At 49.0% G+C, this 72089-nt stretch overlaps 2 protein-coding genes across 2 annotated transcripts; one reads left to right on the top strand and one right to left on the bottom strand.

Annotated features, from left to right (window-relative positions):
- Positions 1-15802: 15802 nt before the first annotated feature.
- LOC119113967 (U4/U6 small nuclear ribonucleoprotein Prp31) lies at positions 15803-26794 on the bottom strand. Its single transcript, XM_037238206.1, has 12 exons — positions 26667-26794; positions 23898-24048; positions 23214-23308; positions 22412-22514; positions 22054-22258; positions 20009-20178; positions 19331-19488; positions 18662-18802; positions 17894-18043; positions 17294-17398; positions 16867-16986; positions 15803-16477 (listed from the first exon to the last, which is right to left on the bottom strand). The coding sequence occupies exons 2-12, from the start codon at positions 24028-24030 to the stop codon at positions 16373-16375; spliced, it is 1485 nt and encodes a 494-aa protein (XP_037094101.1). The 5' UTR covers positions 24031-24048; positions 26667-26794; the 3' UTR covers positions 15803-16372.
- Positions 26795-26912: 118 nt separating this feature from the next.
- LOC119113966 (uncharacterized) lies at positions 26913-29771 on the top strand. Its single transcript, XM_037238205.1, has 4 exons — positions 26913-27057; positions 27307-27473; positions 27916-28208; positions 28606-29771. The coding sequence occupies exons 2-4, from the start codon at positions 27344-27346 to the stop codon at positions 28801-28803; spliced, it is 621 nt and encodes a 206-aa protein (XP_037094100.1). The 5' UTR covers positions 26913-27057; positions 27307-27343; the 3' UTR covers positions 28804-29771.
- Positions 29772-72089: the final 42318 nt, after the last annotated feature.

Below are 72089 nucleotides of genomic sequence, written 5' to 3'. Positions count from 1 at the left end.
AGCACCAATGCCGCGTAAACCTCTTGGCAGTAGACGCAGTATCACATATTTTTTAATACTGATTTTGTGCGGCAAATGCAAAGACGGATGTAAGTCTTCGCAACAAACGTTTTGTCGCGTAGCACTAACGCCGCGTAGACGTACTGACAACATAAGCAATATCGTAGACATCTCGCCTAAAGAACTTTTTGCTGCAGCACCAATGGCGTGCAAGCCCTGCGGTCGAGGTGGAGTGACCCCTGCGGTCGAGGTGGAGTAACCCCTGCGGTCGAGGTCGAGTAAACCCTGCGGTCGAGGTGGATTAACCCCTGCAGTCGAGGTGGAGTAACCCTGCGGTCGAGGTGGAGTAACCCCTGCGGTCGAGGTGGAGTAACCCCTGCGGTCGAGGTCGAGTAACCCCTGCGGTCGAGGTCGAGTAATCCCTGCGGCGCGGTGGAGGTAACCCCTGCGTTCGAGGTGGAGTAACCCTGCGGTCGAGGTCGAGTAACCCCTGCGGTCGAGGTCGAGTAACCCTGCGGTCGAGGTCGAGTAACCCCTGCGATCGAGGTGGAGCAACCCCTGCGGTCGAGGTGGAGTGGCCCTGCGGTCGAGGTGGAGTGGCCCTGCGGTCGAGGTGGCCGCGGAGTCAGCGGCGCAGGTGCTCCCATCCTGCCCCGCGACGCTCTGCGGTCAGAGCTTTACTGAGCAACGACTCTGAGGTCATGCAGAACGCGTACCGTTGTTTCCCCACTTGGCTTTGCACGCCGCTTACATTAGCGTAACGCCATGACGCAACAGCCCACAACTGTTATTAAGCGGCAACAGCCCACAACTGTTATTAAGCGGCGTTGACAAAACCAAAACGACAGGACGGATGACAATGAGTGACCGTGAAAGGGCCCCCCCCCCCCCTGACAGTATTCTAATACGAGTCGATAAATGATGCAGGCAGACCATTCTGTTGTCCTCTAATGTCCTCTTATGGTGACTATATAAACACACACACACACATGCATATATATACATAATCAAGATACTATCAAGAGAACCTGATCCAGCAGCACCCATTTTGAATCACATTTCTCTGACAGCCCAGAAGCTGCTCTGCTATGCATGCAGGATCTCATGCCAATTGTTTCAATATGGCAAGCAGCCTTATATCAGCCTCTGTTATAAGTATATAATACCAACAGAACTGCAGCATTGGACAGTGAGTATCACAAAATGTGGGGCTGTAAGACCAGCATAACACAAAAAATGAGCCCGCATCACGAGAACACCTTCGGGGATGCATGTGGTTAATTCAATTCATGTCAAACCTACACTCCCATACTTCTTTCATGGACACAAGGATGAATCCATTGTCTCACTAAACCTAAATTCAACCAATGCTACTTAATCATAATTTAAGCTGATTGATATAAAAAGTAGCTGTTACCTGTTCTCTTGCTTTGTCAAACTTCTTCTGAAGTTCCAGTATCTTTTGTGCCACCTCCTGTGATGATTTGTTGGTATCAGGTGTGTCCTTTTCAATGCTGAAAAACCAATCAGTAATAAATAATTATGCAAATGATGCCACAAACTGCATTTACAAGCTCAGAAAGCACGACTCCAAACACACACTGGCAGATTACCAAAGCTGCCTGATCCCTTGCACTTTATGTTCAAATGAGGCTCTTCACATTTTAGTGATCCATGAAAAGAAACCTATATTTAGGGAAACCCTGGGAGACCAAACAGACCACTAAACCACAGTGCAAAACAAGTGATATCAGCTCACTGCCCACAACATTACTCACTGCATGTGTATCTATTCCTGTAGATATGATTGTCCACAGCGAATGAATATCTGGTGAAAATGTGCAACAATAGAGCAGCTTTTTACTCCCTTGAATACAGGCAGCATGGCAGTGAATGTGGGGTATTTTATAACAGACCATTACAGATATCTTCCATCAACTTCCTTAATGCTAAAGCAGGGCACTGACCTAAGTTGGCCTAAGTAAACATTTGTTTTTAGGAACTTACTACCCAGCACAATCCTTGCTCCTCATTCAAGAGCAAATGAAACAGAGTGGGTTTTTGGTCACCATGCTCTTCTTGCTGTCAAACAAGGTCAATGACCTTAACTGAACACCAGTGACCTTTTGCCTATGACAAGTATCCAGGTTGAAGGCAGTTGCATAAGGTCAAGGAACACCTGGGCAATAACCTAGAATTGGACCTTATTTGACCATGTCTAGATAGGAAGCTCAAATTCTTAATGTCAGTTTGCATAAAGTGAACCTACACTATGGAACTGTCTCTAATTCTCTTAGTTTTCAAGATATTTGGGTCAAACTGACCCACACCCAATCATACATAGTTCAACTGGTTTCCAAGGTGAGTGCTATTCTGGCTGAACTTCTGACTTTCTTTGGACATAAAGTGAGGGCATGGCCATCAAGTGTGCATATAATAAGGTTATTGCAACACAATGTAAGGCAACCCAGAAATGAGATTGCTTGTGTATTTTTGTTGAAGATTGTATATCTTATAGATACTCTTTAAGTGTAATAGTTTGCAGTTGTAAAACATACAGCTTTGCTTTGAGAAACTGAATCATAATTTTATGCTTAAAAATGCATGATCTACACAAAAATATATAACATGAGAACATGAGAACACAGCAGCTAAATACAATGTTTTTATCAGGTAGGAATATGGCATAAAATGTGATATCGCACACCGACTGGGCGATGGTTGCCAGGACAGTTGGGTGGGGAGATTGACCTGGGTGGCAATGGTTAGGTAAGGTCCAGTTAGGCTACATTACATTCTGGTTCCCTTTCTTGCTTTTCTTATAAAGACATTTTCACACAGCACTTGCAGATTGTCCGGGCCCTCAAACACAAATTCCAGCTTTTCACAATCATCTGACCACCCCACCTGGTGCTGCTCCATCTTGACTTATGGTGCAATATAGTGCATACTGATATTGGGTGAAGACATGCTATTTTAATTTTTTAATCATCATTATGTCCTTAAATCTTATTAATTCATCGTGTTCTTTGGTAGCATAAGGTACCTTCCTTTAACAACACCATGAACACTATTATCAATGGAAACCATGCTCAAAAAGCATTTTTAAGTAAACACAACCTGAAAATTCCACATGATTTGGCTGAGTCAGCACACCAGCAGGAGGTTCAGAGCAGATCTTGAGATGACATTGAGCACGGTTCCTGGATTACATACAGACTGGCATATTTCCACGTATATGCTCACCATGCCCATGCACCCAAAAAACTGCAAACAAATGTTTGATGCTTAGCGAGACCAGCACGGAGCGGACATAAGGATCTCTTTCCCAACCTGGCCTGGACGATCCCCCGCAAACAATGAAAGCAGCTCGCGATGCAAATGACGATAGCGCGAAATTATAGTTACCCTCGTATAATGTCGTAGATAACTGGCAGAAAATTGGGGTCTAATCCTTCCACCTTTCTTCCACTTACAGACATGCCCCAACCAACCACACGCTAATTCTTGCGCAACGGGGGCGGCGCAGCTACACAGCGATGACGCTCAGCAATCGATTCGCGCCAGGTCACGTATGAGTGCGGATGAACCCTTCAAATTGGGTCGACACACAAGAGCATTTTTAATAATATTTGAAATGCAAAAAATATATGACTAGCGGGAGGAGCTCTTGTAAATGGCGCATTCTTAACGCACCATAGACATTCTGATGCATCGAAGGAAAAAGAGAATGATTTCTCAATTTCCCGTTGTTCTCGCGTAAATTCGGCAAATATGGAACAAATGGATGGAGTTAGGAGAGGAGAGTGGAATGAAACTGAAATATGCATATTCGTTATATACGAGCGATTTTCATAACTGGGTCCGCTTGATGATGGTGTGACTAGACGGGCGTTTAATATGCTTTTCAGTCGTACATTTGGCATAAAGATAGCAAAGCAGCTGATCCATATTCCAAGCAACAAAAATGAAGCGTGGTTGATCATAAGTGTGTCAGCGCCTGTGAGTAGTCTGAGGATGACATTCCCTCCCTCCCCCATACACCATGCTTTTGTTTTGTGTCATAGGCTGATTCTCACGGAAAGCAATGCAATTTTTTGATGGGTGCTCACTGACCTCTGACCCCTTTAGACAGTCCTGGCAGCATCCTGAAACCACATGTTATTTATTGCAACTTAGGGCTGTCAGTAACTTATACCACTTTATAATGTGCCTTTCAGAAAAAGGTAACTTGCATTATGTCACGTGTGCAAGTGATGTACCGACATTATGTTGTATTTGCAAATACTGCATGTCAATTACTTCTTTGAAGATTTTGGAGTTACATGTATGTTTTACTGGCATGAAGAATATTTTTGGCATTTGTTGTGCTTTGGTAGACTTTTTGGCTCTGCTGGTGATGAAAATGTTTCCCCGATGTGTTTCAACATGATGCTAGCTATGATGTGAAATACAGAGTGTAAACATGCCGTCCTGGGACAATTGCTTAGGTCTAGCTTCTTGTAAAACTTTCCACCATTCCTTAAAGGACCTGTGCAGACCAACTGCCAGGTCATTATCTCTGACCATTCACTTTCCTGGCCCACTGTGTAATGATGTAGCGGCACTGTGATTTTCCGATCCATCAATATCAATGTCTGCCATTTTGTCATGGCATGGACTGGTATATTCACTTGTCACTTTATGTAAAATCACCCATGCAACCTTTATTTTGTGTATGTTTTAAATGGCAACCAAAATCGCTGACTGAAAACCACCCTTTGGGCTCTTTTTGCAGTTGCATACAACATGATATAGACCAATGTATGCATCATGGTAATTTAAATTGCATGTAAATTGACTGGTGAAGGACTGTTGCCTGGTCAGTAGCTGCAGATTGTTGCATAAGCATGTTGGCTATATGCTGGCTCTGAGTGGCCTTGTGATGGGTGATAACAACTCATATAACTGGCTTGTTGATGATAAGTGAGCTTTTGTTGTGACCATTTCTGCATGATATATGGCTATGTTCTTCATAAATTTGTATTCTGGTGTGACTTCACCACAGCTTACCATGACAATGTGGCAGGGTACTCTGATGCACTTGTAAATTATGGTTACATTCAACTGTATTACTCCACTTGAAGTTTCATACACACACATATCAAACACCAGCCCACGCCAACAGCTGGCATCTATCGCCCGCTGACCGCCTGGTGAGCATGATCCAGCTGGATATAGTGGACTTGCTCCCAGCCAACATCGCCATCGCACAGAGCGCCCACGATGGCCCGAGCTGTTGCGCCATCGCGTCTGCCTAGGGCAGACTGCGACCTTGGCCGCTTCTGACGACCGGATGTGAACGTGGGCTGCGTACTGACCTTGGCGTTCCACGCTTGGTCTCCGCCCGTGGCGGCCGGCAGGTCTTCTTGGCCGTGGGCAGCTCCGATCGCCAGCAGCTGGTCCACTTCCCGCGGCTTGGTGTGCACTTGTTTTAGAACATCGTCTGATGTGGAGGGCACGCGCACTAACTGCTCTGCGTACTTTGCCATAACGAGGCGCTGGTATGAGCTGAGCCGACCTGGTGGTCGTTGGTCTCCTGCGGCTCATCTGACGTGTTCGGAAGGATGTTGTCGGGCCTTGGCCTTGGGCCTTGCCATGCCTGAACGGCCACATCGGTGACTAGGAGGTAAACTAAGTGGATGTGTTTGCACACTAGTTTCTGTCCCACCAGTCGACGCAGTCACACCGGAACTGGTGCACACAGGCGCTGCACTCCTGGCACCGCTGGTCGCAGTTCTGATCAGTGCAGCGGCGGTGTTCCAGTGCCACGGAGTGGTCCGGCGTGGCGTCGCCGCTGGCGACCTTCCAGGTAGGCAGCAAACTGTCCGGAACGAATACGGCGCTGGGTTTGCCGGAAGCCACTGGGGCCGCTGCCGTGGCATGCCATTTGGCGATCTGCTCGCCGTGCAGGCGTGGAGCCTGCTTCAGCTGCCTGCGGCCCATTTTCACCATCGGGTCAGTTTCGAGAACTTGAGAAGAGCTGGGATGCACCTGAAATGCAGTGTAATGCTATGACGTTGCCTCATTTTCTCGGCCACCTTCTACTGTTGTGGCTTCTCTCGATTTTTGCTCTCTTTGTGGTCCATCGGACAAAGCAGCCAGTGGTCTAACCCTGAGGCAAAGGACGCAAATGTGGGCGGCTCTCATCAAAGAAACGCGGCGGAAACGTATTTGATTTGTTCAGAGCTAGCTAATATTTATATTTCTGTTCTGATTTCCATCATAGTAATTCGTATCTAACTCATCACTCGTGCTCGTGTGATCGCTACCTTTGAACGGCACTCTATGGTAATCTCAGCTAGCATGACCTATGACTGGACTGAATGGATGTTTTTTGGATGGCGCGTGCCATGCTTCCTACTAGGTTACGTTAAGTACAAATGGAAATTGGAATTATGGCAAACTATATGGCAAACTCATAGCCGCGCCAAATTTTACGTACCGTTGCCAAGTAAACACCGGACTTTTGGGCATCAAACTTTAGATGCACCTTGTAAGGTCGCTGACCTATTGACCTATGGCGAGTCAAAGTTAGGCCATGGATTCAGCGAAGGCAATTTTTAGGGATTGTCCAATCCGATGGAATGAAGGGTTGTTGGACGAAGCCGTAGATCTCTGACATCCACAGCTTCTCAGATACCCATTTTTTTATTTCTCAGACATTCAGAAGTTTAATTAACAAATTCCTTCGACTTGAGGTCGGGTATGAAGGTTTTATTAATAGCAGGGGCCCGAACATGACCCAGTCAAATATTTTCCTTATAGGAAAATACCGCCTAGCGTTATCTTTGACGCTTATTCGACTAAAAAATTAAAGCAGTCTTGCATGATTTGGGTAATCATGGCCTTTTAAACGTCAAACAAGGTCACTGACCTTAAATTGGCACCAGTGACACTTTGCTTAGAAGAGACATCAAGGTTCCCGGCGGTTGCATGAAAAGGTATGAAGCACATTGGACACCAATCTGGAGTTTGACCTGGTTTGACCTTATTTGACCTGAAGGTCATGACCAAGCAACCTCAAATACTGACACGCATGAGTTCACATACAGCCCCACCCAGCCTACGAATTTGGTGTATCTAGTCCTCTTAGTTTTCGAGATCTCAGCGGGTCAAATTAGCGCCCATCCGAGCGAAGGGTATTCAACCGACCCCGGGGGCATGTTGAAGTAGTTTCCTTGCTTTGTCGCCGTTAGACAGGTTTTTATTTCTGAGACGTACGTTAAAGTGACAGGCGACATCCTTAACAAATAAAGCGGTTTTTATCCTCATCGGGCGAAAGCTGACGAAGTTGCCATGCCGATAATGCACAAAGTAATTCATCACAAGAACACAAGTTGGCATGTAATCCCCGCGCACTACATGCAGCGCATCAAATAGCAAGTCCTGTATTCCAGTTTTCCAAGGCTACTACGTTACCATGGAATGACCCAGTCGTAATCCCATTCATTCATTTTCAACTTACTCGGTAGTGGCATGTGTCATCCTGCTGTTACGAGAAAGCGTGGCGAGTAGTCCAAATGCGGCGCCAGACACCACGATCGTTAATGGAGTATCATGAGCAGCCCTCAGTGCGTGTCGTTCTGGGATTTCCCTGGGCATGGGTGACCAAAGGACAGCTGGATGCACACACCTGCTGTATCGGAGTGGTCCGAGATGCGACATGGGCGCGGACTGCTGCCGGCGAAGCGCCGAGTACAAAATAAATGACAAGACGTCGCGAGCGGGTGTACCAATGCACGAGAACGCACACATCGGAATGCATCACAGGAAACATGTTTACGGGGTGTTCACAATTCGATTGTAATTCCGTGATGGAAGAATATAATTTCTGGTTGACGTGCCGTAAAAAGCGGCTTCCACGTGCCCCTGGTATTACAGAAGGGCTCTCGTAGTTTTTTTTAACAACAACCAAAGGTGTTGGGGGCGTATCTGGCGTTGCAATGATGCTGCAAAGGGCAACGACGCCCCACAGCAAGTGCCTCGCTGGCCTCCAGATATGCATACGGCTGTTTGGCAGACATATAAACTCGCTGAAAGTATTGGTCGCCCCCATGCCTCAAACGGTATTATGACGACACGAGGCGCTATTTTATATGGACTCGATATTTGACGCCCATTTGGACTGTAAGTGCTATGTGCAGGCACTAAGGAAACTGCATCACGTTTGAACGCCACTTGTCAACTCTCCTGCTGATCCTTCCGTTGAGATATTGGTACTTCAGGACCCGGTGGAAGGCCTCCACGTGCATGTTCGTGGAGATGCCTTCTGCGCCCGGAGCCCCAGGGCCCACTTCCGGGTGCAGCCGACCCAGGTGTTTTGGAGATGTTCGCCGAAGGCCCGGGTGTAGGCGTGCGTCATCAGGCTGTCGGCCAGCTCGTGAGCAGCAGTTACCACCTTCTCCTCCACAGGTTCATGCATGATACCTCACAGGGCATCATTCACTTCCTGACAAGCGACCAGGTCCTAGAGGATGCGGATTGGAAAGGACACAGGTCTCAGAGCTTGGAAGGGAAACAGGAAAATGACGGACTTGGGCTTGCAAATTATGCAACGGGACATTTGAGCCTCACAGATCGAAGTTATTCTCGTCTTTTCCAGGCCAGACTGCTTTGCAGACACGCTGATATCTCTGAAAGTCAACAAAGTAATGAAGAAATAAAGTGGCATCTAGCAGCACGCGTAAAACTATATCAGATTGCTATCATCGGGCATCGCATGGCCTTTCATGAACCTGAACAAGCCAACAGGACAACATACAAGTTTGTCTTCCTTTAGCTTCAAAACTATTCATGTTTTTCCAAAGCGGAAAACGATTTCGTGCAGCCTGAAACATTACACAATACACCAGTCCTGAGCCAGGAAAGGCCGTAGCTTTTGACATTTCAAATCAGGAATCGTGTGGTCAAACCCTGCTTTTGGGTTACATGAAACAACGAACATCCCGCTGACCGGCACCGCAGACGCACCAGTGGGTCTCAACTCAGCAGCAGCTCCTCTGCCCATGCCTGGGCTTTCTGACGTTGATGTCTCGGTGAGCACGAACGCTCGGGAGTCCTCGGAAACTGTCGCCGGAGACGCAACGCAGGCTGGAATATCGGAGCAGGGAAGCTCGACTAATGCCGAAACTCCGGCGAAGTGGCTCACCGCTGGGGTTCTGCCAGATGATTTCTCAAGCTCTAGCGATGACGAAGATGACGTTCTAGAAGTGCCATGCTCAGCTGGACCGAGCCATGCTTCCCAAGGTCAAAATGACTCACCCGCAAGCTCCTACGTGTCTCCCCGCGATATCCTCCCTGTGCCAAAAGTGCACTCAAGGGAGGAGAGAGGTAAAGGACGAAAGAAAGGTAAAACATGTGTCTTGACTGGCACACCATACAAGGAGGAACTGGAGAAGAGACTCAAAGGAAAAGAAGGTGGACAGGGAGGAAAGAAAAATGACGACAGAAGTCAGTCTAAAGGAAGAAAAAGGGAGAGTGTAGAAACTCAGAAACCGCGGCGCAAACAAAGGAAGCGTGCGCCGCGAAAGCTTACATTTGAGGAGTCCTCGGACGAAGAAGATGTAGGTTGTCTGTACTGCGGGTCCTTCTTCTCCATGTCCAAATCGAGCGAGTCTTGGCCGCGATGTGCTCTCTGCGATAAATGGGCGCACGATGCCTGTGCAGGGATTGATGAAGAGAACGAGTACGTGTTCGTGTGCGAGCTGTGCCGGGATGACTAGGCAGGCTGATATCTTGCCTGGTTTCGTCATTGGTCGTATCTTCTGACGGGTCCTCTAGGCTGTGCTCTTTTCGTGTTTTGCGTTCACAGTGACTAAGAAGTGAATTGATGAGAAGAACGAGTGAGTGTTCCTGAGCGAACTTTGCTCGATGACTTGTGTGTTTGGGACTCGATCGTTGTCGTCTCATTGTGTAACCACCAGGCTGTGTTCCTCTAGTTCTGTGTCTAAGCCATGTCACAGGACCATGTCCCATTGACCATGTCGAGGGAACCTAAAGGCTCCGAAGGGGCCCATAACCGGCCGGGCGGACGCAGTTTCATTTCAACAAAAGCACAACAAAATTGGATGCATTTGGGCCTACAAATAACCAAGGAACATTGCTAGCGGAAGTAAAGAGTTCATGAGTAAACGAAGTTCATTCTTCGCTGATTGAGTGTTGTTTGGGAAAAAATTTGGGGCTCATTACGCTGTCTAGATGCATTACGCTGTTGGCTGCCTGTCTCTATATGTCCACTTGCTGCGTCAATCCGAACGCTAAGGAACTTTCCAAGTTACCCTTGATCTCTTCCCATTTTCTCATAGGGCCCAATGTGCTGTTGGGACGCTATCTGCCTCCATGGCTGAGCACTGTTGATCGATCAGGTTTTCCTCCACGGATTCTTCCCATTCGCTCGAAGGGCTGCATACGCTTTTTCCGGGGCCGCATATACCAGGGTGCACTCAGTTGCTCAGGGACCCTTTATATAAACCTCAGGTACTTTCTACTTGCTTGAAGGGCCTTGTGCCGCTGCTTGGGCTCTTATAAGGTAAGGCACGGAGACGTTCGATGTTCGGGGGCTCACTACTTTGATTGAAGCCACTCTCTTTGATCTCATTTGCGGCTGACTTTTCACTCCTATCGAGACTCGTGTTGTTAACCTGCCCGTGCACTCTTGATTGCACATAGGTATTGATTTATGGTCTTGAATAATTCCATTTGCTCCCAGGGTCCTGCGGCCTGCCGGACCGGGGCTGGGCTGGACCGGGGCTTCATAGGTCAGTCTGTCGAGGCACTGCCGATCGTTTAGGGGCCCGCCACGTTGGTCTTGAGTTCTTTTTGCTTGCTCTGAGGACCCTATACTTGACGGGAGCCGCTTTGTTGGTGTCGGCACCCATGACCGCTCAGGTTCCGTCCCTATTGGCCTTGGTGCCTTCGCCTTTGAGCAGCAGTCGAATACGCACCGATAAATTTTTACGCGCAATTGCCGAACGTAATTCTACATGCCTCCGCCGTCGTGTGCGTCACTTCCACTGGCTGTTCAGTGTGTCTCACTCATTTAGATTTACGGTCAACCTTCACGGGATCCTCAATATCTCTGTAGGGCGTGGACTCCCTCCCCCTAGCATTAGAAACTGCGGTGCTGTCCGATATGAAGAGCTCTATGTATAATCCATACCGCTTAGAAGTGAGACGAGTCGGCATTATCGCGGCGCGCCGATAGGCCGTGAAGCCACCCACTTGACAGCGGCCGTTGTCAAGATCCGAACTCGGGCTTATCGCGTGCGAGACCAGCACGCTAACCATCTATCCACTGGAGGTGAGGGCCGGCGGCAGACATTTGTGGCCAGACTAGGACTGGTTCAGAGTGAGTTGATGGATTTCGTGATCGTTTGATGTCTATCATGCATAGAACCGACTTTTAGCACGGTATTCTGCATTTTTGCACTTCTTTCCCTGCCAGGCTGCCAATCCGCGTATGCTTGACACGTACAACCATCTGAAAGATTTTTGGAGGGTGTATAAGCCCGGTGCGTAACCGCCCTCTATTTTGGAGGGTGTATAAGCCCGGTGCGTAGCCGCCCTCTATTTTGGAGGGTGCATACACACTGCCTAATAAAATCATTTTTCCAAATGTGACATTTAAAACCACTCTGGTAAAGAACCATAGAAGTTCAAGGTCACTCAAGATCGAAATCTTTCAGTTGCTTCGAAATTCGGCAAAAACATTTATGTCATATTGCTCCATCTAGCCTCCAAATATTAGACTGTGACATTCAAATGTTCATCTTCCAGAGGCATTCAAATCTTGGAAATGTCGATCTCGCAAGTGTTAACATATATGCATTTCATGTTAGTACGATGGCAGAGGGACTCCTTTGATCACCTTGAAATGTGCCAAAAATGCACACCATGTACCATGCACATATACCGTTTTTCTCAAAGTGGCAACTTGTGACATTCCCATTCACGCATTCCAGAGGCTCTCAAACATCGGGATATACGACATATCTCTAAAACGACACAAACAGCGTCGTAGTATGCCACCATGTCCAAGAAATGCTGAACAATGCAACTCCTGTGATGTAATAAGCTGTTGCCTCTCATATAATGTGCTATATGACTTTACGGCATGCGAAATGTGACGCACAAACCAAAAAAGTCACATTCGATGTCGGTTTTCACACATCCGCGGACTCCCCTGATTGCTTTGAAATTCGCCACAAATAATCACCTTACATGGTTCCACCTACCCAACAAATATTATAGTATGACATTCAAACGTTCGCCTTCCAGAGGCATTCAAACCTTGAAGATGACAACTTCGCACGTGCTAATATATACACGTTGTGTGTCAACTAAATGCGCGAAAGACTCCTTCGATCACCTTGATATTGGGCAAAAATGCGTACAATGTACGTATACAGCTTTTCACCAAGTGTCAATCTGTAACATCCAAATCTACGCATTCCAGAGACTCTCAAACAATATAATATATGACATATATCTAAAACGAGACATGCAGCGTCGTAATATGCCACCAGAACCAAGGAATGCTGAACAATACATCTCTTATGATGTGATTAGCCGTTGCCTCTTATATGATGTGCCATATGACGTTCCGGCATGCAAAATATGACGCACAAATAAAAAATGTCACATTCGATGTCGGTTTTCACACATTCGCTGACTCCTCTGATTGCTTTGAAATTCCCACAAATAATCACCTTACATAGTTACACCCAACCACCAAATATTATAGTACGGCATTCACATGTTCACTTTCCAGAGGCATTCAAGACCTGAAAATGACAGCTTCGCATGTGTTAACACATACACATTGTGTGTCAACTAAATGTACGAGGGACTCCTTAGATCACCTTGAAATCGGGCAAAAATGCGTACCATGTATGTATAAAGTTTTTCACCAAGTGGCCACTTGTGGCATTTGAATTCACGCATTCCAGAGGCTCTCAAACAATAGCATATATGACGCATCTCTAAAACGAGGCATCCGGCTTCGTAAGGTGCCACCAAAACCAAGGAATGCTGAACAATGCATCTCCTGTGATTTGATTAGCCGTTGTCTCTCATATGTTGTGCCATATGACGGTACATCATGTGTCATGTCACACTTAGCGACATGTGTATGCGTCATTGGCATAATTAGCTCTATCTGTGAGCTAAATTTCATTGTAACTGGTGAGTAGATCGAATATGACACGTGAATGTGAATGTGTAATATCGATCTAACTTGACGAACGTCGTGATATCGATCTGACTTGACGAACGTTGTAATATCGATCTAACTTGACGAACGTTGTAATATCGATCTAACTGGACGAACGTTGTAATATCAATCTAACTTGACGAACGTCGTAATATCGATCTAACTTGACGAACGTTGTAATATCGATCTAACTTGACGAACGTTGTAATATCGATCTAAAATCGTCACGCGGCGCTGGACTGGGCGGGGGAGGGGGAGGGGGCGTAAATAAACAGGGGATCGGCGCGCGTCGTGTGCAGGGAGGGGGGGGGGGGCACCTCACCAACACCGCACACCACAAGTAGTCGTCTCACCCGAGTGAGAGACACATGCGTCACACGAGCGTCACACGACTGAGAGACACACGCGTCACACCCGTCACACGAGCGTCACGAGGGTGTCCCGCCCGGCCATCGTGTTCTAGGAGTCGTGCGAGCACGCCTGGCATTGTCTGCTGTGGTGATGTGATGATGAACTTCGGCGGGCTAACCCGATGGACACTCGTGGAACTCCTGGGTAGGCGAGGGAGATAACTCAGTTATTGTGTGTATTGCCAAGGGATGCGGATTATCCCAGTTTCTACGCACGGAAACACTGCGCAACGCATCCCTTTAATAAAGGAACCACGAAAGCTTTTTCGTTTTTGCGCATACCAGCATGGTTGCGGGCTGTGGCGTGCATGACACGGAGTTTTTGATCCCGACTCTCAAAGGACGCAGAGACCGGAGGAGGGGGCAGAGGAGGCAGCTCACCCCCTCCCCCAACTTGAAAGCTGGGGGGGTCCCCGCCCAGCTTGGAGGGCCTGTTGAGAGTCCTTACTTACATGGTAATGGGCTTTTCTGAACTGTAAAGGCTTTACGTAAGCTTCTGAAGGGGCATTCTGAGCTGTCAAGGGCTCATTTTGGCCCGTATATGGCCCATTCTGACCCTTATAGGCCCCATTCTGACGTGTAGGAGGCCCACGTTCTAATTTTGGGCCAATTTTGGCACTTATGTACTGAAGCAGTCCAAGCTGGTGCCACCCCAACATATCGAGAGTGCGACCGAGTCTGTGACGGGCGGTATGTTGGGTTGCACCACAACGCCATGGGCTGGGCTTCGCACTACGCACTTCGACGTTGCGGGCTGGGCTTTGCACTACGCACTTCGACGTTGCGGGCTGGGCTTTGCACTACGCACTTCGACGTTGCGGGCTGGGCTTTGTACTACACACGACGTTAAGGGCCGGAATGAGTGCTCGCAGCACCGCCATACACCCTGGGCCGGGCTATGCGCTCATAGCATCGTATTACGATGCCATGGGGCGAGATGCGAGCGCATAGTATCATACTACGGTGCCTGTGAGTCTCGTGTGGCATTGTGATGTGTGCCCATGTAGGACTTGAAGTAATTAACGACTAACGTGTTTTGCGCTGTGGGTGTTTATCCTTCCCACGCCGTCCTCCTCAACATCACACAGCCACCGTGCGCTGGCAATTCCAACGATAGAATACTTGGCGGTGATGACTGAAGTCGTCCCAAAGATAGAATACATGGCGGTGATGACTGAAGTCGTCCCAAAGATAGAATACATGGCGGTGATGACTGAAGTCGTCCCAAAGATAGAATACATGGCGGTAATGACTGAAGTCGTCCCAAAGATAGAACACATGGCGGTGATGACTGAAGTCGTCCCAAAGATAGAATACATGGCGGTGATGACTTAAGTCGTCCCAAAGATAGAACACATGGCGGTGATGACTTAAGTCGTCCCAAAGATAGTATACATGGTGGTGATGACTGAAGTCGTCCCAAGGATAGAATACATGGCGGTGATGACTTAAGTCGTAGGGCGCACAGACGCTGGACACGACGTCTGGAGGGCCTTATGGGTTTGAAGTGCCGGAAAGCTCGTGAAAATCGAGAAACGCCTGCCAAAATGCTATGTTCACTGCGTTCTATTTTCACGAATTTGCAGGCCACTGTTCGAAAGTCATTGTTCGTATGAATGTTCGTTCGCCGTTCGTGAGTGTAGCACGCTTAGTCTGTAAAGTACGGCTGGGTTTTAATTTGTTCAGCATTCGTGTGTCATGACACGAATATGTATGTTTTAGCTTGAAGCGGATCGTTAGCGCTTACAATTTGTATAGCGTGGCTGCACATTTCAATAACCAGTCCTGGACGCACCAAGCACAATCCACACCATCGACGTTCGCTCACCAGATCCGCATCCCCCAGAGTTCACAAACCGTCGCGAAAACAGCCTGTATTTGCCACTTGAGCCTTCCGGACCAAGCGCGGTCTCAGCACATCACCGCACCTGATGGAGTAGTCACACACATGAGGAGAGAGCCACGAGAGCCACGAGAGCCAGGAGAGAGCCGCCCAGACGCCGCGCGCCCGCCCGGCTGGGGGGGCCGCACGCGAGACGCTTCCACCGCCCCGGCGGACACGGGCAGTCCCGGCCGCCGGCGGGCGGGTGGCCGGGACGACCCCGCCAACACCGAGGCGGCGGTCACACCTCGGCCGGGTATTTTAGCCGCTCGCGGCCGCTGTGATGGGGGAGCCAACGAGACACCGCGCGGTGCGGAGCCGCCGTCTCCACACAGCCATGCGGCGGTGGTGAGGTCCAGGCGCGTGCACTTGCCGCAGGCGGGAGCCACGACAAGTCCACAACAGAAGTCGACGCCAGGGGCATGGACGAATAGCCGAGCTCCGCGGAGGTAGAGCTACGATACCCCGCCGACGGGCATTACGCCCACGTTCCCCGTCCTCACGGTGCCGTGTCGTGTCTTGCATTGCCTTGTCTTGTTCACGTGGGCTCCAGCGCTCTCAAGTTATGGGCCCACACGCCACACGCCTGTCTTCAGGCTATCCCCCGAGGCCTCTGCAGGGGGCCCCGGGTGCTTCCGGAGGCCCTGCCGGTCACGCGCGTACCCGCTGCGTGCGGCCCGGCCCCGCCGCCATCGCGCCACACCCGGAAGGAAGCCATCGACCTCTGCCCATTGAGCCGGGCAGTGTACGGACCCGCGGCCCGCGGTGACCTCAGGTCACCTGCCGGAGGCGTGCCTGTGACCTCAGGTCAGGGGGTGACCCGAACGTTCAGTCGCGCTCCACCTTGGCGAAGGAGGCGACGCTTGAGAAGTAGCGGGCGTTATCTTCGGACACCTTCTTCTCAGCCGCCTGCGGGTTGACGATCTCGAGCCCCTGCCAGGGAGAGATCACACGGTTAGGTCACAGGTCAGGTCACAGGTCATATGGTCAGGTCACACGGTCAGGTCACGGGTCACATGGCCAGGGGCCGCTACGGGACCGCTGCTCGGCTCTCGGATCTCACAAAACAGACCGCGTGGACACCGTCACTGGGCTGCACGCTAACCAGCAACTGGACTCAGCGACCACCGATGCCACACCCCGGGGTCTCCTGACCTGGCACCAGTCCACCACACCCCGGGGTCTCCTGACCCAATCCGACCCGTGATCTGCCTTGAGCTGACATCGCGGCCCCTCACCCGACTCTCACGACGCCTCGCACAGCCTCTCCGGCCTATGACCTGACCTGACCAGACCTGATCTGACCTGAACCAGCCACTGACCTGAAGCGGTGTAAAGGCCACGCTGGAAGCCGTGCCAGCCACGTGTTTCTTGACGGTCGTTGTGCCGCCGTAGTTCTGCTGTCGCTGCAGACTCTTCTGCAGGGTCTTGGAGATTCGTACCTGTGATCATACGGGACAGTCGGAGACTGTCAGAAGACTGGGAGGCTCGAAACCACACGGGGCAGTCAGAAACTAGCAGACTGGGAGACCAGCACTCCAGACCACACGGAGCAGTCAGAGGCCGGCAGAAGACTGGGAGACTTGTACTCCAGACCACACCGGACAATCAGGGACCGGCAGAAGACTGGGAGACTTGTACTCCAGACCACACGGGACAGAGACCGGCAGAAGACTGGGAGACTTGTACTCCAGACCACAAGGGACAGTCAGAGACCGTCCCCGCCCCCGCCCGACTCCCGTGACCGACCTTGGTCTTCTCGTCGATCTGCGCTGCGCGGATGCGGCCCGTGCCGCCCTTGCCGATGTTGCCGCGCGTGTAGCCCAGGTCCTCCTGGTACGCGTCGTCCTCGATCTGACGGTGGGGGCCACGCCCAACAGGTCAGGTGCGGCCGCCGACGGCGACGCCGGGTCAACGAGCAGTCAGTCGGGGAGGTGATGTCGCCCAGCACTTTGGTTGTCACGTGCTGTGAGCGCTTAGTTGGGTTCGGTGTTCTGATGACGCCGGTGGTGATGTCCCGCGAATATGTGACAGCCTCCAGAGCATGTTGGACAGCGTGGTTCACGTCAATTTTGCGTCCAGCCTACCCGAAACGATTGGAATCGATGGGTTCAGACCCAGGGCGTATGTCAATCCGTGCTGACATTCAACCATGTACAAGGCGGAGCGACAGTGATCCTTCTTGACATACAGCCCACAGGTCTCCAACCAGCACATCCTTTTCAAAAGTTCAGCGTAACAAACTAAGGTGAACGGGGCATACTTCGTTCCGCCTCGTCCAAAACGTCTACGACGCCTGAGCCCTACACTCCACTCTTCGGCCTGGTTCAGCCTGGAGGGGCGTCTCACCTCTCCAAAGGTCATGCGGTTGGCCTGCTTCCTCATCTCGGTGACGGCGTAGCGCTCCTTCATCTTGCGCACGCGCTTGCCGCCGCGTCTTTTGCCCGGCATGTCGATGGGCGCCGGCAGCGGCTTCACCGCCTTCACCGGAGGCGGCTCCTGCAACGCAGCGCGGGACAAAGTCAGAGTCAGAGTCACCAGATCGCAGTTCCAGCGCGCAATGACAGCCACTGGCTCAAGAAAGGCGCCAGAGGCAGTCTTGTCATCGTTATAATCACAAACGCGCCTAGACGCTCTTACCGGAGGCGGGCACCGCGACATGGGCTGGGGCTGAGTCAGTCATCATGCACAGGTCCGTGCCACTGCCTCGCGGTTCAACTCTGCGAGACATGTCATGCTCTCGGTCCCAGCCATACCCATCAGGAGGCGGCTTCACGACCTGCACAGGTAGTAAGCTGCGCGTTTGGGAAACCAGAAAAGCGGGGTTCGATTCCCGCCGTGCACGCCCTTCCCGCCAGAGCGAGACGGCGACGCCACACGACCTCAGCATTTGAGTGCGTCGCAAGGCCCCAATGATGACGAAAGCACGGCAGTGCGAACTCCGCTCCAGCAGCCCGCCTTCCTCCCAGGCCAGACCCAGCCCCGGCCCCGGCCCCGGTCCCGGCCCCGGCCCCGGCCCCGGCCCCGGCCCCGGCCCCGACCCCGACTCGGCCCGGCCCCAGCCCAAATCCCGGCCCCAGTCCCCAGCACCGCCCCACCAGCCCTCTGTCAGCCCACCTGCATCTTGTCCAGCTTCTTCTCAATATCTTCCCGGAGGCTGCGGCCCACGTGGCCCGACGGGCACTCGTGGAAGCTGTCGACGCGCGCCGCCAGCGCCACCTTGGCCGACACCACGCGCGCCGTCTTGCGGCGCAGGTCCTGCCGTCCCGATCAGGGCAAGTCAGGTCAGGTCGCGCGCGTCACGCGTGTTACGGGAGTGACGGGTCATACGTGACGGGTCACGGAGAGCCGCGACACGGGTGACATTACACGAATTATCGAGGACGACAGGTCATCCACGGGCGAACATACCACAGACTGCAGGTGCTGCACCTGACACGTCCACGATCGCTTGCGGTCGCTTTTCAGTGAAGAAGCAGAGTTCAATATTGCCATTGTGCATAAAACAAATGCAGTTTTATAAGGCAGCCCGTCAGGCCGGCACAGATAAAAAAGTAAAACAAAAATTCTAGTTGTTCCCTCCCTGAGCCACCAGGCGGATTAGGCAGCCGATGTCAACGTAGCCCTCACCTCTCGCGATAATGGAGTAATCGCCTGTCGGTGCATACAGTTATTCAGGCCACAAGCGTCAACACCCCTCACGGAAACCGAAAGTTACCCGCGCTGGGAATCGAACCGCGGATTTCTCGGCCCCAAACCGATGCCTTCGTCCACCCGGCCACTCACGGGCGGCAGCTCCTGGACCAGCTGCGAGTAGTAGATGAAGCCGGTGTGTGGCAGCACGTTGGCCTGTGAGAAGCCGGAGAGGCTCCGCTTCTCCGCTCCCACCAGCATGATGTTGCAGGCCGGCATCTTGGAGAGGGCCGTCAGGCCTCCGGCTACGCCTGTCCGGGAGAGGGGCAGCTGCATCATCATCAGCATCAACATCATTATCGCCATCATGATCATCAGCGTCACCACCATCATCAACTACATCATCATAAACATCAACAACACCACCACCGCCATCACCATCATGATCAGCACCACCATCAACATCATCAGCAGCATCAGCAACGTCCGGCTAACCCGCCCAGTGTCCAGGCGTCAGCCGCTGGGGTCCTACGTGCGGGCGATGTGGGATATGCGGCACAACCCGTTAAAGTTACTGTTCAGACGACTGCGGTGCCACTGCGGCCCAAAACAGCGCCTCACTAACCCATCGCAAGTTCGCGGAGATCACCATTTCTCTGCCCACGCCACAGGCCATAACGCCCCCCCCCCTCGCTCCCACCGACTCAAGCCTTACACGAGGTGACGCAAAGGTGACCAGCCGCCCCCTCCCCCTCCCCCGGGGCCTTAGCATGCCAGCCGTAATCGGCGGACTCCGGCCTCGCCGCCGGCCGACCTGCGCCGGGTCCGTACCCATGAGCTTGGCGGCGGTGGCCGCCCCCACCACGGCCGACAGGTTTGGTGCGATGAAACCCATGCGGGACTCGATGTACTCGTAGATGCGCTGCTTCTTCTGGTTCAGCTCCAGCGCCAGGTCACAGGCCTCCACCAGTCGCACCAGGTCAGCCTCGGGTAGCGGCTCACTGCAGTGAGGTCATGTCAGGTCAGGGGTGTCTGTCGACCGTGCCAGGTCAACCTTGGGTAGCGGCTTACTGGAGTCAGATCACGTCAGGTCAGGACAGATCATGTCAATGTAGGTAAGACAAGGTCAGACCAGCTCATTTCAGGTCCCTGGTTTCAACCTGCTGCTGCAGTGGTCTCGGCAATGGCTCACTGAAAGAGGTCAACTCAGGTCAGATCGACGACCCACCATCCAGGCCAGGTCAGGCTCCGTAGCTCAGCAAAAGGTGTTGTCGGGCATGTGAAATCGTATCACAGAATTCAACCCACCAAGTCGTGTCAGGCTCTCGCACAGGTTCACCAATGCCAGGTCAGGTCAGATAGCGTCAAGTCAAGTTATGGACCTCTACCAACTGGGACGGGTTAGCTTCGAGCAAAGACTCAGTAAGGTGAGGTGAGGTGAGGTGCGGTGAGGTGGGGTGAGGTGAGGTGAGGTGAGGTGAGGTGAGGTGAGGTGAGGTGAGGTGAGGTGAGGTGAGGTAAAGTGAGGTGAGGTGAGGCGAGGTCAGGTCAGGTCAGGTCAGGTCATATGATTCCGACTGCTGTGCGAGGTCGGGTTCGGGTGGAAGTCATCGCAAGTGGGGACGAATTCTCACAGCAGCCAACTCGGGTCGAATAAGGTCTGCCTAAGTCATGCTACGACAGGTCATCAATTTCAGACAGATGACTCGGACCGACGCCAATGAGTCAGTACAGAGATGTGTCGGGTGCGGGCCACGTGGTGCCCGCCTGGCTTGACTGCGCTTGTTGGGTGGGCCCACCGCCGGCAGTCGGTCAGACGGCCCACCACACCGCCGGCAGCCGGTCAGACGGCCAACTACGCCGCGTTCAGGGGATCGACACCGGCTTCAGAGAATCATACCGGACTCAGGAAAGTGACATCGGATTTAGGGAATCGACAACGAATTTAGGGAAGCGACGCTGGATCCAGGGAACCGACACCGCATTCATGGAATCGATAACGGCTTCAGGAAATCTACACCGGTTTCAGAGAATCGATACCGGGGCCAGGGAATCGACACCAAATTTAGGGAAGGCACTGAATTTAGGGAACTGACACCGGATTCAGGGAATCGACACTAAACTCAGGGCACCGACATCAAATCCAGGGAATCAACACCAAATTTAGGGAATCGACACCGGCCTTAGAAAACCGATAACGGATTCCGAGGGTCGACACCGGATTCCGGGAAGTAACACCGGATTTAGGGAATAGACACCGGCTTTAGAGAATCATTACCGGATTCTGGGAATCGACGGCGGATTCAAGGAATCGAGACCGGATTCAGGGAAGTGGCACCGGATTCAGGGAAGCGGCATTGGATTCAGGGAAGTGACACTGGATCCAGGGAATCGACACCGGATTCAGGGAATCAACAGGGGAAGGGAAATGACACCAGATTTGGGGAATCGACGCCGGCTTTAGAGAATCGATACCGGATTAAGGAAATCGACGCCGGATTCAGGGAAGTGACACCGGATTCAGGGAATCGACACCAGATTCCGGGAATCCGCCCGTCAGCACGTCGCATCATCGGAGACCCAACAAACAGGAACGACGCGAACTTTACCCACGGACATTCCCAAACGCATCGGTCAGCATTATGACATCACCAACGCTGCATAACTAAAACACAGCCGCTGGTTTGGTGAAGATAAAAACTACGCACATGACTTCAAGCACTGTGGGCAGTTGAATCGTCCGTCACGATGAACAACACAGCCTGAACCAGGGCTAACATCCATCCACATCCCCAAAAGCGTATCCCCGCCGGCGTGCACACGCGCCCACCATCCCCTGCGAGGCGTCCCGGGCAGACCGACTCGGCACGCCGTACCCCTGCGTGGTGGAGGCGGTGACGGACACCACCATGATGGTGGCCTGGGTCAGTAGCTGCTGCAGCTGGTCGTTGTTCTTGACGCGCTCCAGGTCGTTGCCCAGCTCGCGCGCGGTCAGCATGTAGTCGAGTGGCGCCACCACCAGCGAGTCAAGCTCGGGGAACCGGCGGCCATACAGGTCCTTGCAGTACTTGTGGATGATGCCTGCGGCGACGCAGGCAGCCGGGGGTTAAACGTAGGCGACGCCGAGCCACGTGGCAGTCTGCATGTAAAGCCCACGCGACCAGGCGACGAGGGGTGGGGTGAAAAGCCCGTCCTGCTTGTCCATAAAAATCCTGTCCCGGGATTTGAACTCACCGATCTCCGTGTCGAATTCGGCCGCCATCAGGTTGACCTCCACGATCAGCTGGTACTCGGGGTCAGCCTCCACCGGTCCCACCATGTCCTCGGCTCGCCGCTCCTGATCGCCAAGCACGGGTCAAGTCGAGGTCGCAGGGGAGGAGGCGGCGGCTCACACACCATCGCCCGTCCGCAGACCAGCGGGGTCACGGGATAGGGGGCCGAAGACACGGTGACCAGCCGGCATCACGGCGCGTGTAGTGATGCGTCAGAACCGAGCACAAGCCGGTGCGGTCAAGTCGGACCGCAGCAAGCACACAGCAAAAACACCACAGAAGTCCGGCGCGGGGAAATCGCAAATGACGAAGGCCTTTGGCAGGACCGGCAGCGGGGCAGCGAAGCGGTAATACACTTCGCCATGCCAGCTCTCTGATGCCCAGACCACGTCGGGCGAGTCAAACTCCCCGCCCTGCACCGTGCAATAGGTTGCGCCACATGAGCACAAACTACAAATAAATTTCGCTCATAAGGCTAGGCCACGGCCTCATAAGCTAGCAGCATCACAACCAGGACCTTTCGAAGTGCACCACCCCCGCGCACAGCTCAACTGACACGGTCCAGCAAGGTCAAATGCATGAGCGTCACCACCAATGGGGTCAGTGGGGTCTGGAACCCAGCAACTCTTACTGAGATTGCAGTATTTTTGTCTTTTGCCCACATAAAATGCCACCAAAACAGAAACGGAACCGGATAACATTCACGAAGTAATTGCGTCCACGGCCAGATCAAGACGTTGCACGCGCTCAGGCGGCTGCAGCACCTTGGCGAAGAACTTCTCCACGGCCTGCATCATGTCCTCCAGCCGGGCAGAGCCGGCCAACTTCAGCAGCGAGTGGACCGCGGCGCCGTCGGGTGCTGAGGACAGACGTCGGCGTCAGCCGATGCCGCTCGTCTAGCACAACTGCCCGCTACACGTGACTGCCCTTGCGAATCGTGGATCCTCCTGAAGGCCTCTGGCGGCAACGATGCTTGATTCGTGACGCTCGCGACAAACTAAACACGGAGGGTCAAGCCAGCTGGACCGGCCAGTGGGAAGGCAGACAGTCTGAACGAAGGTGGAGACGGATGGCGCCAAAGATGAAAACATTTGGACATGTCACATCACGGCAAGAAACCGGCCCAGCCTAAAACAAGCCGTCCAACACAAGAGTCGAACAGGCGCGTCGTGACAATGTTTCTCGGACGATAAGTTCATGGTGTACGCGATGACCTTTGTTCATGCCACCGCCTGAGCCCAAAACCGCTCATGTGCAGTGTTAAAAAATGCAGTCTGCGATTTTTAAGACAGGTGATCTTCAAGGTACTCTAAAACATCATCACCTGTCATCAGTGGAAACTGTGCACATCACCTCAGTTCCACCACACAAACAAAGCTCGCAGTTTCTCAATGCATGCAGACATTGGGCGCGTTCAAAGCGAACGTCACGCTCCCGGCCGAACGGACCCTCTGGAGCGCACGGGTCATCCATCTCCATCTTCTCCTCCCGGATGACGGGCAGCGCGCTCGGCGCCTCCGGCAGCTCGTCGGCGCCGTCACCCTCCTCCAGATCGGCCAGCAGCTCCTCCGCCAGCGACATGGTGAGCTCGTGTTGTTACTGGAGGCAAGGGATATACATCTGCATTTTCCTGCCAACAGGCAACCTTCTCGTGTTTTCGCCCGCAGATATACATTGATGTCAGCGTACAATTGGCGGTGGCGTGATGACGACCAGACTTGTCAATGACAAGAGCTAAAGCTATCTTTCACGAACAGGAAAAAAACGCAAGTGATGAAATAATTATTGGTTAGATGAAGCGAGTGAGGTCCTACGACAGCAAAACAGTTTCCATCGCAAGCCGCGGCACACCGCCCAGTCCAAAAGCTCTACATCGAGTCCTGTCACCCATAGCCCGGATACGGTCGCGTAAGGTCACAGGGTGTACGACTAGCCCCGCTATGTTTACGCATGGTGGGAGGGAGGAGGCATGCCATCTCGGACGGAGAGGTACGACGCCACGGCTGTCCGTTGCCATTTCGGCGGTGATCTTTCGGCCAACAGAGGCGGAGTGACAGCGAACATTACTGACCAGGTCCGCGAACGTTACGCCTCGCACTGATAAGGGGATGCAACCCACCAAGTTTGTTTTTTTAGGATACCTCTTCAGTATGTTGTGCAATGCCGCCCAAATTATCGCCAGGCTATGGGGCATCCAATGCGCGTGTTTGGACACCAAAAACATGTTCCTACCTTTTGTGGTTTCGGAGCAGCGGCAGTTTTTGATTAACGCTACCCGGCGATCTACGGCCGGCGCGAGCGGCAGACAGACATTGATAAATTAACGGAGTCATACATGACGAGCGTGTGCTCGGAGCACCTCAAACTATACACCATTATACTCACAACTGAACGAGGAACACGCCTGTTTAAGATGCCTGTCGCCAAATAACATGGTTCGGTAGTCGCGATGCTGTAATGCTTAAGTGTGATTTTCCAGCAAATTCTACCCGCGGCTTGCCATATGGGATCCAATTATTGACCTAACAATATACCAAATAGCACGAATCACGAAATCTCCTTGACACCAATCCACTGGTGTTTTAAGTCAAGCTCTATCTTTTAAGTTCGGAAACGCCCCTTCCGCCAGCAACATAGTCGTCAGAAGAGGCGTTTCCGAGCTCGCATCTTGGACGTCGCATCACCCCCCCCCCCCCCTCCGCCGTAACAGTCCGCGCTACGAAGAACAGCGAATCAGGGTGAGGGTTAACTCCTCGGTGCCATCTTTCCAAGCCCCTCCCGCGGGCAGAAGTTCAAACCCACAGACAGTCAGCTGACAACCAGCCCCGGTCCGAGCGCAGCAACCCCTCACCCTTGAGCTGACCTGAGCGTGGCATACCCTAACCCAGGTCACAAACACAAATATTCAGTAATGTCAGCACATGTGTTGTGCCTGCTCCATGCCTGACCAGCAGACCAGTATTACCCTCAAGCCTGGGATAGCCACCATTTGAGAATTGCACTCTGATTGCCCTTGACAGCACAACACACCTTGACTGTGCAGTGCACAGTGGTTCGACAAGACCAAACAGCCATGAATCCCTCCAAATTCCCCACAAATCTCACAGCCTAGCCCCAGTCTCAGACCACCTGCAGCAAATGCAAAACCAAGTGTGTCCCCAATGATTTAGTGCAGGGATGCATGGGAAATGGGACAGCATGCAAACACTGCCACCTGAAGAAGGCACCAATGATTGTAGTGAGGTGGTCTGTAATAAAACCCAGTGACAGCAGCAATGGTATTCTCCTGATGCAGAATATTGGTAAATGCATCAGTAGCCTTGCAGTCCACTCATAATAAACTTAAGTGTTCAGAAGCCAAATTATGCTCAGATTGCTTATAATAGACACATTCTTTGCTTTAGTCCTGCTAGGAAGCATGCAGTCCATCTTAGGAGCTGACTGCACACTAAGCAGTAGTTCTTTTGAGAAGTTGCTGGCATCAAAGAGAGAAAAAAGGTTTATTGCAAATCCAAGAGTGCAACATATGCTAAGCATCCATCACAAGCCTGCCAGTTCCCATCATCCTTAAAAGTCTTGTTAAGGGACATGCCACTAGCTGTGCATAAAAACATGCCAGATGTTGTTCAGATGATCCAGCTCCTGCATGCATCCTGATTAAACATCATGCAATTTGAACACCAGTGCTTTGGGACCATACTAGCCTGTGACTAAGATGACAGCAATGGGCAATAATGGTTATGATCTGAAGGTCTCCAGCCAATCTCCTTTGCCAAGATGGGCATGTAACATTTACATTCCAGTCAACTTGGCACCCATTTACCTTATTTCTCCAGGATAACACAGCATGCTAAGCGGACCACTGTTTGCTCATCAACCAATGGTTGTTTGAAAACTTTGATTAATGAGTATCTTCTGGTACATTTAATGGAAGTTACTTTAAGCAATAAATTTTCAGCAAGAGCTTCACTTACAATGCACAAAAAATAACATAATGCTTTCATGCTGATCTTAAATAGATACACAGAATGCCACATTGCAAACAGACTAGAATGATGAGGAGATCAAATAAAGGTGGCTCGGTCTCATTAGTCTGCAAATATTCCCCCCCCCCCCCCCCCCCGACACATGTGTCACATAGATTCGCTGCACATCACGAGTTTGGTGTAAAAGCACCATCCCAAACACGCTGCAAATGTGCGTGAGCATGAACGCACCTGTCCTTCCTTCAGACAGCTCGCAGCGAACAGGAGGGTAATATCGGGTACACTAGGGAAACGACCCACCGACACGCACCCCGACCCCAACACACGAACGTTATGGGCACTTCAGGTGCCCGCGTTTACCGCGGCCAACGTTTTGATGACATTCGCGTTGGTTTTGGTCGCACTGGCGCCAGATTTCTTACAAATTATGAAGACATCCAACACTGACTTGAAACTCGCATATCACATCAAAACAGCCAATCAAAAGGTTTCATTTGCGTAAAGGCTGCAATCCGATTGGGTACTGCTTGACGCATGCATGGAAGTCGGAGCAAACAGCCGGCGAAGTAACCCTGGAACTGAATGCTGGGCATGGAAAGGCTTGGGTCGTGGTTATGGACAGGTCAGTCGGTTTCGTGTTGAGATGTGCGTTTGAAATATATCATATTCTGTCTTGAAAATTGCACTTGGAGAGTATGCATGATCTTGTAACTGCGTTGCTCTACCTCTGCTCATGAACATGACAATGTCAGAATGCCGTCTCATGGGGTTGATACCAGTCCCAGTTAATGTTTGTGTGTGGTCGATTAACCTGAGGTGTTTCTCTAAATGTGCATGTTTTGAGCACTCTAAAAATATTTTCTGTTTTCAGGCTGCTTTTTTGACGGTGTCTCACTTGTCACGCAACAATGGATCTACCAGAGGAGCACTTGGATGGGCTCAAAGTTATTGCAACATTGTCCGACAAGCCCTTCAAAGCTATTGTGAAGCGGGCTGTTCTGGATGGAACAGATCCATCAAAGAGGGAACATGTCTCATGTAAGCTGTCAATGGTTGGGATATCTTGCTGTTTTCTTGATATCTCATGAGACAAATTTACAGAATTAGTGCCATTAATGAGAAATCAATACCTTTATTCCTATTGTTGCCCTGTTACTACCTTGACCCATCATTGGTTCTTTTGAGTTATATAGAAAGACATGTCAGTAGAAGCATTACAGAGTCCGCCAACCAGGATAAGCCCATGTGCCCAGCAGTGTTTGAACTTCTCAAATGTTTCTCAGGTCAAGCTGCATGTTCATCACCATATCCTGTATGGTGATGCACAAGGGCCATATCCTGTATATTTCTGCTGTGATGACTGCATCACCATGTTGTAAATTTCAACACAATTTTGTCCATTTACACCAAACCTCCCCCAGTTGTCCATTTACACCAAGCCTCCAGCCCCATGTCCCTGACCAATGCCCTGTGCCCCCAGCACTCCTGGTGAAGTGCCCAGACCTGGCCGCTGACCAGGTGCACCGCTGCCACGCTGCCCTGCTGGCCACCTTCGTCGAGCACGTGCGTCGTTCGCCGTCGGACTCCGACCCGGCGGGCGAGGCGCGGCTGGCTACGACGCTGGAGGAGGCCGGCTGGACGGCCGAGCGGCGGACCGCACTGCTGGAACTGGCGGCGCAGGCGCGGCCGGCGGCGCGTCAACTGTTGGCAAGGGTCGGCTATGAGCCGCCGCGGCTGGTCGACGTCAGGTGGCGCGAGGTGGTCACGGTGCAGGTGAGAAGGGGTCATGGTGGGTCACAGTGGGTGAGTGAGGTTGCAGAGATGCAGAGGTCAAGAATCTATCAGGACAGCATTGAAGTCAGGTTGCCACTTCACATCATGCTTTCATTAATGTGACGTGATCAGTACTTCATGACTTTAAGGCCGCCACTTCAGTTAAAACAAGTCGCAGTCGTCAGTCTAATGCTGCACAGGTCAGCAGTGGATAACTCAGTTTTTCAGCAAACTAACAGGGATCATGTGGGTTTTCAACAAACACCTTTAAGTTCAAACCCGCAGCCGTATGACCGTCTCTCTTCCGTGCTCTACCGCATTTCCCGCCGTCTTCGTGCCACCCCGCACCGCCGAGTGGCGCCGCCTGAACTCCATCTCCCCCTCCCCCTCTCCACAGTCGAGCGTGGCCGGCGCGGCCGCGAACCGGCCGCACTTCGAGGTAACGTTCGTAATGCTGCCGTCTGACGGCGCCGCTCGGGAGCTGACGCTCACCTGCTCACGCGAGCGGCTGCAAGAGACGGTGACCTCACTGCGGCAGGCGGTGCGCGCGCTGGAGACGATCGCCGACGGCTCGGCCTCGCTTCCCGAGCCGTGACGGCTCGCCTGGCGGGTTGTGCCGGTCAGTGACGCCTCGCCTCGCCTCCCACCGTGTCGTGGCAGCGGCCCGCCCAGCAACCTGTGTGGATGGACATCTCCGTCCGAGCCGCGCCTCCGCCCGGAGTGTGACGTCTCACCCGCGGCGGGTTTGCCTCGCCTTGCGAAGCGGACTGAGTCCGCCTCGCGAAGCGCGCCGGGTCCGCCTGGCGAAGCGGGTGGGGTCCGTCTGGCGAAGTGAGTCAGGTTCGCATGACGAAGCAGGTGGGGTCCGCCTGGCGAAGCGGGTCTGTCTCACCTTGCGAAGCGGGCAGGGTCCGCCTGGCGAAGCGGGCCGGGCTCGCCTCGCCTCTCGCGTCGCACTGCGTCGGGATGTGCGTGTGTGACGGACGGAGTTCGCCCCGCAGCAGACCGCAAAAGCAGCACTGTGGGAGGAGACTACCCAACCGTGGCTGTTATGGGCCGGGCTGGGACGCTCGGTAGTGGCTGGTGGCTGCGGGAAGCGTGTTACGCTGTGTTACGACATGATATACCAGATTATGCATCAGATAGGTGTGTGACGTGTCGGTTGCAGGCAGGTGACGCGTGCGTCCATGGGTCGTGCTGATATGCGTTGTCAAACGAGCGAAGCGCGAGTTATTCCTGTCTGGCAAGCGCGATTGTCTTGATGCGGAAGTGAAGAAGGCACTGTTTTTGTTTGTCGTGATGACAATCGAGGATTTCCATGGACAACTGAATTCATTAGGCATGAGATAAGCATGCGTATTGAGCGAAATCTGGAACATTGCAGTAAATTTTCCACACCCCTGTGACACTGCAATCTGTGATCGTTTCCATAATTCAGATGGAGTGATAAATATCCTCTCTATGATGTAACTCAGCTTTGGTGTAATATAGTGTGATACTCGCATAGCTATCTATGCCATTTATATCAGCTGAATATTGCAGTACGTGGTATAATACATTCATAAATCGTTGACTGCAAGTTTATTTTGTTGTTATGCTGTAACGTTCAGGTGTGTTGTGATGCGTGCCGTTACGTAGATATGCTATACACAACGGCGACATATATATATATATATATATATATATATATATATATATATATATATATATATATATATCTCTCTCTCTCTCTCTCTCTCTCTCTCTCTCTCTCTCTCTCTCTCTCTCTCTCTCGCCGCCGTATACATATATATATATATATATATATATATATATATATATATATATATATATATATATATACGGCGGCGACAGTGCAGTGCGTGAAACAGTGGCGTCCCTCCTCCGACGGCGGACAGTCTTTAATTGCCCCTATGAAGTTGCATGCCGAGCAAATGGTTCAAAGTAAGCATGCCTTCCCCCCCCCCCCCCGCCCTCCATCTCGTCAGAGAATTTCGTCACTGTGGCAGCGATTTTCACAGCGTTGAGTTATGACGAAGGACGCATTGCTGCCATTGGTAGTGAAAGCGCCCCCGCCCCTGCAGATACCCTGCCATCATTTTGAAAGACAACTTGGTTTTTGTCTCCCCCACCCACATTTGCATGTTGTACATCGAAAAAACTGGGCTGGACCGTCTCCCTACGCAGTGCGCGATCGCACGTTCGTGGCTGTATGCTCAATTGCATGGTATACGCCTGGTTCCGGAAACAGATTCACCTTGCGAAAGGCTATTCCATACTGACTGACTCATTGTGACGGGACTTAGGGGGAGGGGGGGGGGGGGGCGCAGACAACTACGGGTGGACCAGGGGCATGACCACTGTCAGATGGGCATAACGGAAGGCTTTTCCCCCATCACGTGAGAGGAGGCCTCCTTCGCGAGGAGAGCTGACCCTCGCGATGGGAGGAGACATCCCTCGCGAAAAGCGGGAATCCGCCGCGAGAAAGGGGCCCTTCCACGGAAAGAGGAGACCCCATCACGAACGGAGGAGGTCCCGTCACAAAGAGACCAGGGCCCGCCACAAAGAGAGCAGATTCGTCATGAAGAGAGTAGGCCCGTCACGAAAAGATAAGACCCCGTTACAAAGAGCAGGCTTCGTAACGAAGAGAGAAGTCTCGATCGCTGACAGGGAAGTCGCTGTCATGAAAGATGGAAGGCCCTCATATCATGGGGATGTTTTACAGTAATAAGCCATGCTGAGACGACCAGGCTCAAGCATTGCTGAGGGAAGGACCTGCCATACAAAAATCACATGCGATGGGGAGACGAGCGACAGGGGCCTTCTACCGCTGTGTCTGAGCGCGTAGCTTCGTGTTTGTATTGAAATTCAGCACCGGGCTCCGATTTTTGCTCTCTTTTGTCAAGGAGTCAATCTACTCAGATTATTCATGAACATGCATTCCATTGAATCAAGTCAATGAAAGGTCAGCATTGGGATGCCCTGTTATTCTTTTTTTACCAAAAAAACCAACAAAAAACAAAAAACAAAAAACAAAAACAACACAAGACGGGCATCATATTGCCATTAATGGATGCGATCCGCACTCCCCCGACCTAAAAAAAAAAACGGTCAAGGATCAAGACCATGCAAAACTGGCTACCCTGGCGTTCTTTCCTTCCCGGCCACAGCTAAAGTTGCAAACAATTATGTCTCATTCTTACTTTTACGACACATCTTCGAGGACAAAACAGGGAACACACAACATCAGGGCATTTTAACAGATGACACTGTGCTTTGAGGGAACACATTGCACAAGCGTAACACTGCGAGTGTCACTTGCACAGCTGTACTAAGCACACCCGTCGCCACAGCGGATGGCGCCAACTGCCTCCACCTGACTCATTCTGGGCTTACTTAAAAAGTTGGCTGAACGCCGTATCATCATTACCTTGCCAGCAGCAGGGGCAGATGCAGGATTTCTTGGGGATGATAACGCAGTATTATGCCCCCCCCCCCCTAGAGTTTAGCTCCCGCACAAAAAATCCAGGAATTCTGGCCATCAAATTTTGAATTTCTTAGCAAGCTATTTTTGATATGGGGATGCACCTTACTGTGCTTAGCCCTAGCAGAATAGGCATGTTGCGTACGCACATATATGGAGATTATTCATTTTGATCAGACCGTGGTAAGTGCCGCCATTTTGAAGTTAAGTCTCTCTGAAAGACATCGCAAAATGAACCAAATGTGGCCGCCGAATACCATCAATATCAAACAAGAGGTTGATTTCTAGCTCATTCACAGCCAGCCGGCTCGTCGATGTCATCAGCTGACGGCTGATGATTAATGCAGAGTTTTTGCCTTGTTTGCTGTGAAGAAGTAAAACACATGGTAGGATTTAAAATGGATTAAGAACGCGATGCGCATCGCGCAGTTATAATAGGTATCACAAAGTCAATAACCAGCAGAAATGACACCTACGACGTCGTCGGCACGTAAAGCTATGTTGGACTAATGCGAGTACATTTTCATCGGCTCGCTGCTAGCGCTGTTCTGAGACCAATGCACCGAGGCTAACAGGGACGAAACCGAAGCGATCATGGGTGCCACGGCAGGCCAACAAAAAGGTCTCCGTCAACAATTAAACGGTTCTCAGAGCAAGCGAGAAGAACTCAAGACCGTCGTGGTGAGCTCCTGACTGATCGGGAGCACTCCGGGAGACCGACATGTGGCGCGGCTTATGTACCCCGCGGGACACATGCTGTTTTTAGTGCGATTAGGCTATTCCTATGACGTGTGTATTTTTCTTGTAATCCCGGGGACGGTATTGAGCAGGTTTACTTCAGATGTGACGCGCGGCGCACGTACCCGCCGCGGGCCACATACTGTGTTTTTTCAACGTGCGAGTACGGTTTTTGTTTTTACGCTTGGCCCGAATGCTCATTCCGGACATGTGCGCCAGGAAGATCAATAAGAGGCGGCCCGTTAAAAACACCGACCCCGTCGGAGTTGGGGGCTCAGTGAGACAGGTACAGAGTGGGGAGCCCTATCGGCCTAGTGCGTTGACGGCTGGACACTCGATGTCCTCACTTCGGCGAGATGTAAGGCCGGCTAAGGAATCGCCGACCCTTTTGCGATTCTGGGGGTCCCGGCCCTTTTTTCCTCCTTTTGGAGACATTTGAAGAAAATGCGTTCTGTGTTTTTTTAGATTACGTACTCGCACATTATTCCTAGTCTATTATATGACGTGTGCTATTTCGTGTTGCATTCTACTCTCGATAATTATGTAATACATCGATGGGTTGCGATATTTTATGTTTCACTGTGCGTCCGCCAAGTGACTGTCGGATTTATCAGTTATAGGCTGTTGTACAACATTTTTTTCATTTTTCTGATAACTTCCATAGAACGACGGCTGGCGTTGAACGTCGAGCAGGAAAGCGGAGAATCTGGCGGGTTGATCTGATCACTGCGCGTTCACGCCATCAACGGCGACTACTCGCCGGGGCTATTTAAGTCATGGCATATTATGTAAACACATAGAACATATTATTGTCGATAGTTACACTGACGAGGGTTTGGCGGCCGTCCCGGAATAATGCTGATTTGCTTGCGAATTATCCAATAACGTTTGTTTCGGCGCAGACACAGTCAAGGGTCTGTTCACTTTCATAACGACTCAGCCAGCTATACGTAAGAGTATGTGTATTCGCCGTTCTCGTTCCAGGGGGGGGGGGGGGGGGCAGTTGACGATATACCACTTTTGTCCTAACAGTGAGATCGTTTAGCATATCTACTGATGCCTGTTAAGTTACATATCCGTTAAGCCTGACACTGTATACCACATCACTAAGGACTAGAACTCGCGTGCCACCACGCCTGTTGAAAGACGAGACTGCTTAATTTTGTTATCGCTTTGCATGTCAAAGAGGGGCATCATTACGCATTGATATTGTTACTAATATAGAGCACTCTGATACCGGTAATACAATAACTATCACTTGTGTGTTACTTGACCTCACAAGAAGGCAAGCTGTCGATTTTTGCAGGAATACTGCATGCACAAGAGAAAATGTCGTACTTGGCGATTTACCACTAGTCGCATATTGACGTAATTAATGCTTTGGAATGACCAATGCATGAACCAGACGTAGCAACTGCGGCACGCTATGCACCCTGGGCTTAAGCACAACGGAGACATGTTTTAACCCCATCATTGACCTGCGGTGCTCCAGCTGTACTTATTGATATGATGCGCCGCAATAAGGTCCACATTGCATGTCAAATTAATGATCTTGCATAGTTCGCATACTGCGTACAGCTTGAAGCGACGGAATCACGACTTGCAGGACGTCAGGCTCGTTTTTCAGCTGCTCTCTTGTGACCCCCAGAAGGTGGAAGTCGGATAAGGGCTTTGGTCTGTCGGAAAAGTGATTGATTTTTTTCCGTTGGTGGAGTAACACGCGGCCACAGAAAGGGGTCTGCTAAGATGACCATGAGTAACTGACCCTGAGCAGCGGCAGCAAAGTCGGTCGCTGAGGGTCCCGTTGTTAAAATCATAACAGCGGCTCCAGAAGGCGATGTTTGCACCCATGAGCCGATGAGGCATTCCGGTGTGCCGATGAGGCATTCCGGCGTGCCGATGAGGCATTCCGGCGTGCCGATGAGGCATTCCGGCGTGCCGATGAGGCATTCCGGCGTGCCGATGAGGCATTCCGTCGTGCCGATGAGGCATTCCGTCGTGCCGATGAGGCATTCCGGCGTGCCGATGAGGCATTCCGGCATCATTCCGTGACGAGAGAAGGTCGGGGCTACGTGGTGATGTCGCGGTGAGCCTTGCACCTGGTTGCTGCTATCTACTGGGGATAAACTCAGATGCATGCGTGATGTATGGCTGTGCGGTTCCGTTCGTGATCAGGGGGGTCTCGTCGCCGCACGCAAGCTGCGGACGGTGTGCAGTGACCACACTAAAGGCCTCCCTGTATAATGACCGGTGACGAGCGTGGTTGAGACAGTGTGGATGTATGAATGCTAGTTGCGGAATCCCAGTAAAGTGACGTTTGCTGCCCATGCTAGGACAAAAGCATCCGTTTCGTAAAAGCCCATGTAATGTCGGTGAGCCAATATTTCGCCGCCACTTGCTGTCGCCCCTGCTAGTCGGCTTATGACAGGGCATTGCCCCGATGGTAACTATCTGCAGATCAATACTGTGGGCCAATTAACCAACAGTCATCATCAACAACATGTATGACTGATCTCAGCAAATATGATTATTGCCCGTAGACATATTACTCCCAAGGAGCCGTTTTTACATGAGAGTCATTATTCGTGATTACAGCCACTGTCTCTAGAAAGGTATTCATAGCATTATGCATTACCCAACGTCACGTGCGAGTACGTAACTTCAAAAAAAGGAACATAGAGGAACTTTATCTAAATTGAGTCAGTCACGGCGCTTGTTGCTTTCACGCAAGCTGGGCTTTGGGAGTCACGTGATTGTCCTATGGTGTCGGTGCAAAATCCGTCGGGTGAGCATAACGATATTGCGGGAAAATGAGTAGCCAGTGCTACTAGTCACGCAGACGGAAAAATCAAGTTGAAGGAAACGACGACGATATAGCAGGAACAATCGTGCATAACATAATGGTGGTCAGTATGTCAGATGTCGCCTAAGAGCAAAGTGAGAAAAAAACAAGAAACCTAACGACGACATATTTAATGGAAAATACCCCGCGCAACAGGCATATAAAGCCCCGGCCAGAGCACAGAGCCATTTTAGCATAAGGGTTTGCCCAAGACCAGTGTGGGTAAATTAATGCACATTTTGCGATCAAGAGTGCCCGGGTAGGTTAACGGAAAGAAACCTGACGGGGGTAAAGGGTCCTCCGCAAACAAGAGCGAAAGAAAATAGCCCTAGGTCAATGTAGAGGGCCCCTGAGAATAAAGCGGCTTGATGCCTTACCTTATATAGACTCAAGCAGCGGGGTAACGCCCTCCGAGCAAGAGAAAGAACCTGAGACTTGCCTCTGAGCAATTGACTGTACCAATTGACTGTACCAAAAACAACTGACTGAGCAATTGACTGTGTGTCGATATAGGGTCCGGCAGAAACGTGTAGAGCCTTTCGGGCGAATAGGAAAAATCCCTGGATGGCCCCTGATCGACACAGAGTGCCCAGGCATGTTAGCAGATAGTGCCCCAACAGCAGTGTAGGGCCCTACAAGAAAATGCAGAGATCAGGGATAACGTGAAAGGCTCCTCAGCGATCGGACTGACCCGGTAAGTGAAGATGTGGCGTCCCGGCAGCAGCGCAACGCCTTTGGACGGCGTAATGAGCCTAACAATGTTCCTCAGTCACCACTCTCCCAAATAGCAAAGAAATAACTTCGTCTGCTCGCGGGCTCTTTGCTTCCGCTTACAACTGTTCCTGGTCATCCGTAGGCCCAAAGACATCTAACTTTGTCTCGTTATGTATTTGAAATCTACGTCCATTCGTCCAGTGATGGGCCGTTTGGGAGCCTATGGGCCTCCTTGGGGCACAAGGGGGCATAGTTCCGCCCCCCCCCCCCCCCCGTCTGGATCCGCCACTGGCCCGAGCAGCTCAATAGATGGGGCCCCGCCAAGAGCGTAAGGCCTTCCATTTAGATGATGCATAATACACTTGTAATACATGCATACATAATTACACTTATGTAATACAGACGTAAACCTCCCTTAATTAATGCACATATAAACATGATAAATCTACGACACAATAAAGGCGGCCACCAAACGATCGAGTGCATCCGAGCAGGCTATCAGATGGCCCCTGACAGGAGCGTAGGACCATACATTCAAATGACAGGGCCTAAAATGTAGGGCCCCCGAACAACCATTGTGCCCGAGAAGGTAAACAGATGGGGTCCCCGGCAAGAGCATAGGGCCCTCCATTCAAATAAGAAGTACCCAAGTCCCGATATAGAGGGCCACCAAACAATGGAGCGTGCCCGAGCACGTTATCAGTTAGGGCCCTTGACGAGAGCGTAGGGCGTTCCATTCAAATAAGAAGCACGCAAAAACCAGTGTGGAGGGCCCGTTAACGATCGAGTGCACCCAAGCAGGCTATCAAATGACACCGACAGGAGCGTAAGATCCTATGTTCAAGTATCAAAACCCAATGCGCGGGGTCCCGAACAGCCAACTGTCCCCGAGCAGGTTAATTTCGAGGGCCCCGAGCGACCGAGTGCGCCCAGGCGGGTTAAGAGATAGGTTTCTAAGAGCTTAGGGCCTTACGCAAGTGACAGATAATTAGAAGGGTCCTAGACTAATGTAAAGGGCCGGTGGTAAAATCGTGAGCATGTAGCTAGGTTAACCGATGTGAAGGGCCTCTGCACAACCGAGAAGTCACCGGCTGGTTATGATATGGGACCTCCGGCTAGAGCGTGTACAACCTTTCCGACGAATGGAAAGAATGAGCGGAAGGCCCCGGATTCACAAGAGTGCCCCAGCAGACTCGCAGGCAGTCCCCCCCCCCCCCCCCCCCCAGCAACAACGCAGGATTATTTAGGCAAATGCAGAAAGAATCGGGGGACAACGTAGAATACTTTTTAACGATCGGATTGACCCCGCAAGTGGGCACCTGGGGTCCACGGAAACACCGTAGGGCCTCTGGACGGCGTGATGAGCTTTAAAACCACCCACTCACCACCCTCCCAATCAGTGAAAACTATCTTTTGTCTGCTCGGGGGCCCTTCACCTTTGCTTGCAACTGTTCTCTGTCGCCTGGAAGTCAAACCGTCCAAGTATGTTGCGTTTTGTGTCAAACGGAACTGCGTCTGGCCGGCCGACCATGAGCTCCTTTGGGGCCTATGGGCCCCTTTCGGGGTTCAAGAACGGCCATGGAACTGTGTCCCCTCCTCTCTGGATCCGCCCCTGGCCAACAGCCAGCGCAGGCAGCGCCTGTCGTCATGTTCCGTCAAAGCCGCCTGGCCCTGTGCTCGGTAGTGGCCGCCAAAGCTGATCTCTCTCCCGAAGGAAAACTAGGACGCACGCACCAGTCTCTGACGGATGCCTTCGATGCCGTGAACACCAACAGCGACGACATTCCCCCAAGACAAAAACAAGGCACACATAGCATCAGTTCATTTTCACAGATGGTACCGTGCTTTGAGATGACACGTTACATAAACGTGACACGGCGAGCGCAAAGTGGGTAGCTGTTCGTACACTTGTTGCTACAACGAATGCCGTCAATTCCCGCTACCGAGGGAGAGCGGGAGGACACACGCACCTGACTCTGACGGATGCGTTTAATGTCTTGAAAACCAACAGCGACGACTGCGTCACCGCGGCCGAACTCAACGCTTATACCGCCACCCTGAGTTCAGACGCAGCAGCGATCAAGTCGGATGTGGAAAAGATGGCCGATGACGTTTTGAGGCGCAATTAGGCGGACGCAGGCCGTTGTCATCCCAATGCCTCTACACGTGTTTGCATGATTCAACCGATTGATGTCACCGGGGGTACACTTTCATGGTCTTTTAATACTTCCTTTTCAATGAAAGTGAAGCTTTCTGTGGTTTTAGGGCCATTTTCAGTGTCTTTTTATCAACTTCAGTGTTTTTTTGTAATTGTTAAGATTCTACTTTTCCATTTATTTTTTGCAGTGAATAAGTGGACCGCTATGGCGGACTGCACCACTTTAGGCAGTTTTTGCCCATAATTCCATTGGTTGCCATGGGTGACGGCGTGACGCTTTAACGCAGACACAAACAAGGCTATTTAGCGCAGGGGTGGTTGGCGAATCCAAGGACGGCTGGGAGCTGAATAGTGAGTGGAAATTGCATTTAGCATTGAAAACATCGCACAGCATGCTATTCCGATTCTTCATTCCTTTCATCGTGGCGAAGACAAGTATGCATTATGCAGTGTGCATGCCCATCTAGCTTTCGGCGGATGAAACCACATGCCCAGCACCGAACTCTGAACTGGCCTCGGGGTTCGCCCGCCCACTGCGCCAGGTGTGCCAACTCCTGCGAAATACTCGGGACTTGCAGCACGTCCAGACCGAGGACGTCCTCAGTTGGCGGCAACTCAGCCAGCATCGACTGGCCAAACGTCGATAGAAGGATGTAATGTCGCCAACACTGACACTACGCCCCATCTGCCGGAAGACCTATGCATTCGCGCAGCATGTCATGAACATGCCCTGCATTCAAACAGCATGCTATGAAGGTGGATGCGTGGCTTCCAAGTTCCAGCTCGATGCTGGCACCATCCGTGCGACACTCAGTGTGCTGAAGCCGGCGGTGGAGACCATGGACCCGCTGGAGTGCATCTGATCCTGTTTCTGTATTAGCGAGATGACATTGCCAGATCGACAGCGTTGCAACTTCAGCCTGCTGTCAGACGAAGAACATCGTTGTTAATTGATCCACTGCATGCATTTTGAGTGACCAAAAGGTTATGGACGTAGGCCGTGATGCGCTCTTTTCATTTAAATTTAGATTATAAATTTAGATGCATCTTGTAAGGTCGCTGACTTATGGCAGGTCAAAGTCAGGCCATGTTTTCAGCGAAGTCAATTTCTAGGGAATCGTTCAATCTGATGCAACAACCGACTGTTAGGCGAAGCCGTACATTTCTGAGGTGCTTTCTTCGGCAACGAAAATATTGAATGAACAAATTACGTTGACCTAAGGCCAGGTATAAAGGTCAGACCAAGGTTAAAACCAACCTGTTTTATTGCTCTAGGGCTTGCTTTTAGGTATAGTTTTTGGTGTTCATTTTCATTTTGTCTGTTGTCTATGATGTCTGATCTCTGATGCCTATATGAAACATATTGCCTAGCGTAACCTATGCTGCTTATTCATACGCAAAACTCAGAGCAGTCTTGTATGATTTTGGTCACTATGATCTTCATCAAGTCAAACAAGGTCACTGACTTTAACTGAACATGTGACCTTTTGCTTAGAAACAGTAATCTAGTTTCTGTAGGCAGTTTGGAGACCAATCTGGAATTTGACCTTGTTTGACCTTATTTCACCCGAAGGTCATAACCTGGGACCATACATTAACATTCGATTCGGTCATATGTTGACATCTTTTTTGACATCATATGTTGACACCATTTTTGACATCGTATGTTGACATCATATGTTGACATCATTGTCAATTGACATCTGTCATACATTGACCGAGCGAGTTCACGTACAGATCAACACACCCTGTGAATTGGTGTCTCTATCTTTCTCAGTTCCTGAGATCTCAGTGGGCAGATCAGATTGACCACCCCCCCCCCCCCCCCTCCACCCGAGCGACGGGTATTCAGCCGGCCACCCGGGCGCGTGTTAATGCTTGAGCAAGTCTAACCCAGTATTGGCAAAGGTGGAGTAAACCAGCGGTGCCTCTTGCACTATGAAACTAGCAACCGTCACGGCCTAGATCTAGTGAATGACTAGGCCCCAGTGTGCATTGACTTGACTGTCCCCGTTAGATGCAGCCGCGCAAATGTGCCTGGCCAGCTCCGGGTCGGGAGCCCCTGCCGAGGAGCTTGGCGCACCTTATAAGCTTCTTGCGCTGCCATACACGACTGCTCCTCAATGCTACTTCAGCCAGGAAGGTGGGAGATACGCCCGCACTCACTCCGGTGCACTGACATAGGCTGCACTGATGAGGCCATTTTGTTCTGTCGGATGATCCGTCACACCGAAGCCCAATCCCAATGCCAAGTGGGGCTCAGAAGTTCCATGGATTCACTTCGGGTAGGTACCCTGCAGAACGGCAGCTGTGATGCACGGAGTAAACTGGTAAAACGAGGGTGCAGTTTTGAGCCCATCTGGTGCTTCCGAACCCATAGATAAGTCCTTATGTCAAACACTTCTTTGGCGTAAAACACGGCGAATCGTTCTCAAGTAGTTTCCTTCCTGGGCCCCATATCGCCGCCTCGCCTCTTGAAACGCCTTCAAAATCAGGCATAGCTGTCAGGTTTTTTCATTCATTCATATTTATTTTGACCTTACGAATAATTCTACCCACCAAACGTGTTATAATGCGTCCAATCTCTCATGGCCGTTATCACGCGTGCGGCCGTCTCAGCGTTAAGGGAGCGCCCCCGTGTGACGTCAAATAGGGATATTTGCTGAGAAGTGCGCTATCGAGACAGTTTCACCTGGTATATATCGCCTTGGGCGGATGCAGCGCCACCGGCGGAATGGCAAGCTCGCAACATGCCAGCCATGGAACGACTCCGTCAGGAATCGGACGGCTTTTTGGGGAGAAAGAAATGTCTCAAGAATGGCAACGCTTTTTCACCAACTAGGAAAACAATCATCAGATGTTCTGCGACGTGAACTCTCTTGATCAGATGGCCAACAGGAACAGACTGCTCGTAATGTTTTTGAACGAGCTCTTGGTAAACGAAAGAATTGTGGTAATACGGACCTGTCTGTTTCCACGCAACGCGAAAAGTTCCACATGTGATTATCCCAAGGCAAGGTGCTTCAATGATGATGATGATCACCGCAATTCTGTGAGTAATGAAAAGGACACGTGTAGTCTAACGCTCGCTATTCACGTACTCCCAGAATTGCGGTGATTGTAGGCACAATATGACGCATGATGTTGGTAACAAGCAAAGTTCACATCTCGTAAGCTTACACTGCACTGCGACGGTTGGGTCGAAATGGGTTCGTGTTCCAATGTCTTAGGGATAGATTTGGTACTAGGGGAACCTGCAGGCACACGCAAAAGAAAATTTGTTTGCCAGTTCGTAGTGGATTCGTCCGTCACATGTTACGGGTCAGTCAACCTGGAATAAGAAAAATCACCACCAACCCTAAGGTTGCTGGCCTGCGACACCCGCATAATCAACTCATAGAGAAATAAGGACTATGAGAAAATAATATTCTATGATGTTTATTGGACGAATTCCACGTCCAGTTGGAATGTATGTATTCACTAGCCGGGACATATCACTGGCTCACTGCTCCTGATTCTTCTTTTGTTGTTCGTTTTCCACTTCTGTTAAGTCTTTTTGCGTACACATTGTTCCCTTCCCACGCTAGCTCAAAAGCGATCAAAGCTTTCTGTCTCCTCTGCGCAGCTCAAAGTACTGAAGTTTCGACGCCGTGTCTGTGCAATTGCCGCTGCAGAAGCAGTCGGCAGCATTCGCAAGCATTCAGTGATTCGCTGTCGTGAGGATGACCAAATCATTTTTTAGAGTCTATGACCAATCAGCATTTCAATCTAGCCTTTATCATGGACCATGCAGGAGACACAAAGAATGTTCCATATTTGTGGAAGCTAGTGACAGTGGAAAGCAGAAACAACCGCACAACGACGGAACCGGATTCCTTTATCAACCCTGTAGACAATGGTATGGTTCTGCCCTGCCAGTCTGTACAACATTTATTGAGAGGACATTGGCGGCCGTTGTGTCGGGAAATGATCATCACGAACACAAGGTGTACATGATTCCACAATTCTGTTTTTCTTGGCCATATTTACCGCATTGCTAATGAAGTAGTAGGATTTGAACCACGGTATCTTGACGTCATGGATGCCTGGATAACCTTGAAAAAGTCTCCCCGAATTAGACTGCACATCCCCACGGGCGTTTAGGTCAGAAACTAGGTCGGTTTAGGTGATAAGAAAGGCAGGGCTGTAAACTGCACCGAATGATCTTCAGTGTTATTTCATTTAACACGCACCCGGATGGCCGGTTGTATACCCTTCGCTCGGGTGGGAGGTGAGGGTCAGTTTGACTCGGCTAAGATCTCAAGAACTGAGAGAGCTATAGACACCAAATTCACAGAGTATATTGACTTGTATGTGAACTTACTTAGGTCCAAGTTCGAGGTTGGTAGATGGTGACCTTTGTATCAAATAAGGTCAAACAACCTCAATTTCCAGGTTGGTCTTTTGTGTGCCCCAAAATGTTGACCTGGGTCATTTCAGATGAGTGACCTATTCCGACCTTACAGGGGTCCTTGGAAGATGTATAATGCAGCACGTGTTATCAATAAATTCGAAATGAGCACCAGAAACTACTTCACACGGCAAGCTCTAGAGTAATAAAACCGGTTGATTTTAGCCTTCGTCTGACCCTTACGTCTTATCCTAGGTCACTGTTATTTCTTCATCAGTTGTTGTGTGGCGTAAGAACGTATCTCAGAGATGCATGGCTTTGTCTAACACCGCGTTGTTGCATCGGATTGAAGGATTCCCTAGAAATTGACTTCGCTGAATCCGTGGCCTGACTTTGACCTGCCGTAGGTCGATGACCTTACAAGTCGTATCTAAATTTTCTGGACTAAACGAGACGCTATTTAATTGTCTACAGCCATGAAAAAATTGCACGGATACGCTGCAGTTCGAAAACCATTCCAGAAAACTTCGAGGGGTCAATTTGACCCCCACTCGAGGGCGTGTTAATGCGCTCTCGTTGACGTCCACAAATTCGTTTCCATTCATACGTACTAGTGGTCGTCAAGGAGATATAGACTGAATTTAAGAAATAGCTGATGATTGCTGCTTGCTTTGTCCCCTGAATATTGCTGAACTTTTACAACTATAGCTCGCTGCCTCAAACAAAACAATGAAAAGTGGAGCATAATTGACAGACAACTTGAAATTACTGCTCATCGTTGTTCCCACACTCAGATGACGTTAAAATAATGATGTTTTTTTACTCCTTTCTGCTTCCTATTTGACAAGGAATAAAGCTATCAGTGCTGACATATGCATGAAGCAGGGCATCTCGTTAGCCGTAATCGGGGTTCTATGGGTCATCGTGACATAGCATGATTTAGCACCTGGCTGCATCTAAAGCTACAAATAACTTTTTTCCAACCTGATTCGTAAAACGATGCATCTCCTCAGACAAAAGCAAGAAACACATGACATCAGCGCATTTTCCCAGATGCAACCATGCTATGAGACAGCACGTTGCACAAACGTAACACTGCGAGCGCAAAGTGCGTAGCTGTTAGCACACTTGTTGCTACAGCGGATGGCGCCAATTGCCTCCAGTTGGCTCATTCTTGACTATTTAAGACCATGGTTGAGTGCCGTATCATCAGTACCTTGCCAGCAGTCAGCGCAAGAACCTTCCGTTCTTACAAGTTTATTCCGTTGCCTTACAAGTTCCTTACGTTCCTTCAACTATGCTCCGTTTTGGCCTCCTGGTCCTGTGCTTGGTCGTGGCCGCCACGGCTAATCCCGCTAAGGTGGGAGTGAAAGGACACACCCACCAGTCTCTGACGGATGCGTATAATGCCATGAACACCGACGGCGACGACTGCGTCACCACGGCCGAACTCAACGCTTATACCGCCACACTGAATTCAGACGCAGCAGCGATCAAGTCGGATGTGGAAAAGCTGGCCGATGATGCCTCCCGACGCAAGTGAGGCAGATGAAGTGTCACCGGCGGAGTGGCGAGTCCACCACCGGGCGACCATGGAACAACTCCGTCAGGTATCAGAAGACTTTTCGGGGAGGAGGAAATGTATCAAGAAATGGCGACGCTTTTTCACCAACCAATAAAACAATCGTCAGATGTTGAGCAAAATGGGCTCTCTTGATCCGGTGGCCAATGGGAAAAGACACCCCGTAATGTTTTCGAGCGAGGTCTTAGGATACGAAATAAATGTGTTAATACAGACCCATCTGTCACCACCCAATGTGAAAAGTTTCACATGAGTTTATACTTACGCAAGTCACATCACTGATATTTTTGAAGAAGTGGTTTAGTCTGGCCGTTGCTACCTATGGACTTCCAAACGTGTGATGATCATAGACACGATGATGACACATGATGTTCAAAACATGCCAGGTTTTGCTAGTTGCATTTTCGAAGTCCCTGCCACACGTTGTCAGTCAGAGATTACAGTGCCTAAAAGAGATCATGTGGAGGCAAGTGGCCCGAGTCGACCAAGAGCGGTTTTTGAGTGGCCCGAGGAGAGGCCCAAGGGTCTCTGGAGACCAGAGATCAAGGACCCGAGTAGAAAGCTGATCGACCCAAGATTGTAGCTGAAGGTCACATGTAAAACGCGCGCCCGTGGGGCCATGATCCCAAATGTCAGTTAGAGATCATCGAATGACTAGGCCCCAGTGTGCATCGACTGCACTGTTTCCGTTAGATGCCGGCTCGCTCCGGGTCAGGAGTCCCTGCCGAGGAGCTTGGGGCATGTTATAAGCTTCTTTCGCTGCTATACACGACTGCTCCTCAATGATATTTAACCAGGAAGGTGGGAGATACGCCCGCACTCACTCCGGTACAATGACATGGGCTGCATTGATGCGGCCATTTTGTTCTGTCGGATGATCCGCCAAACCGAAGCCCAATACGAATGCCAAGTGGGGCTCAGAAGTTCCATGGATTCGCTTCGGGTAGGCACACTGCAGAGCGGCAGCTGTGATGCACGAACTAAACTGGTAAACGGAGCGTGCAGTTTTGAGCCCATCTGGTGCTTCCGAACCCATAGATAAGTCCTTACGACAAACACTTCTTTGGCGTAAAGCGCGGCGAATCGTTCTCGAATAGTTTCCTTCCTGGGCCCCATATTGCCGCCTCGCTTCTTGAAACGCCTTCAAAATCAAGCATAGCTGTCAGGTTTTTTCCTTCATTCATATTTACTTTGACCTTACGAATAATTCTACCCACCAAACGTGTTATAATGCGTCCAATCTCTCATCGACGTTATCACGCATGCGGCCGTCTCAGCGTTAAAGGAGCGCCCCCGTGTGACGTCAAATAGGGATATTTGCCGAGAAGTGCGCTATCGAGACAGTTTCACCTGGTATATATCGCCTTGGGCGGATGCAGCGCCACCGGCGGAATGGCAAGCTCGCAACATGCCGGCCATGGAACGACTACGTCAGGAATCGGACGGCTTTTTGGGGAGAAAGAAATGTCTCAAGAATGGCAACGCTTTTTCACCAACTAGGAAAACAATCGTCAGATGTTCTGCGACGTGAACTCTCTTGATCACGTGGCCAATAGGAACAGACTGCTCGTAATGTTTTTGAACGAATTCTTTGTAAACGAAATAATTGTGGTAATACGGACCTGTCTGTTACCACGCAACGCGAAAAGTTCCACATGTGATTATCTCAAGGCAAGGTGCTTCAATGATGATGATGATCACCGCAATTCTGTGAGTAATGAAAAGGACACGTGTAGTCTGACGTTCGCTATTCACGTACTCCCAGAATTGCGGTGATTGTAGGCACAATATGACGCATGATGTTGGTAACAAGCAAAGTTCACATCTCGTAAGCTTACACTGCACTGCGACGGTTGGGTCGAAATGGGTTCGTGTTCCAATGTCTTAGGGATAGATTTGGTACTAGGGGAACCTGCAGGCACACGCAAAAGAAAATTTGTTTGCCAGTTCGTAGTGGATTCGTCCGTCACATGTTACGGGTCAGTCAACCTGGAATAAGAAAAATCACCACCAACCCTAAGGTTGCTGGCCTGCGACACCAGCATAACCAACTCTTAGAGAAATAAGGACTATGAGAAAAAATGTTTCTATGATGTTTATTGGACGAATTCCACGTCCCATTGGAATGCATGTATTCACTAGCCGGGACATATCACTGGCTCACTGTTCCTGTTCCTTCTTTTGTTATTCGTTTTCCACTTCTGTTAAGTCTCTTTGCGTACACATTGTTCCCTTCCCACGCTAGCTCAAAAGCGATCAAAGCTTTCTGTCTCCTCTGCGCAACTCAAAGTACTTAAGTTTCGACGCCGTGTCTGTGCAAATTGCCGCTGCAGAAGCAGTCGGCAGCATTCTCAATCATTCAATGATCCGCTGTCGTGAGGATGACCAAATCATTTTTTAGAGTATATGGCCAACCAGCATTTCAATCTAGCCCTCATCATGGGCCATGCAGGAGACACAAAGACTGTTCCATATTTGTGGAAGCTAGTGACAGTGGAAAGGAGAAATAACCGCACAACGACGGAACCGGATTCCTTTATCAACCCTGTAGACAATGGTATGGTTGTGCCCTGCCAGTCTGTACAACATTTATTGAGAGGACATTGGCGGCCGTTGTGTCGGGAGATGGTGATCACGAACACAAGGTGTAAATGATTCCACAATTCCGTTTTTCTTGGCCATATTTACCGCATTGCTAATGAAGTGGTAGGATTTGAACCACGGCATCTTGACGTCATGGATGCCTGGATAACCTTGAAAAAGTCTCCCCGAATTAGACTGCACATCTCCGCGGGCGTTTAGGTCAGAAACTAGGTCCGTTTAGGTGATGAGAAAGGCAGGGCTGTAAACTGCACCGAATGATCTTCAGTGTTATTTCATTTAACACGCACCCGGATGGCCGGTTGTATACCCTTCGCTCGGGTGGGAGGTGAGGGTCAGTTTGACTCGGCTAAGATCTCAAGAACTGAGAGAGCTATAGACACCAAATTCACAGAGTATATTGACTTGTATGTGAACTTACTTAGGTCCAAGTTCGAGGTTGGTAGATGGTGACCTTTGTATCAAATAAGGTCAAACAACCTCAATTTCCAGGTTGGCATCTTGTGTGCCCCCAAAATGTTGACCTGGGTCATTTCAGATGAGTGGCCTATTCTGACCCTAAAGAGGTCCTTGCAAGGTGCATAATGCAGCACGTGTTATCAATAAATTCGAAATGAACACCAGAAACTACCTCACACGGCGAGCTCTAGAGTAATAAAACCGGTTGATTTTAGCCTTCGTCTGACCCTTATATCTTATCCTAGGTCACTGTAATTTCTTTATTCAGCTGTTGTGTGGCCTAAGAACGTATCTCAGAGATGCATGGCTTTGTCTAACACCGCGTTGTTGCATCGGATTGAACGATTCCCTAGAAATTGACTTCCCTGAATCCGTGGCCTGACTTTGACCTGCCGTAGGTCGATGACCTTACAAGTTGTATCTAAATTTTCGGGACCAAACGAGCCGCTATTCAATTGTCTACAGCCATGAAAAAAATGCACGGATACGCTGCAGTTCGAAAACCATTCCAGAAAACTTCGAGGGGTCAATTTGACCCCCACTCGAGGGCGTGTTAATGCGCTCTCGTTGACGTCCACAAATTCGTTTCCATTCATACGTACTAGTGGTCGTCAAGGAGATATAGACTGAATTGAAGTAATGGCTGACGATTGCTGCTTGCTTTGTCCCCTGAATGTTCCTGAACTCTTACAACTATAGCTCGCTGCCTCATACAAAACAATGAAAAGTGGAGCATAATTGACAGACAATTTGAATTTACTGCTCATCGTTGCTTCCACACTCAGATGACGTTAAAATAATGATGTTTTTTTACTCCTTTCTGCTTGTTATTTGACAAGGAATAAAGCTATCAGTGCTGACATATGCATGAAGCAGGGCATCTCATTAGCCGTAATCGGGGTTCTATGGGTCATCGTGACATAGCATGATTTAGCACCTGGCTGCATCTAAAGCTACAAACAACTTTTTCCAACCTGATTCATAAAACGATACATCTCCTCAGACAAAAGCAAGGAACACATAACATCAGCGCATTTTCCCAGATGCAACCATACTATGAGACAGCACGTTGCACAAACGTAACACTGCGAGCGCAAAGTGCGTAGCTGTTAGCACACTTGTTGCTACAGCAGATGGCGCCAGTTGCCTCCAGTTGACTCATTCTTGACTATTTAAGACCATGGTTGAGTGCCGTATCATCAGTACCTTTCCAGCAGCCAGCGCAAGAACATTCCGTTCTTACAAGTTTATTCCGTTGCCTTACAAGTTTCTTACGTTCCTTCCACTATGCTCCGTTTTGGACTCCTGGTCCTGTGCTTGGTCGTGGCCACCACGGCTAATCCCGCTAAGGTGGGAGTGAAAGGACACACCCACCAGTCTCTGACGGATGCGTATAATGCCATGAACACCGACGGCGACGACTGCGTCACCACGGCCGAACTCAACGCTTATACCGCCACACTGAATTCAGACGCAGCAGCGATCAAGTCGGATGTGGAAAAGCTGGCCGATGATGCCTCCCGACGCAAGTGAGGCGGATGCAGCGTCACCGGCGGAGTGGCGAGTCCGCGACTGGCCGGTCATGGAACAACTCCGTCAGGCATCAGAAGACTTTTCGGAGAGCAGGAAATGTATCAAGAATGGCGACGCTTTTTCATCAACTAAGAAAACAATCGTCAGATGTTGGGCAAAATGGGCTCTCTTGATCCGGTGCCCAATGGGAAAAGACAGCCCGTAATGTTTTCGAGCGAGGTCTTAGGATACGAAATAAATGTGTTAATACAGACCCATCTGTTACCACCCAATGTGAAAAGTTTCACATGAGTTTATCCTTACGCAAGTCACATCACTGACATTTTTGAAGAAGTGGTTTAGTTTGGCCGTTGCTACCTATGGACTTCCAAAAGTGTGATGATCATAGACACGATGATGACACATGATGTCCATGACATGCCAGGTTTTACTAGTTGCATTTTTCGAAGTCCCTGCCACACGTTGTCAGTCAGAGGTTACAGTGCCTGAAAGAGGTCGTGTGGAGGCAAGTGGCCCGAGTCGACCAAGAGCGGTTCTTGAGGGGTCCGAAGAGGGGCCCAAGGGTCTCTGGAGACCAGAGATCAAGGGCCCGAGTGGAAAGCTGAACGACCCAAAATTGTAGCTGAAGGTCACATGTAAGACGCGCGCCCGTAGAGCCATGATCCCAAATGTCAGATAGAGATCATCTTGCATCTGTTGGACACACCTGAGACAGAGCATTTAGAGATCACCAACACCGAACAGTCGGCTCCGTGCCGGTCTGAGATCGGGGAGCCCATTAGCCAGGCAGGGACACGGCCGATCCTGCGACTTCCACCGGTCCGTGATCACACTAATGTGGGGCTCGTGTGACGTTCAGGGGCCCACAGTGCCTAATAGCGTATTCCGTGTCAACAAGGGGCCTCGAGTTGCTCGAGAAGACTTCTTCGCCATAGACGGGGACGAGACTCGAATAACGGAAGGCGTCTTGTGTTGGCCCTGACACTCTGACAACGAAAGGAAATATGACAGGTTATGATGATTGCTTTCATTGAGGCAATGGAATGGTTTTGTGTCAGTCAGGGTGCCAGTTCCGAATTGTCTGCACTCCAGTCCAATTCCAGCATGGTCCTGTTAAGGCGAACTGGAGTCTATGTGCCTATTACTGGACCACCGGAGGCGATAAGAGACCTTGCTGCATTAATGCGTGTTCTTGTACCGATCGAAGGGAAAACTGCGCCGATCATGAGGCCTTCCATGTCAGGAGGCGGGCCCATGAGATATGATGCATCCGTCATGACCGAGCGAGGTTGGGGCGGTGGAGCAGGATAGTCGGGTGACCACCACTTGTCGACAGGCCACAGTCACCTCGGTCAGTGAAAACTTCAGAGGCTCTATGGAAACGCTTAAGTACGATGCTAGGTCTCCGTGGTACGAACGAATTATTTCCTTTTGCAAAGGAGTTGTCTTGGAATACAACCAAAATATGGTCTATAATGAAATAGCTTCGAGGGAGCACTGCAACTTCTCACCACCCAAGAGAGCTCAAAGTATCTGTAAAATGAGCAAAAATTGTGGCAATCTCCTTTTCTGCATCAATATTAATACACTATTATAACAAGTGATTAACGCTGACCTACGGCAGGTCGACCTACTACCCTACGGCACAACACTGACCCACAGCAGGTTAAGGTCAGAACACGGTTTCAGCGAAGTCAACGTCTATGGAATCGCTTAATCTGATGGTACAACGGTGTGTTAGATGAGGCCAAACATCTCTAAGATACTTTTTAGGCAACGCATCAGTTGAATGACCAAAGTCCATTGACTATGGGTCAGGAAGGGAGGTCGGCCCGAGATTAAAACCAACGTGTTTTATTACTCTACAGCTTGCTGTATGAAGTAGCTCCTGGTGCTCACTTCGGAATGATTGATTATAGGAACCGCGTTAGGCATTTCCAGTGGTACTCTTAAAAGTCAGAATAGGTCACTGACCTAAACTGACTCAGGACAATAATTCGTTTTCAGGAACGTACAACCTAGCGTAAACTTTGCCGCTTATTCGAATGCAAAACTCAATGCAGTGTTCTATGATTTTCGTAGCCGTGACATTCTAAGGTCGAAAAAGGTCACCGGCTTTAAAAGAGAATGTGACATTTTGCTTACAACAGGTGTCTAGTTATGGCGACACATCGCATACAAATGTGGAGTTTGACATTGCTTGGCACCATATTCATGACCTGGGAGCCTGAAAACTTGATCAAGTGAGTTGTTTTACAGACCAACACACCCTGCCAATTTAGTGTCTCTAGCCCCCTTAGATGTTGAGATTTCAAAGCAGTTAACTTGACCCCCAACCGAGTGGAGGGTATCCAACAAGCCAACCGGGTGTGTGTTAAAGTGGACACTCACACAGCCCGTTCTTTTGGTCTCAATCTGTGTTTAATTTTGATATTGTTTCTTGTACCACATCTCTGTCACAAAATCACGCATCAGCGTATCCTCAAGAAAATTAGACATGAAAACATCAAACCAGTTAACCAAGACGACAAGATGACGGTCACCACCTACCATAAAAACAAAAATGTCACCCAGTTCTGAATGAAAAATAATTTAACAGCCAACTCTGACCCCGTGAAACGAACCAACATCGCTTACCAATTTCGTTGTGACGTAGGCGATTGCAGGTTTCTAAAGCAATCAAACTACGTTCTTGTCATTACCACCACACTTTCAATGTGGTTGACAATGCACTTGGCTGATGTGCCCGAAGAGAGCACGTGAGGAAAGAACACGGGCGGAACACAAACCGGGACGGCTTCACCAGAAACACTACCATCATAATATCATCAAACAGGAGGAAGCTTTGTGTTCTGGAGGCTGTCATGATCAAAGCATCGTCACCGCAACTAAACAAGTAAGCCAACCACGCAGGCACCCTTCACCTCAGTTAGGATCGATCGATAACATCAACATATGGTATATCGCACTATTCAGCACGTGTTTTGCCTTTTGCATTCTTCTGCTCCTAAGAAAAAATGCCGACCACATAAGGTAGATCCTATAAAATATGGTGATGGAATTGAAGTTGATGAAACCTAATTGCTATTACCTTACTGGTTACACTTACCTGTAATATCTTATGATATATTCGTCACTTCTATACGGCGTGCGTTTGCCTTCGAAAATGGAATATTTAATTTTGAAACTCAAGTAAAGATTAATAGATACCAAACATCGGCAAGCTTCTTTTCAATCCCAATGATGCGGAGGGAGCCATAATCAGAAAACTCGAGCAAGGACAGCAAAACATGACAAAATATACCTGCACTTAAGTCTTTAACAGCACTTGCATAGAACACAATCTGCTGCCTAAATGCATGCAAAATGTATATATATATATATACATATATATATATATACATGTGCATATATTTATTTGCATATGTGATAGTCTCTTATTGCGTGCGAGCTGGCCATTGTTTGCATGCAAAAGTGACGCCTGATGCCGAGTTGCACAAATTCGTTTCCATGCACGACACTTATCTTTAAGATGCAATAAGATATAGATCGCATCGCATCGTAGTAAAAGTTCACAATTGCTCCTTGTATAATACCCTTCATGTTGGACATCTCATAAAACGGTTTATCTCTGAAAAATTCAATTTTCTGAAAATAAAATTCAAAAATTGTGCATCACCAGATAGTTTTGAATATATTTCTCAGCATCCTCCCGACCATGAAGCTCAAATAATCGTTCATTTCTCTCTTCATTGGTCTTACTTATTTGACACGGAGTAAAGCTATGCGTACCGCCTTATGCATAAAGCAAAGCGTTCTGCCTGCCGCAAGCCACGTCCTACGGGTCATCATGACATAGCGAGATTCACGACCCGGCTGCAGTTAAACCCACAAATAGGTATTTATCATGTAAATCTTAAACCACCTATCTCCCCAGACAAAACCGAGTAACACAATACCGACGCATTTTCACAGATGGCACTATGCTGTGAGATAACGTGTTCAACATGTTGATAACATGCTGTTGATTGCGTCATTCCTTCCCACTGCGCAGCGTCTCTCGGCTCCCATTCTGGCGACACGGGACGGGATCCCATGGCCGATACCTTAGAGGGAGGCATCCCTTAGAGGGATGCATCATATCACATGGGCCCGCCTCCTGACCCGAAAGGCCCATGATCCGCACACTTTTCCCTTGGATCGGTACAAGAACACGCATTAACGCAGCAAGGTCTCTGATCGCCTCAGGTGGTCCAGTAATAGGTAGACTCCAGTTCGCCTCAACAGGTCTAGGCTAGAATTGGCATGGAGTGCAGACAATTCGGAATTGGCACCCTGACTGACACAGAACCATTCTATTGCCTCAATGCGAATAATCATCATAAGCTCTCAGGTTTTCTTTCATGTCCAGAGTGTCCCGACCAACACGAGACGCCTTCCGTTATTCGAGTCTCGTCCCCGCCTCTGGCGAACAAATCTTCTCGAGCAACTCGAGGCCCCTTGTTGACACGGAATACGCTATTAGGCACTGTATGCCCCTGAACGTCACAGGAGCCCCGCATTAATGTTTTCACGGACCAGTGTAAATCGTAGGCTCGGCCGTGTCCCTGCCTGGGAAATAGGCTCCCCAATCTCAGACCAGCACGGAGCGGACTGTTCGATGGTGGTGATCTCTAAATGCTCTGTCTCAGGTGTGTCCAACAGCTGCAAGATGCTCTCTAACTGACATTTGGGATCATGGCCCTACGGGCAGGTGTCTTAAATATGACCTACCACCAACACTCTTGGCCGTTCAGCTTCCCATTCGGGCCCTTGATCTCTGGTCTCCAGAGACCCTTGGGCCCTCTTCGGGCCCCTCAAAAACCGCTCTTGGTCGACTCGGGCCACTTGCCTCCACACGACCTCTGTTAGGCACTGTAACCTCTGACTGGCAACGTGTGACAGGGACTTCGAAAAATACAACTAGCACAACTTCGCTTGTTAATGTCGAAAATCATGTGTTCTTATCATGTCTATGATCATTGCACAGCTAGGAGTACACAACTAGCAGCGGTTAGACTATACCCCTTTTAAAAGAAATCACTGATGCGACTTGCGCAAGGATAGACACGTATGAAACTTTGCACGTCGAGTGGTAGCAGACGGGTCTGTATTGACACATTTATTTCGTATCCTAAGAACTCGCTCGAAAACATTACGGGTCATCTGTTTCCATTCGTCACGGGATCAAGAGAGCCCATGTCGCACAACATCTGACGACTGTTTTCTTAGTTGGTGAAAAAGCGATGTCATATCTTGAGACATTTCCTGCTCTCAGAAAAGTCTTCTGATGCCTGACGGAGTTTTTCCATGACCGGCCAGTCGCGGACTCGCCACTCCGCCGGTGACGCTGCATCCGCCTCACTTGCGTCGGGAGGCATCATCGGCCAGCTTTTCCACATCCGACTTGATCGCTGCTGCGTCTGAATTCAGTGTGGCGGTATAAGCGTTGAGTTCGGCCGTGGTGACGCAGTCGTCGCCGTCGGTGTTCATGGCATTATACGCATCCGTCAGAGACTGGTGGGTGTGTCCTTTCACTCCCACCTTAGCGGGATTAGCCGTGGCGGCCACGACCAAGCACAGGACCAGGAGGCCAAAACGGAGTATAACGGAAGGAACGGAAGGAACTTGTAAGGCACCGGAATACACCTGTAAGAGCGGAAACTTCTTGCGCTGGCTGCTGGCAAGACACTGAAGATACGGCACTGAGCAACCGTCTTAAGTACATAAAGAATGAGTCAGCTGGGGGCAATTGGCGCCATTCGTTGCAGCAACAAGTGAACTAACAGATACGCACTTTGCAGCGTGTTACGTTTGTACAACGTGTCATCTCAAAGCATGGTGCCATCTGTGAAAATGCGCAAATTCTTGTGTTCCTTGTTTTTGGCTTAGAAGATATATGGTTTTACGAATTAGCTTGGGAAAAAGTTATTTGTAGCTTGAGCTGCAGCCAGGTAGAGAATCATGCTGTGTCGTGATGACCAACAGAACACCGCCTACGGCCGGCAGAATGCACCGCTTCATGCATCAGACAGCACTGATAGGTTTATTCGTTATCAAATAGTTAGAAAAAAGAAGAGAAAAATGGAAAATTAGTTCGGCTTCATATCTTGGTCGGGATGATGATGAGCAGTTAATTCGAAATCACGCGACCATCATGCACAATTTTTTACTTTCTGATTTTTGAAGCAGCGAGCCACGGTTTTATGAGGTGACCAACATTCAGGGTATTACTGACGTAGTACGACGCAGTACGGGTCGTGGTATCTAACTTGTGACCTTAGAGGACCTATGTCCTGTTCAAATACGTTTATGATTGCAAAGGTGGCCCGACTGGAGACGCCCATAGCGATCCGAGACCAGCGCTGCGTGAGCCAGGGTGTCCTTGTTCCTCTCAGAGGCGGCGGCATTCGACAAGAAGTCGTCTGTCTATCCCACGGTGTCATTCACGCTCGCCTTGTCATGCATTGTCGCTCGCATTCAGATGTGACCAGAACCTGGATTTCTGACATGTTGAAAACCCTCTGCTTCTGATGTTTTCTTCCTCCGAATGGATCGACCATGAAATCAAACTTAATCCTCTCGTCCCAGGGGCGAGGGTCGCGGCCGCGTGGGCGACGAGGGGTGGCAGTAACATGGAGAACACTCGGAGAGCCGCCGGCGCGAGCGCGGACACGCTGGCGGAACGGACTGTGTGGAGTACCTGTGACGATTGTCAAATGCAGAAGTGACTTTGGACGTACTGAGTGTAACAGTGAGCCGGAGGCGAGGCACCGAACAGCAAAACTTACATGTTCACAAAAACCATTGTCAGCGGTGGGCCAATACGGCTCCTCATAGCTATTCCCTCCATCTGTCTGTAGAGGGATTGATAGAATGGATCTCTCCAACACTAGGGATAGTCTGTACCTCAACACCTTGCTCACGGTCCAAAAGACTGGCAAATAACTTTACATCAAGTACACTCAATACATCAACTATTACACCAAACACTCCATACGCACTTCAAATTTTACATCACGCCAATCTGAGGCCCTCTCATCTTGCCCTTCAAATCAGCTGACCCCATGAAAATCAAAATGACTGCATTTCACGCACAGCTTTTGAGGGCACAATGCCTTGCCTCAAACAAAGCAGCTGCCATAAAGGGATGAAACAAAATGTAATATTTATTTGCATCAAATGGATGTCCACTTAGGATGATCTAACAGAGTAAATACCTACCAAAACATGCTCCAGACTACGTACATAGACGACAAACCCGCGATACAAGCGATGGAAGTCATGCACAACTTATAGTGTGTTATCAACCACAAAGACGTATTGGAGTATAGTAAGAAGTGGCGCATGTAATAAATAAGATAAGTTCTGCAGAACTCTTAAGCCAAAAGAACTTCTAGTTGAGCGAAAGCTGATTCCGTAAAGAACCAATCTTTTGGCCTGTTGATAGAAGCGCCACCTGTATCAAACATATTTCTTAAGTGAGCTATCATGTTTTATGACTGATATTGGCCGTAAACCATCATGAATCTATGTTTTAGTGTAGACTGCTAACACAGGAGGGAAATAACACAAAGCTGCATGGTAAGCTGCATTCCGCATTTCTTAAACGGATTTACGCAAATAAAAACTCGTGTATTCATTCATGTCCAAAGTGCAGCAACTCGTAACGCCGGCTCAGCTGATTCGGCATCAGCAGACGGAAGACAGGTGTTGTTGAATGACCGAGCGAGGTTGTGGCGGTGGAGCAGGATAGTCGGGTCACCACCACTTGTCGACAGACCACAGTCACCCCGGTCAGTGTGGATCTGAGAGGTCCTATGGAAACGCTTACTTACGACGTTAGGTCTCCGCGCTATGAACGACTTATTTTTTTTTAAAGTTTTGTCTTGGAACAGAACCAAGATATGGACTATAATGAAATAGGTTTCGAAGTAGTGCTGCAGCTTCTCACCATTCAAAAGAAGTTAAGTTATCTGTGAAATGTGCAAAAATTGTGGCAATCTCGTTTCTTACATCAATGTTGATACGCCTTAATAGCAAGTGAATAACACTGACCTACGACAGGTCGACCTACTACCCTACGGTAGCGGGTCGACAACGGAGTGTTAGATGAAACGAAGCATCATAAGATACTTTTTAGGCAGCGCATCAATTGAGTAACCGAAGTTCATTGACCTTGGGTCAGGTAGGGACGTCGGCCAGGGATTAAAACCAACGTATTTTATCGCTCTACGGCTTGCTGTATGAAGTAGTTTCCGGCGCTCACTTCGGAATGATTCATTACAAGAACCACATTAGACGTTTTCAGTGGTCTTCCTAAAAGCCAGAATAGATCACTGACCTAAGCTCACTCAGGTCAACATTTCGTTTTTAGGAACGTATTACCCAGCGTTAACTTTGTCGCTTATTCTGATGCAAAACTCAATGCAGTGTTCTATGATTTTCGTCACCATAACCTTCTAAGGTTGGAAAAGGTAGCTAGCCTTAAAAAGGCATGTGACCTTTTGCGTAGAGCAGGTGTTTTGTTCTAAGGCAGTTTGAACACAAATGTGGAGCTTGACATTGTTTGGCACAAAATTCATGACATAGGAGCTTAAATATTTGACCTCAGTGAGTTTCTTTACAGACCAGCACACCCAGTCAATTTGGTGTCTTAAGCCCTCTGAGTTTTTGAGATTTCAAGGCGGTCAACTTGACCCTCACCCGAGGGGAGGGCATCCAACAAGCCAACCGGGCGCATGTTAAAAGTGAACACTCACACAGCCCGCTTTTTGGTCTCCCCCTGTATTTCAGCTTGATATTATTTCTTGTACCACATCTGTGTCAAAAAATCACGCATCAGCGAATCCTCAAGAAAATAAGATCTGAAAACGTCAAACCAGTCAACCGGGACAGCAATATGCCGGTCACCACCTACTATCAAGACAGGAAGGTCACCCAATTCTTCGTGAAAAATAATCTAGCAGCCAACTCTGACCCCGTGAAACGAACCAACGTCGTGTACCAACTGCGTTGTGACATAGGAGACTGCAGGTTTCTAAAGCAATCGAAGTGCGTTGGTGTCATTCCCACCCTGCTTTCAAGGTTCTGGACAATGTCCTTGGCTGACGTGCCCCAAAAGAGCACGTGCGGAAAGATACGGCCGGAACATCAACCGAGACGGCTTCACCAGAAACACTGCCATCATAATATCATCAAACAGGAGGAAGCATTGTGTTCCGGAAGCTGTCACGACCTAAACATCATCGCCGCAGCTCAACAAGTAAGCCAGCCTCCCAGGCACCCTTCACCTCAGTTAGGAACGATCGATGCCATCCGTTTATGGTATATCGCATGGTACGGTATATTCAGCATGTGTTGTGCCGCTTGAATTCCTGTGCTTCTAAGAAAAAATGCCGGCCACCTAATGAAAATACTATAAAATATGATGATGAAATTTAAGTGGGTGAAACCTGATTGCTTTTACCTTACTGGTTATACTTACCTTTGATACATGATCATATATTCGTCACTTCTATGCGGTGTGCTTCGGCCTTTGAAAATGGAATATCTAATTTCGAAACTTTAGTACCATCAATAGACACCAAACAAAGACGAGCTACTTTTCAATCTAAATGATGAGAAGAGAGCCATAATCAGAATACTCGAGCAAGGACATAAAAAACCTTATAAAATGTATCGACACTTAAGTCTTGAACAGCACTCGCAAAGAAAGAAACTAGCCACCTAAATGTACCAATATATTTACATACATTAATATATATATACACATATATATACATATATATATATATATATATGCATATATATATATATATATATATATATACATATATATATATATATACATTCATATTCATATGTGTATGCATATATTTATTGTCGTGTGTGACAGGGTCTTAATGCATGCTAGTTGGCAATTGCTTGCATGCATGCGTGACGCCTGATGCCGAGTTACATAAATTTGTGTCCATGCACGACACGTATTTTTTTAGATCCAATAGAATTTAGCTGCATTGCATCTCAGTAAATGCTTATGATTGCTCCTTGTGTAATACATTACATGTTGGTCATCTCAAAAGACTGTGACTGGAGAAAAATGCAATTTTCTCAACAACAAAAAATCAAAATTTGTGCATCATCACCAGATAATTTTGAAGTTATTTCTCAGCATCATATCGAGCATGAAGCCGAAATAACTGTTCATTTTTCTCTTCCTGCTTCTACTTATCTGACACGGAATAAAGCTATCCGTACTGCCTGCAGTAAGTCGCGTTCTACGGGTCATCATGACATAGCGAGTTTCACGACCTGGCTGCAGTTAAACCCACAAAGAGCTTTTTCCCATTTAAGTCTTAAAACCACATATCTCCAAAGACAAAACCCAGTGACACAACACCGACGCATTTTCACAGATGGCACCATGCTGTGAGATAACATGTTACACAAACGTACCACTGCGAGCGCAGAGTGCGCTGCTGTTAGTACATTTGTTGCTGCAAGGGATGGCGCCAGTTGCCTCCAGTTGACTCATTTCTGTCGTATTTAAGACGGTGGTTCAGTGCCGTATCACCAGTACCTTGCTAGCAGCCAGCGCAAACACCTTCCGTCACTATGTTCCGTTTTGGCCTCCTGGTCCTGTGCTTGGTCGTGGCCGCCACGGCTAATCCCACCACTGAGGGAGTGAGAGGACACACGCACTTGACTCTGACGGAGGCGTTTAATGCCATGAACACCGACGGCGACGACTGCATCACCACGGCCGAACTCAACGCTTATACCGCCACCCTGAATTCAGACGCAGCAGCGATCAAGTCGGATGTGGAAAAGATGGGCGATGATGCCTCCCGACGCAAGTGAGGCGGATGCAGCGTCGCCGGCGGAGTGGCGAGTCCGCGACTGGCCGGTCATGGAACCACTCCGTCAGGCATCACAAGATTTTTCGGAGAGGAAGAGATGTCTGAACAAATGGCAACGAATTTTCACCAACTAAAAAACGATTGTCAGTTGCTGTGCGGCATGGACTCTCATCCGGTGGCCAACTTGAACAGGCGGCGCGTTATGTTTTCGAACGATTTCGTAGCATACGAAATAAACGTGTCAATACAAGGCTGTATATTACCGCGCAGCGTGAAAAGCTTGCCATGTGTTTATTCTCACGCGCTTCGCATCATTGATTTTTTTTGAATGGCACGCTTGTCTCATCATTGCTAGTTATGGGCTCTTGAAAGTGCGATGATCGTAGACACGGTGATGCATATGATGTTCGTAACAAGCCAAATTTTGCGATTTGCATTTTTCGGAGTCCCTGACACACGTTGTGAGTCAGGAGTCACAGGGGCAGGGTAGACGATAGAATGGGCCATCAGATTGGTGTACGTTTTTGCGCCACGTGACACGCGGCACGTGCACACGTGTTGAAAAACAATAGAACTGGCCGTTTTTGACGCTTTTGAAGCTACGTTTACACATGATGTTTGCAACAAGTCATGTCTACATCTCGTAAGCTTAGAACGCTTCTCGTCCAGATAGAAAGGAACATATTCTACAGAGCTGGTGACAGTTCGTCTTCCATTCATAAAAGCTATTTTGCCAAGATAGATATACTTAGCTATAAAAGCGTTGCCTGAAGGGGTACTATGCCGTTGGTGTTGAGTTTACCACTACGTGTTGCTTATACAGCGGTAAACATTAACTGCTTAGCGGACCACCGCAGTGCTTGACCTACCTTGCTGCCCAGTTGGCGAAAAGACATGCAATCCTGCATGGCAGGGTCGTGAGAAAGTGTCACACCAGCGGTTTTTGACCAGGCCCGAAGAGGGCCCCAGGGGTTTCTGGACACCAAAGATCAAGGGCCCGGATGGAAAGCTGAACCACCCAGTGTTGGATGTAGGCCACATGTAAGTCGCTCGCCCGTAGGGCCATGATCCCAAATGTCAGTTAGAGAGCAGCTCTTGGAGTTCAGGAGCTTTTCAGGAAGCGCATTAGACATTTTAAGTGGTTTTCTTACTAGTCAGAATAGGTCACTGACCTAAACTTTCTCAGGTCAATATTCCTTTTTTAACAACGTTTTACCTAGCGTAAACTTTGTCACTTATTCGAATGCAAAACTCAATGCAGTGTTCTATGATTTTCGTCACCATGACCTTCTAAGGTCGAAAAAGGTCAATGTCCTTCAATGAACATGTGACCTTTTCCTTCCAACAAGTGTCTAGCTCCGGATACAATTTGAACACAAATTTGGAGCTTGGCATTGATTGGCACAAAATTCGTTTCCTGGGAGCCATGAAAATATGACCAAGTGAGTTGATTTACAGACCAACACACCCAGCCAACTTGGTGTCTCTAGCCCTCTCAGTTCCTGAGATTTCCAGGCGATCAACTTGACCCCCACCCGAGAGGATGGTATCGAACATGCCCACCGGGCGCGTGTTAAAAGTGAATACTCACACAGCCCGTTTTTTGTTCTCCATCCATATTTATGTTTGATATTGTTTCTCGTAACACATCTGTGTCAGAAAATCACGCATCATTCCCTCTTTACATGCCATTTGGAACGATTTCAACTGCATGGAGCAATACCGCAAAAGTTGGTACTCTTTTTAATGCCCGTATATTTTGGTCTTCTTTATATTCAATACATAAGAATGTACCACAAAATCCTGAAAATTTTGGACGGAATGGAGGCGTCGTAAGAAGACAAGAATATAAATGCGCTTAGCTAAGTCCCGAGGCGTGATTTCACATGGTCTGGTCAACTCAGTGAAAGGAAACAACAGAAGCAGGCGGTTTCCAACATGTCAGAAATTTTTGTTCTGCTCACATTTGAACCAGCATTTGCACAAGGTGTATTGGCTTCTTGTTAAGTTTGTTGGTGTATTTACCGATTCTTTGGACTGTCGGCATGGCCTTGAGAACTCAGGAATTATTTGCGAGGTTAGATTATGAACTTTTTCGTGGTCTAAATTATGCGCTGCTGTTATCAGAACGTAATCAGACCGTTGTGCTGCGGCTAACGGGGTCATCACGCAGGTCGCACCAGCCCTGTTGCTTTTGTCTGACGCCGACGCGTATGTTACACTTCTTATTTCTACTTCTACTTCTTGCACATGTTCTACTTCTTATTACACATGGAAGCGTCAACAGCAGCATACACTCCAATCAAATAGGGTGTGACCCGTTACGTCATCGTTGACATCATATCTACTACCTGCCAACATCAGCAGGTCCCCTAGCGTGACACTTTCTCACGACCCTGCCATGCAGGAATTGCACAGGTTTTTCCCAACAGGGCAGCGTGGTAGGTCAAGCACTGCGATGGTCCGCGAAGCAGCTAATGTTTACCGCTGTTTAAGCAACACGTAGTGGCAAACCCAACAACAACGCCATAGTACCCTTCCAGGCAACGCTTTTGTCGCTAAGTCTGCCTTTCTTGACAAAGTGTATTCAATGAATGGAAGACGACCTGTTACCACCTCTGTAGAATACATTTCTTTCTATACAGACCAAAACCGTTCTAAGCTTACGAGATGTAGACCTGACTTGATACAAACATCATGTGTGAACGTGGCGTCAAAGTGTCAAAAACGGCCAGTTCCATTGTTTTTCAACACGTGTGCACGTGCTGCGTGTCACGTGACGCAAAAACGCACACCAATCTGATGGCCCATTCCATCGTATGTCTTGCCCCTGTGACCCCTGACTGACAACATGTGTGAGGGACTCTGAAAGATGCAAATCGCAAACTTTGGATTGCAACGAACATCATGTGTCATCACCGCGTCTATGATTACAGCACATTTAGAAGCTCATAACTAGCAATGATCAGACTATCGTGCCCTTCAACTATATGAATGATGCCAAGCGCGTGAGAATATACACATGGCAAGCTTTTCACGCTGCGTGGTAATATACAGGCCTGCGTTGACACATTTATTTCGTAAGCTACGAACTCGTTCGACAACATATCGCGCCGCCTGTTCAAGTTGGCCACCGGATGAGAGTCCATGCCGCACAGCAACTGACAATCGTTTTTTAGTTGGTGAAAATTCGTTGCCATTTGTTCAGACATCTCTTCCTGTCCGAAAAGTCTTGTGATGCCTGACGGAGTGGTTCCATGACCGGCCAGTCCCGGACTCGCCACTCCGCCGGCGAAGCTGCATCCGCCTCACTTGCGTCGGGAGGCATCATCGCCCATCTTTTCCACATCCGACTTGATCGCTGCTGCGTCTGAATTCAGGGTGGCGGTATAAGCGTTGAGTTCGGCCGTGGTGATGCAGTCGTCGCCGTCGGTGTTCATGGCATTAAACGCCTCCGTCAGAGTCAAGTGCGTGTGTCCTCTCACTCCCTCAGTGGTGGGATTAGCCGTGGCGGCCACGACCAAGCACAGGACCAGGAGGCCAAAACGGAACATAGTGACGGAAGTTGTTTGCGCTGGCTGCTAGCAAGGTACTGAAGATACGGCACTGAACCACCGTCTTAAATACGACAGAAATGAGTCAACTGGAGGCAACTGGCGCCATCCCTTGCAGCAACAAATGTACTAACAGCAGCGCACTCTGCGCTCGCAGTGGTACGTTTGTGTAACATGTTATCTCACAGCATGGTGCCACCTGTGAAATTGCGTCGGTGTTGTGTCACTGGGTTTTGTCTGGGGAGATATGTGGTTTTAAGTCTTAAATGGAAAATAGCGGTGTGTTGGTTTAGCTGCAGCCAGGTCGTGAAACTCGCTATGTCATGATGACCCGTAGAACGCCGCTTACTGCAGGCAGTACGGACATCTTATTCCGTGTCAGATAAGTGGAAGCAGAAAAAGAAAAATGAACAGTTATTTCACCTTCATGCTCGATATAATGCTGGAAAGAACTTCAAAATTCTCTGGTGATGATGCACAATTTTTGATTTTTTGTTGAGAAAATTATTTTTTTCACCAGTCACAGTCTTATGATATGACCAACATGCAATGTTTTATACGAGGAGCAATCATAAGCTTTTACTAAGATGCAATGCAGCTATATCCCATTGCATCTTAAAAATACGTGTCGTGCATGGACACAAATTTATGTAACTCGGCATCAGGCGTCACGCATGCATGCAAGCAGTTGCCAACTAGCGCGCATTTAGAGCCTATCACATACGCCTATAAATATATGCATACTTAGATGCATATATTTTCATATATATTCATATATATAAATAAATTGGTACATTTAGGTAGCAAATTTTCTTCTTTCAAGTGCTGTTATAGACTTCAGTGTCGGTGCATTTTATAAGGTTTTTTTGCTGTCCTTCCTCGAGCTTTGTGATTATGGCTCTCTTCTCATCATTTAGATTGAAAAGTAGCTCGCCTTTGCTTGGTGCCTATTAATGTGACTAAAGTTTCGAGTGTTCACTGTGTGAACACTGTGTTCACTGTGTGAGTGTTCACTTCAACACACGCCCGGTTGGCTTCTTGGATACCCTCCGCGCGGGTGGGGATCTAGTTGACCGCCTTGAAATCTCAGAAACTCAGAGGCTAGAGACACCAAATTGACCGGGTGTGTTGGTCTGTAAATAAACTCACTGGGGTCAAATTTTCAGGCTCCTAGGTCATGAATTTCGTGCCAAGCAATGTAAAACTCCGCATTTGTGTTCAAAGTGTCGCTAGAACTAAACATCTGTTCTAAGCAAAAGGTCACATGCTATTTTAAGGTCAGTTACCTTTTCAGACCTTGGAAGATTATGGTGACGAAAACCATAGAACACTGCATTGAGTTTTGCATCAGAATAAGCGACAAAGTTAACGCTGGGTAATACGTTCCTAAAAACGAAATGTTGACCTGAGTGAGCTTAGGTCAGTGATCTATTCTGGCTTTTAAGAAGACCACTGAAAACGTCTAATGTGGTTCTTGTAATGAATCATTCCGAAGTGAGCACCGGAAACTACTTCATACAGCAAGCCGTAGAGCGAGAAAATAATCAAAAAAAAAATTTCATATGTCACACCTAAATTGGTAAACGACGTTGGTTCGTCTCACGGGGTCAGAGTTGGCTGTTAAATTAGTTTTCATGAAGAATTGGGCGACCTTTCTGATTTTATAGTAGGTGGCGACCGGTGCCTTGTCGTTCGGTTGAAGGATTTGATGTTTTCAGATCTAGTTTCCATGAAGATACGCTTGATATACGCAACCTCGTTCGGTCATTTAACAACACTTGTCTCCCGTCTGCCAATGACGATTCAGCTGAGCCGGCGCCAGGAGTTACTGTACTTTGGACCTGAATAAATATATGGATTTTTACTTTTGTAAACCCGATGAGAAGTCTTCAATACAGTTTAGCATGCAGTTTTTTTTACTTCCCACCCATAATCAACAGTCTACACTAAAACATAACTTCATGATTATTTCCGGCCCTTATCAGAGCCATAAAACATCATATCTCACTTCAGAAATATGTTTGATACAGGTGGCGCTTCTATTAACAGGCCACAAAAAGGGCTCTTTAAGGCATCAGCATTTGTTTAACCATAAAATATTTTTGCTTCAGGTTCTGGAGAATATACGTTCTTTATTGCATGCACCACCTCTTACAATATTCCAATGCGTTCTTGTGGTTGACGACACACCTTAAATTGTAAATAGCTTCCATCCTTTTGTATCATATTTCCGTCGTCTGTGCACCTCGTCTGGAGCATGTTTTGGTAAGGTATTTACTCTGTTGAATCATTCTAAGTGAATATCCATTTGATGCGAATACATATCACATTTTGTTTCATCCCTTTACGGGAGCGGCTTCGTTAGAGGCACGGCATTGTGCCCACTGTCCGTCCCGCCGGCGTGCCTGTCCTTGCGCCGGCGGCTCTCCGAGTCTTATTGTTAGTACTCCTCTCTTCGCCCCCGCAGCCGCGACACTCGCCTGGAGCGGAAGGATTAATATTGATTTCATGGTCAATCAATTCGGCGAAAGAAAACATCAGAAGCCAAGGGTTTCCAACATGTCAGAAATTCGAGTTCTGGTCACATCTGAATGCGAGCGACAAAGCATGACAAGGCGAGCGTGAATGACGCCGTGGGATAGACAGCCGACTTCTTGTCGACTGCCGCGCCGCCAAGAGGAACAAGGACAACCTGGCCCACGCAGCGCTGGTTGCAGATCGCTACGGGCGTCTCCAATCGGGCCACCTCTGCAATCATAAACGCATTTGAACAGGAGATAGGTCCTCTAAGGTCACAAGTTAGAGCCCACGACCCGTACTGTGTCGTACTACGTCAATAACACCCTGAATGTTGGTCACCTCATAAAACTGTGGCTCGCTGCTTCAAAAATCAGAAAGTAAAAAATTGTGCATGATGGTCGCGTGATTTCGAATTAACTGCTCATCATCATCCCGACCAAGATATGAAGCCGAACTAATTTTCCATTTTTCTCTTCTTTTTTCTAACTATTTGATAACGAATAAACCTATCAGTGCTGTCTGATGCATGAAGCGGTGCATTCTGCCGGCCGTAGGCGGTGTTCTGTTGGTCATCACGACACAGCATGATTCTCTACCTGGCTGCAGCTCAAGCTACAAATAACTTTTTCCCAAGCTAATTCGTAAAACCATATATCTTCTAAGCCAAAAACAAGGAACACAAGAATTTGCGCATTTTCACAGATGGCACCATGCTTTGAGATGACACGTTGTACAAACGTAACACGCTGCAAAGTGCGTATCTGTTAGTTCGCTTGTTGCTGCAACGAATGGCGCCAATTGCCCCCAGCTGACTCATTCTTTATGTACTTAAGACGGTTGCTCAGTGCCGTATCTTCAGTGTCTTGCCAGCAGCCAGCGCAAGAAGTTTCCGCTCTTACAGGTGTATTCCAGTGCCTTACAAGTTCCTTCCGTTCCTTCCGTTATACTCCGTTTTGGCCTCCTGGTCCTGTGCTTGGTCGTGGCCGCCACGGCTAATCCCGCTAAGGTGGGAGTGAAAGGACACACCCACCAGTCTCTGACGGATGCGTATAATGCCATGAACACCGACGGCGACGACTGCGTCACCACGGCCGAACTCAACGCTTATACCGCCACACTGAATTCAGACGCAGCAGCGATCAAGTCGGATGTGGAAAAGCTGGCCGATGATGCCTCCCGACGCAAGTGAGGCGGATGCAGCGTCACCGGCGGAGTGGCGAGTCCGCGACTGGCCGGTCATGGAACAACTCCGTCAGCCATCAGAAGAATTTTCGGAGAGGAAGAGATGTCTGAACAAATGGCAACGGTTTTTCACCAACTAAAAAACGATCGTCAGTTGCTGTGCGGTATGGACTCTCATCCGGTGGCCAACTTGAACAGGCGGCGCGCAATGTTTTCGAACGAATTCGTAGCATACGAAATAAACGTGTCAATACAAGGCTGTATATTACCGCGCAGCGTGAAAAGCTTGCCATGTGTTTATTCTCACGCGCTTCGCATCATTGGTATTTTTGAAGGGCACGATAGTCTGATCGTTGCTAGTTATGAACTCCTAAAAGTGCGGTGATCATTGACACGATAATGACATGATTTTTGTAACAAGCAAAGCTTCGCTAGTTGCATTTTTTGAACTCCCTGACGCACGTTGTCAGTCTGAGGTCACTGGGGCAAGATACACGACAGAGTGGGCCATCAGATTGGTGTGCGTTTTTGCGGCACGTGACACGCGGCACGTGCACACGTGTTGAAAAACAATGGAACTGGACGTTCTTGACGCTTTTGAATCCATGTTCACACATGACGTTTGTAACATGTTAAGTCTACATCTCGGAAGCTTAGATTGGTCTTGGTATAGACATAAAGGAATGTATTCTACAGAGCTGGTAACAGTTCGTCTTCCATTCATAGAAGATATTTTGCCAAAATCGATGTACTTGGCTATAAAAGCGTTGCCTGAAAGGGTACTATGACGTTGGTGTTGGGTTCACCACTACGTGTTGCTTTAACAGTGGTGAACACTAGCTGCTTAGCGGACCACCGCAGTGCTTGACCTACCACTCTGTCCAGTTGGGGAAAAGCCATGCAATTCCTGCATGGCAGGGTCGTGAGAAAGTGTCACACCAGCGGTTTTTGACAAGGCCCGAAGAGGGCCCCAGGGGATTCTGCACACCAGAGATCAAGGGCCTGGATGGAAAGCTGAACCACCCAAAGTGTTGGATGTAGGCCACATGTAAGTCGCTCGCCCGTAGGGCCATGACCCCAAAAGTCAGTTAGAGAGCAGCTCTTGGAGCTCAGGAGCTTTTCAGGAAGGGCATTAGACATTTTAAGTGGTTTTCTTCGTAGTCAGAATAGGTCACTGACCTAAACTTACTAAGGTCAATATTCCTTTTTAGGAGCGTACTGCCTAGCGAAAACTTTGTCGCTTCTTTAAATGCAAAACTCAATGCATTGTTCTATCATTTTCGTCACCATGACCTTCTAAAGTCGAAAAAGGTCAATGGCCTTAAATGAGCATGTGACCTTTTGCTTCGAACAGGTGTCTAGTTCTGTAGGCACTTTGAACACAAATTTGGAGTCTGGCATTGTTTGGCACAAATTTCATGACTTGGGAGCCTGAAAATATGACCAAGTGAGTTTATTTACAGACCAACACACCCTGTCAATTTATTGTCTCTAGCCCTCTGAGTTCCTGAGATTTCAAAGCGGTCAACTTTCCCCCACCCGAGCGGAGGGTATCGAACAAGCCAACCGGGCGCATGTTAAAAGTAAACACTCACACAGCCCGTTTTTTGGCCTCCATCCGTTTTTAATTTTGATATTGTTTCTCGTACCACATCTGTGTCACAAAATCACGCATCATTCCCTCTTTACAGACCATTTGGAACGATTTCAACTGCATGGAGCAATACCGCAAAAATTGGTACTATTTTTAATACCCGTATATTTTGGTCTTCTTCATATTCATTACATAAGAATGCACTAAAAACCTCCTGTCAATTTTTGACAGAATGCAGACGAAGCGTGAAGACAAAAGCATAAATGGGCTTAGGTAAGTCCCGAGGCGTGATTTCACATGGTCTGATCAACTCAGTGAAAGGAAACAACAGAAGCAGGCGGTTTCCAGCATGTCAGAAATTTAGGTTCTGCTCACATTTGAACCACAATTTGCAAAGGGTGCATTGGCATATTGTTAAGTTTGTTGATGTAATTACCGGTTCTTTGGACTGTCAGCATGGCCTTGAGAATTTAGGAATGATTTGCGAGGTTAGATTAGGAACTTTTTTCGTGGTCTAAGTTATGCGCTGCTGTTATCAGAACGTAATCAGACCGTTGTGCTACGGCTAACGGGGTCATCACGCAGGTCGCACCAGCCGTGTTACTTTGGTCTGACTCCGACGCGCATGTTACACTTCTGGGTGTGTGCAAGAGGAAAACCACTGGACGAGTCAATAGCTCCGACGCGCATGTTACACTTCAGGGTGTGTGCAAGAGGAAAACCACTGGACGAGTCAACAGCTCCGACGCGCATGTTACACTTCTGGGTGTGTGAGAGAGGAAAACCTCTGGACGAGTCAACAGCTCCGACGCGCATGTTACACTTCTGGGTGTGTGAGAGAGGAAAGCCACTAGTCGAGTCAACAGCTCCGACGCGCATGTTACACTTCTGGGTGTGTGCGAAAGGAAAACCACTGGACGAGTCAACAGCAACATGCACTCCAATCAAGTAGTGTGTGACCCGTTGCGTCATCGTTTACATCATATATACTACCTGCCAATATCAGCAGGTCGCCTAGCGTGACACTTTCTCACGACCCTGCCCTGCAGGAATTGCATGGCGTTTCCCCAACTGGGCAGCGTGATAGGTCAAGCACTGCGGTGGTCCGCTAAGCAGCTAATGTTTACCGCTGTTTAAGCAACACGTAGTGGTAAACCCAGCACCAACGCCATAGTACCCATTCGGGCAACGCTTTTATCGCTAAGTATACCTTTCTCGACAAAGCATATGAATGAAATGACGAACTTTACCTGCTCTGTAGAATACATTCCTTACTATCTAGACCAAGACCGATCTAAGCTTACGAGATGTTAACTTGACTTGTTACAAACGTCATGTGTGAACGTGGCTTCAAATGCGTCAAGAACGGCCAGTTCCATTGTTTTTCAACACGTGTGCACGTGCCGCGTGTCACGTGCCGCAAAAACGCACACCAATCTGATGGCCCATTCTATCGTCTATCTTGCCCCAGTGACCTCTGACTGACAACGTGCGTCAGGGAGTTCAAAAAATGCAACTAGCAAAGCTTTGCTTGTTACAAAAATCATGTCATTATCGTGTCAATGATCACCGCACTTTTAGGAGTTCATAACTAGCAACGATCAGACTATCGTGCCCTTCAAAAATACCAATGATGCGAAGCGCGTGAGAATAAACACATGGCAAGCTTTTCACGCTGCGCGGTAATATACAGCCTTGTATTGACACGTTTATTTCGTATGCTACGAAATCGTCCGAAAACATAACGCGCCGCCTGTTCAAGTTGGCCACCGGATGAGAGTCCATGCCGCACAGCAACTGACAATCGTTTTTTAGTTGGTGAAAATTCGTTGCCATTTGTTCAGACATCTCTTCCTCTCCGAAAAATCTTGTGATGCCTGACGGAGTGGTTCCATGACCGGCCAGTCGCGGACTCGCCACTCCGCCGGCGACGCTGCATCCGCCTCACTTGCGTCGGGAGGCATCATCGCCCATCTTTTCCACATCCGACTTGATCGCTGCTGCGTCTGAACTCAGGGTGGCGGTATAAGCGTTGAGTTCGGCCGTGGTGATGCAGTCGTCGCCGTCGGTGTTCATGGCATTAAACGCCTCCGTCAGAGTCAAGTGCGTGTGTCCTCTCACTCCCTCAGTGGTGGGATTAGCCGTGGCGGCCACGACCAAGCACACGACCAGGAGGCCAAAACGGAACATAGTGACGGAAGGTGTTTGCGCTGGCTGCTAGCAAGGTACTGGTGATACGGCACTGAACCACCGTCTTAAATACGACAGAAATGAGTCAACTGGAGGCAACTGGCGCCATCCCTTGCAGCAACAAGTGTACTAACAGCAGCGCACTCTGCGCTCGCAGTGGTACGTTTGTGTAACATGTTTTCTCACAGCATGGTGCCATCTGTGAAAATGCTTCGGTGTTGTGTCACTGGGGTTAGTCTGGGGATATATGTGGTTTTATGTCTTAAATGGGAAATAGCGGTGTGTTGGTTTAGCTGCAGCCAGGTCGTGAAACTCGCTATGTCATGATGACCCGTGGAACGCCGCTTACTGCAGGCAGTACGGACAGCTTTATTCCGTGTCAGATAAGTGGAAGCAGGAAAAGAAAAATGAACAGTTATTTCACCTTCATGCTCGACATGATGCTGGGAAAGAACTTCAAAATTCTCTGGTGATGATGCACAATTTTTGATTTTTTTTCTTCAGAAAATTAATTTTTTCACCAGCGACACTCCTATGAGATGACCAACATGTAATGTATTATACAAGGAGCAATCATAAGCTTTTACTAAGATGCAATGCAGCTATATCCCATTGCATCTTAAAAATACGTATCGTGCATGGACACAAATTTATGTAGTTCGGCATCAGGCGTCACGCATGCAGGCAAGCAGTTGCCAACTAGCACGCATTAAGAGCCTATCACATACACCAATAAATATATGCATACATAGATGCATATATTTTCATATAAATTCATTTATGTAAATAAACTGGTACATTTAGGTAGCAAATTTTCTTCTTTGCCAGTGCTGTTATAGACTTCAGTGTCGGTACATTTTGTACGTTTTTTTTGCTGTCCTTGCTCGAGCTTTCTGATTATGGCTCTCTTCTCATCACTTGGATTGAAAAGTAGCTCGCCTATGCTTGGTGTCTATTGATGTTACTAAAGTTTCGAAATTAGATATTCCATTTTCAAAGGCCGACGCACTGCCGCATAGAAATGACGAATATATTATCATATATCAAAGGTAAGTATAACCAGTAAGGTGAAAGCAATCAGGTTTCATTTACTTCAATTCGATTACCATCTTTTATATGATTTACCATAGGTGGCCTTTTTTTCTTACAAGCATAGCAATTCAAGCGGCAAAACACATGCTAAATATACCATACCATGCGACATACCATAAACGGATGGCATCGATCGTTCCTAACTGAGGTGAAGGGTGCCTGGGAGGTTGGCTTACTTGTTTAGCTGCGGTGACGATGTTTAGGTCGTGACAGCTTCCAGAACACAAAGCTTCCTCCTGTTTGATGATGTTATGATGGCAGTGTCTCTGGTGAGGCCTTCTCGGTTGATGTTCCGGGCGTATCTTTCCGCACGTGCTCTTTTGGGGCACGTCAGCCAAGAAACATGT

The sequence above is a fragment of the Pollicipes pollicipes genome, unplaced genomic scaffold (assembly GCF_011947565.3).
Source record: "Pollicipes pollicipes isolate AB1234 unplaced genomic scaffold, Ppol_2.1 Scaffold_7262;HRSCAF=8765_pilon_pilon_pilon, whole genome shotgun sequence".
Classification (NCBI taxonomy): Eukaryota; Metazoa; Arthropoda; class Thecostraca; order Pollicipedomorpha; family Pollicipedidae; genus Pollicipes; species Pollicipes pollicipes.
This window is presented reverse-complemented; position numbering and strand designations above follow the sequence as displayed.

Bases quoted from the DNA above. Each gene is read 5' to 3' on its own strand.
- LOC119113966 (XM_037238205.1), top strand. From the start codon at position 27,344: ATGGATCTACCAGAGGAGCACTTGGATGGGCTCAAAGTTATTGCAACA. The intron at 27,474-27,915 runs GTAAGCTGTCAA...CTGTGCCCCCAG, and splicing joins AAAGAGGGAACATGTCTCAT to CACTCCTGGTGAAGTGCCCA. The intron at 28,209-28,605 runs GTGAGAAGGGGT...CCCTCTCCACAG, and splicing joins GCGAGGTGGTCACGGTGCAG to TCGAGCGTGGCCGGCGCGGC.
- LOC119113967 (XM_037238206.1), bottom strand. From the start codon at position 24,030: ATGTCGCTGGCGGAGGAGCTGCTGGCCGATCTGGAGGAGGGTGACGGC. The intron at 20,179-22,053 runs GTACGGCGTGCC...ACCTCACTGCAG, and splicing joins ACCGCCTCCACCACGCAGGG to TGAGCCGCTACCCGAGGCTG. The intron at 16,987-17,293 runs GTCGGTCACGGG...GTATGATCACAG, and splicing joins AGATCGACGAGAAGACCAAG to GTACGAATCTCCAAGACCCT.